This window comes from Leucopleurus acutus, assembly GCF_964270905.1.
Source record: "Leucopleurus acutus genome assembly, chromosome: 12".
Classification (NCBI taxonomy): domain Eukaryota; kingdom Metazoa; phylum Chordata; class Mammalia; order Artiodactyla; family Delphinidae; genus Leucopleurus; species Leucopleurus acutus.
In genome coordinates, this window is record NC_139154.1 from 58,527,758 (window position 1) to 58,599,846 (window position 72,089).

General features: G+C 39.1%; 2 protein-coding genes and 1 pseudogene across 5 annotated transcripts in view; all 3 read right to left on the reverse strand.

The window, feature by feature from the left end:
* Nucleotides 1-4,286: 4,286 nt before the first annotated feature.
* Nucleotides 4,287-35,244, reverse strand: CDKL4 (cyclin dependent kinase like 4; the record flags this gene model as incomplete). Its single annotated transcript, XM_082851279.1, is given in 11 exon segments — nucleotides 4,287-4,388; nucleotides 6,578-6,712; nucleotides 8,975-9,031; nucleotides 10,740-10,822; nucleotides 12,258-12,386; nucleotides 13,829-13,897; nucleotides 15,009-15,099; nucleotides 20,941-20,979; nucleotides 20,983-21,013; nucleotides 31,534-31,655; nucleotides 35,077-35,244. Coding segments are annotated over 11 exon segments (1,026 nt in total).
* Nucleotides 35,245-36,067: 823 nt separating this feature from the next.
* Nucleotides 36,068-36,935, reverse strand: LOC309969788 (rho-related GTP-binding protein RhoQ-like; annotated as a pseudogene). Its single transcript has one exon. The product of its transcript is annotated as a rho-related GTP-binding protein RhoQ-like (transcript).
* A 26,213-nt stretch (nucleotides 36,936-63,148) lies between these two features.
* MAP4K3 (mitogen-activated protein kinase kinase kinase kinase 3) overlaps nucleotides 63,149-72,089 on the reverse strand; it is a 189,765-nt gene continuing 180,824 nt past the window's right edge. For all 3 annotated transcript variants that reach the window (XM_082851871.1, XM_082851870.1, XM_082851872.1), the window contains 5 exons: nucleotides 70,874-70,942; nucleotides 70,703-70,795; nucleotides 67,748-67,818; nucleotides 65,194-65,249; nucleotides 63,149-64,520 (listed from right to left, as the gene is read on the reverse strand). In XM_082851871.1, the coding sequence (XP_082707997.1) occupies nucleotides 64,433-64,520; nucleotides 65,194-65,249; nucleotides 67,748-67,818; nucleotides 70,703-70,795; nucleotides 70,874-70,942 (377 nt within the window). In that variant the 3' untranslated portion in view covers nucleotides 63,149-64,432. The remainder of the gene's footprint in view (nucleotides 64,521-65,193; nucleotides 65,250-67,747; nucleotides 67,819-70,702; nucleotides 70,796-70,873; nucleotides 70,943-72,089) is intronic.

A 72,089-nucleotide genomic window follows, 5' to 3' on the forward strand; every position in this document is an offset into this window, starting at 1 on the left:
ACCCATGTCCCCTGCATCGGTAGGCGGACTCTCAACCACTGCACCAGCAGGGAATCCCCAATTTTTTCAAGATTTTACTGTTTGTAGAATTTTAGGATCATTCCTCTTCTGGTAGTATGTCTCAATTAAAAAAAAGATTTTTTTTCTTTCGGAGAACTCTGTGCTGTTCAGGTTGTTCCAAAACCAGGATTGGAAATCCTGGTGGTGACAAATGACTAAGAAAGTGTCTTTTTGAAAAATTGCAATTCTGTGGCAAGTATGCTAAAGGACCATACAACATCTTCGGAATTGAAAATGTTTTCATCTTATTAAAAATAACATATTAATTTTCTTACGTTTTGTATTTTGGGGAACCTGCAAGAGCACTAAAGAAGAGTGAGAGAGCTACCTGAGAAGAAGGACAATCTCCCTGATCACCTCTTCATTCCCTGTTTGGGAGCTTTGCTGTTACCCTTTACTCAATCATCTCCCTAATCCAAAGCATTCAACAGTTGCCTCTTGAACACCGCTTTTTAATGATTCAGTCTAGTTAAAACAATCTTCAAAAAGTGACCCCTCAAGGGCTTCGTGATTGCAGCAAGTCAGAACAATCACATTCAGGTAACACCGGGACTGAAACAGAGACCAAAGACAGAGTCTGAGCAAACAGGCCTACGGGGCTGACACAAGCTGAATCAAATGTCCTTTCTACGGCGCACTTCCTTCCCCCCCACCCCCGAAAGAAGCAGGAGTACTAAGAATAAGTAAGGTCTGCACTTTTAATTCTCTGTAAAGTGCTCTGTGAAAGAAAGAAAGAAAGGAAAAAAGAAAGAAGGAATGGAGGGAGGGAGGGAGGAAAGGAAGGAAGGAGGAAAGAAAGAAAGAAAGAAAGAAAGAAAGAAAGAAAGAAAGAAAGAAAGAAAGAAAGAAAGAAAGAAAGAAAAGGGAAAAAGAAAGAAGGGAGGAAGGGAGGGAAGGAAGGGAGGGAGGGAGAGAGGGAGGGAGGGAGGGAGGGAGGGAGGGAGGGAGGGAGGAAGGAAGGAAGGAAGGAAGAAAGAAAGAAAGAAAGAAAGAAAGAAAGAAAGAAAGAAAGAAAGAAAAAGAAAAAGCAAGCAAGCAGCTTAGAGATTCCCAGATACACGTGTGTGGGAAGTCTGAGGAAACCAGGGAGCCAAGAGGTCTCACTGAGGTGGAGAAAAGGAGTATTTAGGTGGCGTCACTCACCATGACAGTGTAGCATTTGGACAGCACCAGGAAAGAGCTCTATAAATAAATTAAAAAGCCTGGAAGCTGGCACGGGTGAGACAAGTCCCAGGTAAGCCAGAAACTGTGCAAGACTGTAAAAGGAAACGCATGGTTATAGAATCGCATGAGCCTCTGCACAGAGCCTGGGGCAAGCCTATTTGCTGAGGATAACTTTTACAAAAGTCATTACTTAATTTGGGCACAAGTGCAACTGTCTTCCATGTGGCTGAGAAATGCGAGGGAATTTGTGAAGTACCGAGGTGAGAAATACGCACTTCGAAAGGAGTCTCACTTTGAGACATGTGCCCCTGAGTGATACAGGCAGCTGTAGTGCTCCGGGGCCTGGGCCACCCAGGGAGAGATAAGTATGCAAATGTCAGCAGAAGATTCCTTTTCTTCAAGCTAATATGACTGCACCGGAACTTTTTTCTAAGCATTAGATGCTTTCCCCTCTCCTCTCCTCAGTGATACCTAAACGATGGATTTGTCTAAGGAAAAAAATTGAGAGAAATGCTAGTTTGAATTGATTCTTAAATGTAAGCAAAAATTAAGGGAAGACAGTCACCCTACCAACCCCTGTCCAAAACTCCACTGTTGTTTGAAGCACAGTTATAAAATGGATAATGGAGTCTTGTGCTGTCTTCTTAATACCTGCATATATGTTTGTGTATGTGTGTGTGTATATATATATATTTTATTGGATTGGCCAAAAAGTTCCTTCTGGTTTTTTCGTCAGATGTTATGGAAAAACCCAAACAAACTTTTGGCCAACCCAATATATATATATATATAGTCTACATGTGTATATGCATTTAGGAGAGCTGGAGCAGCACGCGTGGTTTGGCAATAAGAAGGCTTCAATGATAAAAGCACTATGAAAGCTAAAAAGAAACCTTTAATCAATGTTGTCTTTTATCTTTTATTTCTCATTGCCCTTGCACCTTTGGTATCATCTTATTAAAAATGCAAGAAACATACAAATCTGAAGAGGCACATTCTGATAAAAAGATGAAAATAAAGAAGACCCTAGCAGCTTATATTCACACTGAGTACGTTAAATGGCTAAATAAGCCCACTTAAAATATCCTTCCAGTGAGCAAGAAACTATTGTTTAGATGCCATAATTCCTTAATAAAGAGATGCACCCTGGGCTTCCCTGGTGGCGCAGTGGTTGAGAGTTCGCCTGTCGATGCAGGGGACAATGGGTTCGTGCCCCGGTCCAGGAAGATCCCACATGCCGTGGAGCGGCTGGGCCTGTGAGCCGTGGCCGCTGAGCCTGTGCGTCCGGAGCCTGTGCTCCGCAACGGGAGAGGCCACAACAGTGAGAGGCCCGCGTACCGAAAAAAAAAAAAAAGAGAGATGCACCCAAGTAACTGAATGAGACTCTCTGGAAGTTTACAGAGCCATATTTATATGTGCAACAGACTTTTAGAGATGAACGTAAGGTGGAACTGTGTTTTCCTAATAACAATTTATGCTTGGTGCCTTGGTGCCAAACACAAGGAATTTCTGGAATTATGCATAATTCACAAAATCTGACAATGTTCAGGTAAGCATGCCAAACCCAGGAGCAGAAAAAATTTAATGAAATAATCTTAATATTTATTGATAGAGACATCACTATTTTGTGCCTTAAGCCAGACAGTGATGATAGACAGCCTCATGCTATTATTATTTTACATGAGTTCCTTGCTAGCAAACTAAAAGTACTTTCAAACAGTCTGTATCATTTTTAGATGTCCAGGATAAAAGGCATCTTACTATGATGCTTCAAAATTTATAATTATAAACATATATTTACATATATGTATGTATGTATGTGTGTGTCAAGTTTACTTGGGAAAATATCCCAACATAAATTCAGCTCACTTATTTTTTTTATTTTTTGCGGTACGCAGGCCTGTCACTGTTGTGGCCTCTCCCGTTTCAGAGCACAGGCTCCGGACGTGCAGGCTCAGCAGCTATGGCTCACGGGCCCAGCCGCTCCGCGGCATGTGGGATCTTCCCGGACTGGGGCTCGAACCCGCGGCCCCTGCATCGGCAGGCGGACTCTCAACCACTGCGCCACCAGGGAAGCCCTCAGCTTACTTATTGAGGTGTTTTGTTTGTCTGTGTCTTTTTGGATAAGAGACACAAAATAAGTTAATTGAATGATAATCTTCCTGCTCTCGTGTTTACAAACTTGACCTGACCATGATGCCCGAGTGTAGGGCTGCACAAGTTTATAGAGGCTATGGATGCAAATGTTTGGAAGAGAGTGTTGACAATGCAGAAAATACACCCTGGAGGACAGGTTTAGGTACTGAGATGATTTAGTCAGGAGGAGAAAAGGATAAGGAACCGTGATGCACCAAAGGAGAGCAATAGAGTCAGCAGTCAATCACCCTAGGGCATGATGTCACAAGGATGGTGATTCCTTGCAGTTCATCCACTATTTTCTATGTAAATGTATGGCATGTTCTCTAGCTAGCTTTAAAAATAGAATTGTCAATGTCTTATGAGACAGAGAAAGTAGAGTCTGCCCTGGAATTAAGGGATAAACCTAGATGACATTTCAAGGTTCCCTTACTACACCAATAAAAAAACACAAAATAAAACACCAGCATTACTCAACAGACCTGGTTACAATAAGAGTGAATTAAAATGCAGAAACATAATGCTATTCCTTACACAAACAACAGCTAGGCAAGCTATTTGATACTGCTCTAAGACAGTATGTGGTCAGCTGAAGCAAGATGATAAATGTAAATCTTTCTCATAAATCAAAGTATAAGCTCACAAATTCTCGATACACATTGCTTCAAGAGGGGCTGCTCTGATGAAATTGAAAATGTCTCCTCCATATGTGCAGGTTCAGACTTTGTAACATTTAAAGAAAATGTTCTAAAAGATAAAGTTGGCATGTTAAAAGCATGGGCAGAGGAATCAGTAATGATCAGAGCAAAACAATTCTAGAAAGCATCTTAATTTTCATATGGCTCATTTGCATTTGAAACACTGAGAATCCCTATTCCTCTGGTACAAAAATGTGTACCTATTAAATTACTTTCCACTTGAAAGAACTAAATGTTTGGAAGATGATCGAATTTTAACTGGAAGACTTGTTTTCTTCCATCAGGTGTGGGGGAGATGTGGCTTCCTGGTATGAGACGCAACAGTTGATTCTAATAGCAGAACAAGACAAAAATAGGAAAGTAAATTGAAAATAATTCCTATTGGTACAGTTTGATTTAAAGGTGGTAAAACAAAAAGGATACACATGGTGCAAAGATGTCAAAAGACATCAATTTTTAAAATTAAACAGGGTTACTTTTTCAAAAAATTGTGATTCTCTGATACTTGAAAATTTGTTTCTATGATTTATTCTAGGATTCTCAGAGATGTACTATGATTTATTTCAATAAACTCATTTATGAGTGTCTAGTCAGGGTTTAAAAGATAGATGTCCACCAGCTATTAAACAATAATTCTAAGAGTCTACATTCTACCCATCTCAAAATTTTAATTTTGGATATTAATTTTAGGATACTGGCAGAACAGCAAAGATTTAAAACCTCTTTACTATCAACTTTAAACAATATTTAGTCTTCGGGAAATTGCTGGTTATCCACTCAGAGATATAGAAACTAAGATCTAGGTAGAAATTTGAACTTACAAAGTGAAACCACACTATATGAAAAGATCTTTCTGAATTTTTAGTTTATTTTCTGATATGGTAAAATGTCTAGGAAAGAGGTGTATCCTCAGAAAGAAAACCAGAACTTGAAAGACATCCCTGTCTTTCTCTTGGCCTTGCTCTCTATGGACTTCACCTGGAGGAGGGAGGCGGCTAGTCATGGTCTCGTGGTGAGGGCTCTGGTGGGACTAGTACATGGAGATGGACAGGATGCAGATGGCTAAGCACGGAGAACATGACATCGTCTTTGTAAATGACATTCTCTAGGTGCATGCTGCTCTTGGTGTTTCTTTTCCTTCTGTTGTCTTGGGTCTTTGGGAAGGCCTTCTGTAAAGTCCCTGATCTGTATCAGCTGGACCACAAAGTATTAAAGGGTAGCACAGCTGTGAACTGGAGACTTAAAGGGAGAGCAGCGTCCTCACCCACCTGGAGGTGAGCGTGGTGGAAAGTGGATCAGGGACCAAGATGCAGGATGGATCAGGGCCGCCATCCACCCTCTGAGGACAAAGCTGGGGAAGTTGGTGAGATGTTTTTGAGGGGACAGTGCTTTTACACAAAATTCACACTGTATTTCAAATTGCTGCCTCAGACTTTTAAACAAACCCTAATTTTTTGGTTATTTAAGTAAACTCTATTGGGCTTAACTTGCAAACATGTAACTTGAACAGTTAAAGGTAAAATGACCTACGTAATACAAATTTGGATTTTTATTTTGGATAAAGATTTTGGATACATCTTTCTCTCCCAACAAACTTCTATTTTAACTATTGAAAGAGACCACTTTCTTCCTTTATGGTAAAGATGCTAATGAGAAGATAAATGAACAAAAAAGTAGATCAGAGGTGGAGGATTAAGCAAACGCAAAATGTGACAATTGTCAGTTTCTGAAAAATGGAAAATTACCATCTTGGCTTATTAATAAGCAATGTTCACCTACTTATTTATTTGGATAATATTTATTAAGTAACTTTGATGTAACAGATATTGTTTTAGGTGCTGGGGATATAGGTGAGGAGAAAAAAAATCCAACCTCAAAGAAACCTACTTTCATGGAGTTTATGTTTTAACTTCAGAGTTTTGCAAGTAAATGGTAGTTGCCTAATAAGCTACAGAATCAGTGTTCGTCTTTATATTCACTGTATTATTCTATAATATTGGAACATTTTAGGACAGGACTTGGTTCTCAGGTATCTGAGTTTCAGCTCTTTGTATCTGTCCAGAGTTGTCCTTGGCTACCAGAAAAGCCTAGGAAAGGCAGACTAAGGTGCCTGCCACGGGTGAAAAGACAGAAGAGTCAAGTTTCCTTTACTGGGCATCTGGAGGCTACAGAAGGTACCGGGATTCTTCCATAACGCTGGTCAAACTCAGTTCTGCTGTAATTGGGGCTTACTTGTTTGAAACTGTTGTGTTTTGGGTACATGACCTGGCAGGGGGGATATTGAATCAGTGTAAGAAAAGAATTGTGCAATAACTTAAGTGTACTTGGAATAAGATTTTGTGACAATCTGTATATTTTCATAGTTTTATGACATCAATCACCAATATTTATTAGACAAACAAATACAACTAAACCAGTGCAAAGAGAAGATCTTGGTGCCCGCCTAGTCTCACTTTGAAAGGTAGAGAAGGAAAATAAAGAATCATTTTTACAGCACTTTAACTTTTGAATGGAGATACCTGCTGACATCTTCTGTTTCTTCCTTCATTACATGCTTTTCTTTTAATTTGGTCCTCTTGAAAAGAATCAAAGTAGGGGCTCTCCAGGAGTTGGGCACAAGTTAACCTGTCATCTGGATTCATACTCAGACACTCCTATGGAAGACGGGAAGAGCAAAGAAGATATTAAAAGAGGAGCCTGTTTTGTTACTGTGCCCAAAAACTCTGAATAATAACTTGGTAGAGCAAATACGAGTTTAGACAATCTTCAAGTTTGTATATTATCCAGTACTTGGAACTTGTTAATAACTGGAATTGCTCTTCTTTTGCCCTTTCAAAGTCTTTTGACGGTAGATTTGATGAACATTCAATGTCTCAAAGGGGGTAAATGTAGGTCAGGTGCATTTCATCAATGACATTTCTTTATCACTTGTCAAAGCAAATAGTTTGTAGGGCTCCACAAAATGTGGTCCCTAGGCCAGCTACATCAGCATCACCTGGGAACTTGCTAGAAATACAAATTCTTTGGTCCAACCCCAGGCCTATTGAATCAAAAGCACTGGGGGTGGGGCCCAGCAATCTGTGTTTAACAAGCCTTCAGGGTGAATCTAATACCTGTTCAAGTTTGAGAAGGCACCTGAGAATGGATTGGGCTTACAGGGCTTGACCTACCCTCCACCAACCCCCCCGGGGGGTTGCTAAATTGCAGGCGGGTCAGAACAACCTGTCCAGAACAAGGTTGGAGAATTAGACTTCCAGGACAGGGCCTGCAGAGTGCTGGGTTAGGGCAAGTCAGAGCAGTGAGACAGGTAGAAGACAGGTGAGGTCCAGTGGAGCAGTGGTAAGGGCAGTCTGAGAGCTCAGAGGTGTCGGCCTCTGAGTCTCAGGGGGACTCATACTGAAGGAATCCAGCACCCTGGATAGCACCTGGGTAGTGACCAGCGCTAGCACAAAGGCTGGTCTACAAAGTTGACTCTAGGTCATCCAGATGGCTCTACTTTCTAGATCAGAAGAGTTTCAAACCGGGCTGCTTATCATAATCACCTAGGGGGAGGCTTAACGATACAAATTCCAAGGTCCTATTCATAGAGATTCTGCTTCTGTAAATCTGAGGTTATTTATTGGAATGTATATTTTTAAAAAGCTCATTCTGATGAGTAGTCATTCTGATCAGTGGTATGGAAGTCATTGCTATAAATATAACTTAATTGGTTGTTAAAGATAGATACTCATACTAGTATCTCCATCCCTATACCACTAAAGGCTTTCAGCGTCCACACTGAATGGAAGAGGCACACTTTCTAGCATGGCCTCAGTTGGTCAAGCATGAATGGCAAACTGGTCATAGATGAGTTTCTTCTGCTTTTTATTAGAATTGGTCCTTTGTTTGACTATCTCTTTTGGCCCTGGTACAGGGGCTATATTTGGTGTCTGCATGGTTCTGATTTTGCCTGATCTTCTACTGATTTTTTTAGAAAGCAATTTAAAATTTTAGTTGATCCAGTGTATCCAAAATGTTATCAGTTCAACAAGTAATATTTTAAAAACTATTAATGAAATATTTTATATTCTTTTTTAAAGTAATTTTCATAGAAATATAGTACATCTCAATTCTAATCAGCCATATTTCAAGTGCTCAATAGTAACATGTAACTAGTGGCTACCATATTGGACAGCACAGTTCTTTTTATTTTTAAAATTTTTATTTTATTTATTTTTAACATCTTTATTGGAGTATAATTGCTTTACAATGGTGTGTTAGTTTCTGCTTTATAGCAAAGTGAATCAGCTATACATATACATATATCCCCATATCTCTTCCCTCTACAGCACAATTCGTTTTTTTGGTTTTTTTTGTTTTTTTTTGCGGTACACGGGCCTCTCACTGTTGTGGCCTCTCCCGCTGCGGAGCACAGGCTCCGGATGCGCAGGCTCAGCGGCCATGGCTCACAGGCCCAGCCACTCCGCAGCACGTGGGATCCTCCTGGACCGGGGCACGAACCCGTGTCCCCTGCATCGGCAGGCAGACTCTCAACCACTGCGCCACCAGGGAAGCCCTACAGCACAATTCTTGATCTTCAAATTTAAGGAGTACATTTATCCTCATAAATTTCCATAGTCTTGAATATACTGACTTAACAGTCAAATTTCCTAATGAATGCAGAAGTATGGTCTTCATCATGGCAGACCTTAATTATACTCTTTCATCTTCTACTAATTTTAATGGATATGTTAGAAAGATTACTGTTTAAACCACTGATGTTCCTTTAACTGTAATTATTTTACAGTTCCTTAACTGTTTCAATGACTACATTTTTACCTTGGCATTATTTGCCCTACTGTCCACCCCGCCTAGAGTTACCAGCTTCAATCATTATGACTTGCAGTCAATAATGGTTATAATTGATGCTTAGGTACCTTCATGAAATTCAAAGCCACAGGATGCACATCTGAGAACTTTTCTTCAAGACTTTCCTAAAAAACAAAGTAAAGCATTTCAATGTTACCTAACAACAAAGTAATGGATATTTTAAATATATTAGCATTAAGAATACTTTGGAGAAAGACCCCCTAGTAGGTTAGATTTTGAAGATTTTTTAAATTCATATTTTTACATAATTTTACACTACTGTATAGTGTATTGGGAAAAACTGAAGCTATTAACTTCACGGTGTTTTGCAATTAGTGTTTGGTAAATGTTCGTGCTAAATGTCCCCTTCTGAAATCCTACAACAGTACCCTAATATCTACTTATAGGGATGCCTGATCTACTTACAGAAATGCTTTGAGCATTAATGCAAATACACTGAGCTGCATAATTAAGAGCACTACGGAAAGCAACAGAATGATGAACACAATATTCAGAATAGTAAGGGGGGAAGAGAATGGGATTGAGGAAGGGTACATGGGGAGTGAGAAGCTTCCAAGTCAATGGCAATATTCTCCTTCCTTAACTAGGCAGCAGGTACATGTGAATTTGTTGTATTTTAGTCTTTAAATCAAACATGTTATATAAATAATCTTTTGTAATTCAACCTCTAGACTTGTAATTCAACTTTTAACCTCTTATTGTATTTGTTAAAAGCCTTAACAAATATACTAAAAAAGAAATCCAGTACATAAATCAAGGTATTATACGAAATAAATTTAAGATGAACAGGGTGTTTACAGAAGTTGGGACCACCTTAATCTGATGGTTCACAGGTGCCATAAATCATGACCTGGCTTAGCAGACTCTCCCCACCTCCAGCACAGCTGGAGCGTGGCACAGGCTTCCCCTGACCGTCCTTTCATTCTACAGGCAGAATCTAGATCATACAGAGTTTTAAAGATCATAGCCCAAACTTAGGTAACACAGACAGGAAATCAATGACTACAGAGAGTAAGAGGGTCAAGTAGTCATTGGTAGGTTCCCACAAAAAGGCAAAGACCACAGAAAGAGTGTAGAGGTGATCATTGTGGTTTGCAGTTTTGATTTGGATACAACGAGGATCATTTTGTGGAATGACCTTCCATGTGGAAATATATGTTGTGAAAAAATAGTTTCTATTGATTTGAGCTTTGTTTCAGAAGCTGAAGAAAATAGAGAATGCATTTTTTTTTCAAAATAGAGACAACTATGGTAAGTACTGTTTATGAGAAAATAATTATTTCAGGGCAAGGTACCAGAGTGTTTTGATTAAAAGGATCATGGGGGCTTCCCTGGTGGCGCAGTGGTTGAGAGTCCGCCTGCCGATGCAGGGAACACGGGTTCGTGCCCCGGTCCGGGAAGATCCCACATGCCGCGGAGCGGCTGGGCCCGTGAGCCATGGCCGCTGAGCCTGTGTGTCCGGAGCCTGTGCTCCGCAACAGGAGAGGCCACAACAGTGAAAGGCCCACGTACCGCAAAAAAATAAAATAAAATAAAATAAAAAAATAAAAGGATCACGGTATTTATGAAGGAACTAAGCATACTTTCACTTCCAAATTTAAAATTGAATTAATCTTTGAATACATAGGGCAAGTAAACTTTTAAAGCATTCTCCTGGTTCATTTTATGTAGTTTTTACATAGTTTTTTTGACCTGTGTCAGTGTGTCATAAGGAAAACAGGAGCCCAAAGCACAAACATTAAAGAAGAAACAAGTACCCCTTTAAAGAAAGTAGCAACACAAATAACAGAACACCAGAATCGAGCAATTTACCATATCTTCTGGTTCAGGAATACTGATGCCATGGAAAAATGGGTTACTTTTAAAGATAGATTGATGTCTTGGGATTAGTTTTCCTGTTAAATACAAACCACATAACTCATGAAAAATTTACTAAAAGTAACATAATGCTTAAATGGTTAACTTCTGAGGTCCAGATGTGAAAGAAATACTGAGCCTGATCATTCCCTCCACATTTGGGAGGAATGGGTCATTGCAAAAACATACCTTCTCAGGTAAGGTCAATGCTCCCAAGGAACTCTCTTTGCCACACATGGTTTGGTCTGCCATTCAGCCGCCACCAGAGGAGGAAGTAAGCAAGTGGTCTGGAGGGCTTTACACATATGCTCCCATTTAATCTCATAACCATCGCACAATCGTTGCTATTTTTCATTTATACTGTCCCAGTCAGAGAATGAGGCGCAGAGGTTTGATCAGCTGTCTAAAGTCACACGGTCATTAGGTGACAGACCCAGGATTCAGATTCGTCTGTCTAACATCTGCCTAATGTAAATTTCCACAACCTTGCAGGAAATCAATTAAACAGCAGAAGCTTAAGGTGTGGCCTGTAGTGATACTCTACCCCACACTTTTCATGCTGCGGAATTCTCCAGCAGAATGTGTTGGGACCACACAGGGAATTGCATCAGACCAGACAGCAGTAGTTCCCCTGCCCAGCAGCCATGCTGCCAGGAGAGCCTATGGGAAGGGATTAATAAACACCCATCACTTTGTTTGCATCCATGCTGCTGGCGTAAAGCTGCAGCTGATCTTTTGGGTTACGTTCTCTTCCAATCAGGTGGAAGTAGACAAGTGCTGAGGACGCTGCATCGTGATGAAAGCTCATGAAAGAGAGCATTTGAGTCCATTCTTATTCTGCACTTAACTAGTTGTAGGACTTTAGGCCACTCATGGAAGCTCCCAGAGCCTCAGTTTCCTCATTGGTAAAACCAGGCACAATGAAAAATGTTATAATGTCCTTAATGGGCTTTTCTTAAGACTGAAAGAGATGGTGTGTGTGAAAGTAATTTGTAAATTCTTAAGTGTAAAGAAGCGGATTTGAGGAGTGGCAACAGAGGCTGTATAGCCTGCAAAACCTAAAATATTTGCCATTTGGCCCTTTATAGAAAAAGTTTGCTGACCCCCGTGCTAGAGGAAAGGGGAAAATTCCTCCTTCACAGAGGACAGAAAGTGCATCTGAGTAAATATCTTTAGAGTAAGCTCTATGCAGCTGACTCATACCCTTAGCCCTATCTTAGGCTGATAAGGTAAGTAAATGTATAGTTTATTCCACGGCTAATTGACTTGACTTGGAAAGGCATCTGAAAACTCCTCACTGACAGAAGTTATGGCTCTACACATTGAGAAAAGGGTTGGGCTTTGGCTACAACCCAGACCAGCCATCCTGAGTAGCACTTTGGAGAAGAAAGAAAGGTCTTATTGTTCATTACAGTGACATACCACTACTATAACACTTTAGCAACTCTGTAAGCCATAAAATGCAACTTATGCCCAGTGTTCTGATTATCAGATACAGTTGGTCCACATCTGATTTTCCAGGCCACAGTGGCTGGCCTGTCAGGAGCTCTGCAAAAACGCAACCGGTAGCCCATACGTCGACTGAAGAACCATAGTGGGTATCTACCACAAGAAGTTCAGGAGGGGCAGGAATGTACAGTGGAGAAAGGACAGCCTCTTCAATAAGTGGTGCTGGGAAAACTGGACAGGTACATGTAAAAGTATGAGATTAGATCACTCCCTAACACCATACACAAAAATAAGCTCAAAATGGATTAAAGACCTAAATGTAAGGCCAGAAACTATCAAACTCTTAGAGGAAAACATAGGCAGAACACTCTATGACATACATCACAGCAAGACCCTTTTTGACCCACCTCCTAGAGAAATGGAAATAAAAACAAAAATAAACAGATGGGACCTAATGAAACTTCAAAGCTTTTGCACAGCAAAGGAAACCATAAACAAGACCAAAAGACAACCCTCAGAATGGGAGAAAATATTTGCAAATGAAGCAACTGACAAAGGATTAATTTCCAAAATTTACAAGCAGCTCAATGACAAAAAAACAAACAACCCAATCCAAAAATGGGCAGAAGACCTAAATAGACATTTCTCCGAAGAAGATATACAGACTGCCAACAAACACATGAAAGAATGCTCAACATCATTAATCATTAGAGAAATGCAAATCAAAACTACAGTGAGATATCATCTCACACCAGTCAGAATGGCCATCATCAAAAAATCTAGAAACAATAAATGCTGGAGAGGGTGTGGAGAAAAGGCAACACTCTTGCACTGCTGGTGGGAATGTGAATTGGTTCAGCCACTATGGAGAACAGTATGGAGGTTCCTTAAAAAACTACAAATAGAACTACCATATGACCCAGCAATCCCACTACTGGACATATACCCTGAGAAAACCACAATTCAAAAGGAGTCATGTACCAAAATGTTCATTGCCGCTCTATTTACAATAGCCTGGAGATTTAAACAACCTAAGTGCCCATCATCGGATGAATGGATAAAGAAGATGTGGCACATATATACAATGGAATATTACTCAGCCATAAAAAGAAACGAAATTGAGCTATTTGTAATGAGGTGGATAGACCTATAGTCTGTCATACAGAGTGAAGTAAGTCAGAAAGAGAAAGACAAATACCGTATGCTAACACATATATATGGAATTTAAGAAAAAAAATGTCATGAAGAACCTAGAGGTAAGACAGGAATAAAGACACAGACCTACTGGAGAACGGACTTGAGGATATGGGGAGGGGGAAGGGTGAGCTGTGACAAAGCGAGAGAGAGGCATGGACATATATATACTACCAAACGTAAGGCAGATAGCTAGTGGGAAGCAGCCGCATAGCACAGGGAGATCAGCTTGGTGCTTTGTGACCGCCTGGAGGGGTTGGATAGGGAGGGTGAGAGGGAGGGAGATGCAAGAGGGAAGAAATATGGGAACATATGTATATGTATAACTGATTCACTTTGTTATAGAGCAGAAACTAACACACCATTGTAAAGCAATTATACTCCAATAAAGACGTTAAAAAAAAAAAGAAGAAGTTCAGGAGCTCGGTACCATCTTGTAGCAACATAATCAGTGTAGGCATCTCCTGGAACTGCAAATGCATCAGTCAAATCAGGTGGGTCACATTCTCCCAAGAGAGGAGCCACTCCCAAGAGCAGTCAGGCATTCAGATCAGCTTTAGTAATTCTCAGAAACCACGATACTCCTAACAGTTCATGCAGTGAGGCACTAATCGAGTAAACAGTACTCAGATAGTAAATTCACCTTCCCCATACTATGTATAAAATAGATAAGCAATATGCTGTACAGTACAGGGAATCACACCAGTTGTCTTGTAATAACTTATAATGGAGTATAATCTGCAAAAATACTGAATCCCTATACTGTACACCTGAAACTAACATAATATTGTAAATCAACTATATACTTCAATTAAAAAAAATTCAATTTCCAAAGGTACCTTAGCTAGTTAACATCTATATAATCCTAAAAAGAGAGGACCGGGGCGAGGGGGTAGGGAGAATTTCTACAGTGAACTTCAAGTATAAACCAGCCTCCCAATGCATTGTCAAGTCACCTGTGTTTGGGTCCTATCAGGATATTGATTATGTGTATGCCCCCCGTGCAGTGTATCTGTTGTTAATACATGTTTTTTGCCTGCTGCACAGCTCTAGATTCAAGGAGACGTCATTATTTGTCCCCCTTTCCCTTGGTTCCTCCCTCTCTGGGATGACTTCTTTTTTCTCAGCACTGTCTCTGAATCCTCTCTGTCATTTTCTGTTTACTCTCCTAGTCTCATCAGCTCCAAGAAGTTTTTCCCAACCACTCTAGACCACGTTAATATCTCCCTCCAGGGAACCATCTGCCCTTTCGCTTTAGTACTTTATTGCCTGTCATCTTGTATTATTCTTTTGTTTCTTTTACTTCAGATTATAAGTGCATGAAGACCAGAAATGCATCTTGTAGTTCTTTTCCTTTCCTATGGGGCAAAGTACATAAATGTGACATCCAATAAATTGTAGTTGATTGGATGGAGGTGAAGTGTGAACTGATGTACTGACTAAAAGGTTACAGTGAAATTTCCCTTTTTGAATAATAACAATATAACAATCAGCATACATTCAGTATCTAAAGTAAGAATTTTAATTGTATCATTTCATAATCATCTGAATTGGATAAGTTAGTAAAAAACTGCTACTTACTCAGAATTCGTGCAAACCCAAAGTCACAGATCTTGATTATTCCTTGCTTAGTTATTAGAATATTTTCAGGTTTTACATCTCTGTGAATACACTGTAAGAAAATATTTAATTATTTCCCCGAGTCATCAAGACAACGAAGCATAATGAACATTTAACTATTAGTTTATATGATAAACAAAGCCTGTGAGATAAACACAAATATGGTTTTCCTCCATTTTTCTAAAAACTTAAATTGCCATTTTTTTCATTTGTAAATCTTATACCAAAAGAAAAAAAAGTTGCTATATTAGGAAAGAAATTAAAATAATTATTGGATAGGAAAACTGAAAAAAATATTTTTGAGAAGGCAGTATCACATAATTATTTTTTCCACTTTTTACTGAGCCCTATTTAAACAGTAAGAGGTAAAACCCTGAATGAGACAAGGTCCTACTGTATAGCACAGAGAACTATATTTAATATCCTATGATAAACCATAATGGAAAAGGATATAAAAAAAGAATATATATATATGTATAACGGAGTCACTCTGTTGTACAGCAGTAATTAACACAACCTTGTAAATCAAGTATGAGGTAACCCTGAACGAGGTAACACTCAGAGTGCTCCTAATAAGAACGGCTGCCCCCCAAGAATCACAATGCAGGTTGCACAAATATTGCAGATTGGAGAAACTGGAAAAACGTTTGAATGACAGCAAAAACAAAATTCATTAGAGTGACCATCTTATTTATCATCCAGCTCTATTAAGGATGTGTGAAAGGGAGTTCTATTAATTACTACGCGAGGACAACAGCCCACAACTGTCCTGGGCAAGCTGGGATGTAACGGTCACCTATTAACAAGAGATACCAAATATTCGGCCCGAGGGGATGAGTATCCCCAACTAATCTGCAACCATTAACAGCTTTCCTGAAACGTGACCACAGGATGCTGTTGGAGTTGCCCCTGGGAGAGCGGGTCACCAGCGGGAGGCATTCTCCCCTCCGAGTCCTCTATGTGTGGAGAGCTTACAGCTTGCTGCAACACCCCAGGACCCTGAGTGAAGCAGGTGCTCCTTCCTGGATGTGAGAGGGCTTAGCTGGGGGTGTGGGTGAAGGTGGGCTGAGTGAGCCCCACTCACTATTAGTCCAGAAATGGCTATTCCATGCTGTGGATGCCCCAGGAGAAAACAACTCAGGCCCTATTCTTCAGAACTTTAGCTTTCCAGGTTATCCTCCCTCCAAACAAGCACGTAGATAAAAATGATGTTGCTCTTCTTGTACAGCTCAGCCCTCATGCAGAACTCTGAACTTTTCAGAGCACTTCTACATGAATTAGTTCATCCTTGCAACAATCCTGTGATTGCAGGTGGCTACCGACGGTCTCCAGATTAAGTACCACAACAATCAGCTCTTTCTGCCTCACTTCTCTGTTGTGCTGTCAGTCTCTTGAAGTATTCCTGTCAAATTGACAATTTTGAAATAATTTTTTTTCTTCTATAATAGCTATCTAAAAAGAGAAAATGTTGAACCCTAAATTCATTTTGGGTCACAAAAACGGCACTGGTACTAGAAGCTTGTTTGTATTGTCTCAATTACTGTCAACTGTCTCATAATTTGTACAACCAGCAGTTAGAAGAAACTTTTTAAGGCCTCTTAAAAGTCCTAAGGCCCTAGATATTAATTTTTAAAAATACATTGTTATAATATAAGCCAGCATAGTTTTCATCCTACCTTTTAAAGCAACACATTTATGAAAACTGGATTAACACTTTGCATCATATTCACCTATAATAATTAGTGATTTAATAAGAATAGGTTATATCCCTCAGGTGAGTTTGCATCGGATTCTAAAATTTCTGTACTATATGTGTCATTACTAAGTAAATGGACTTACATTGATACCTGTCTATTGGCCTATTTAAATATGCAAATCCATGTGAAATTTACAGCTACTTATTTTCCAACCAAAACATACAAAGGCAATGAAGTATTGATTATGTCCCAAAGAATCTGAAAAAATTTTTAGTGTAATGCAGGTAAGAGAAGCTACAAATAAGAAGCTACAGCGGGTTCGTGCCCTTGTCTGGGAAGATCCCACATGCTGCAGAGCGGCTGGGCCCGTGAGCCATGGCCGCTGAGCCTGCGCGTCCGGAGCCTGTGCTCCGCAACGGGAGAGGCCACAACAGTGAGAGGCCCGCGTACCACAAAAAAAAGGATAGATGGAGTATTATATAATAGAAGAAAGAAAAAGAGAGTAAAAATCACTGGAACAGTAAGAAGCAGAGTGTGGAGAACAGAAGATGCTTAGACATACAGCATTCACTTTCTCCACTGCAAAGCTGCACTCAGTGCAAACTCTGTAATGCCTCTCGCAATCAGCTTATTTTCCACCTAAGAGCAATAACTTGCAAGTCAGTGTAACCAAAACACTTTGATAAACTTGGGTATCATACACAGCTTTTAGCAAACATTGCTTAAACTGGGTTATTGCAGCTGATGCGCAATCTCATTTTTACAATCTCAAAAGCCAGCAAGAAGAGGTATTCATGGTATTTTAAACCTGACCCTTAATTTTAGGAATCATCTCCAGAAGCTTCCCTACTAGAAGCTGCTTCTTTATATAGCCTGAATGGACATCTGAGAAGGTTGTTCTTTGAGCCTTACGGATGGATACTCATAATGAGAGAGGAAAGGAACCTCCTCCCTGACAACTAAGTCATTGATATCAACAAGATGATGATGGATGTTACAGCCAGACATACTCGTATTTTGGAAGTCACTGTAATTTTGTCATTTTGACATGAAGTTCCTTTTTTTTTTTTGGCTGTGCCGTGTGGCTTGCAGGATCTTAGTTCCCTAACCAAGGATCAAACCCGGGCCCACGGCAGTGAAAGCACAGAGTTCTAACCACTGGACCTCCAGGGAATTCCCAGACATGAAGTTGTTTTTCTCTAATCGATACGTCAAATATATAAAAATTCATGAGTTGACAATGATGCTAAATGGTCACTTTAGTTACCTCAATCTAGCCATATTATAGGGTAAAAAAAGAACAAAATGAGTAGGTATTTTCATAAGTCCAGTGCTTCTCAAAATTTAATGTGCACATGAATCACCTGGCGATCTTGTTAAAATGCAGATTCTGAGTCAGAGCTGAACGGGCCTGAGAACCTGCATTTCTAATGAGCTCTCAGGTGATCTCTACAAACCACACTTTGAGTAGCAAGGCCTTAATCCCTTACTACCGTAACCTTCCTTTCTTGCTAGGATCACCACTCTAGAGATGAAAAGGTAGTCATGGTCACCACAGGTTGAAAGCTGGGAATCTTCAGCAACACCACTTGGGTCAGACTGCCTTTTCTATTCTTTGAGAGTATCATGAGGGCTCCTTTAAAATAAGGAGAGTATAAAGGTTTTCGATGTAGTATTGTAACAACTTACATATGATTTAGATTTTTTTTCCTCTGTGTGCATTTTAGACAATAGGTTTGTTAAAAAAAAAAAAAGATACATAAAAGCTTACCACAGCATAAGAAAATGGGATAACCAGAGTTCAGAAGTAATTTCCACGTTGGAGGAAGAAATTTTGTCTGAAAAATTATCCATTTTTAATAAAGGCCATAGATTATAAACTGGAGGTTTTCAATATTTCAAAGTTTAAGGTACAGAACGTGTTGTTCCAAGCAGAGAAAGAAATGGTGGCAGTTGCATTGAGCTACAATAATGTTTGGGTCTACTGGAAATAGTAAGTAGTAATCAGGTAGGTAAGTTGATTGATTGACCCACTCATTCATTCCTTCCTTCATCCAGTTATTCAATAAATGTTTCCTGAGCACCTTTTATATAAAAAGATCCATGCTAGGCTAAAGCGATACAAAGATAAATCAGCCACAGACACTGTATTCAAGCTTATAATCAGTACACAGGAAAATGTCTGATTATATAGGGATAATGTACAACACGGTAAAACGAATTTTTAAAAAATCATTTTAATTACCCATAAAACTCTAGCAACAAACTTAGGTGAACTTGAATACCTCTCAGAGCATGGTGAAAAGCAACAGAGATGTGGATTCAATTCAGCATTATCTTTAGTAATTATTTGAAAGTACAATTTGCATCATGAAAAACAGGTTTATGTATCTTGTGGACAATATCCCTCTATACTCTATCAATAGAAAATAAAAGCTTCTGACTTATCCTAACAAAACAAACAAACAAAACTTCACTGACTTTCTTAAAGCTAAAGGAAGCTTTCCCTAATAATTGAAATTTAGTTCCATGATCCTGTACTCTTTTTCAGCAATCCTAGACTACTATGATAGATATTCTGCTGGCATCAAAATTGACCATATGGTAGTCTGTATCCTTGCCTCAACACTGCCTCCGTGTAGGCACCAACGCAAAAGGTCTAGAGTTATTTTTTAAAAACTATCATTATAGCAAAAGCACCCAAGAGCCTACTTAAAGAAGCTCCCACTGGCCTAAGATTTGAACATCAGAGAGAACAATTATTGCAGAGGAATGAAACACATCAAATACATAAAATCCATTCGTTTATGACGATACCCTACACCTCCCCAAAACCCTTCATTATTCACTCTTGGAGGCTGCTAACACACTGGCTCATCACTCTTGAGTACTGACAAACAAAGGGAATAATCACATATTTATCTTACTGTACTTTACAGTAGCCAGAGTCCATGATGGTAAATTCTTCTCCATAGAATTCCAATTAACAAATGCAGAAGGAATAATAGAATTAGAAAATCACCACCTTTTAACCCTAATGAAATCCTGGAGAGAGGTAATAATTATCTATGAATGCTAAAACGAAATAAAAGATTGACGGGGGGCTTCCCTGGTGGTGCAGTGGTTGAGAGTCCGCCTGCCGATGCAGGGGACACGGGTTCGTGTCCCGGTCCGGGAAGATCCCGCATGCTAGGCCCATGAGCCATGGCCGCTGAGCCTGCGCGTCCGGAGCCTGTGCTCCGCAACGGGAGAGGCCACAACTGTGAGAGGCCTGCGTACTGGGAAAAAAAAAAAAAAAAAAGATTGACAGGGAAAGTGATAATGGAGGGGATCAAATGAACACCTCCTGAACCCACTAATCTATTTTAAGGCAATCAAAAGTGGGAAAGACAACCAGACATAATATATGCCTCATGATGCTGATGCAATAAGTGTACAGCACTATATGTGAAGCATTCCTGTCTAAAAAACTGAACCTGAGTATGATCAAACCTCTGGATATAAACACCAATTTATAGCAAATACAGGTGAAAGAACAAGTTAAGTAACACATAGGAAGCAATCGGCCAAAATGATTTCTATAACACAGGAGTAGTCAAAGTGTGGCTCGAGGACCAGCAGCTTCAGTATCAACTGGGAAACTGTTAGAAATGTCAATTCTCAGGTCCTATCCCAGACCTACTGAATCAGAAACTCTGGGAATGGGCCCAGCAAAATGTGTCTTAACAAGACCTCCTGGTGATTTTGATGCATGCTTAAGTTTGATACCCATGGCTGTAAAAAATTAATGATGGGGAAAAAAAAGGTAGGGGAAGGGGGACTGCTATAGAATAAAAGACTTAAGAGACATTAAAAACAAAACAAAATCAAGTGCCATGGAGGGTTACACCTCTGATATCCTGAAAACTTATTTTAATCCAATTTAAAAATAATTATAGGAATCAGTATTGCGGCAAAAAGAAACATTAAGTTTATACAAACTTTTAATTTATAAGGAAGGAGTAATTCGATTCTTACAGAAATTGGAAAAGGGCCATGAATCATGCATTACTTTTCCTCATATTCTGTAACTTTCTTTTGTTTGGCTCTTTTGGTCCTTATTTTCCCTTTGGCATTAGCTCTTCAAATAGACCCCTGAGCTAAGTAGAAGAGTCATCATGAAGAAATCAGCAAATACGTTAGAAAATGTTACTTACGTTATGTCTATGACAGAAGTTAAGAGCTTGAAGTGTTTGTCATAACACACTTTTGATCATTCCATCAGCAACTCTGGGGGAAAAAACAAAAAAGGAAATGAAAACTCCTATGATAGGGTTTCAGCAGCAGAACTGGGAATAGAAATGCAATGGGCGGGGCTTGTCATGGCCAAAGGATGCAGCGCAAAGGGAGTCTGGGAAATTTTTTTTTTTTTTTTTTTTGCGGTACGCAGGCCTCTCACCGCTGTGGCCTCTCCCGTTGCGGAGCACAGGCTCCGGACGCGCAGGCCCAGCGGCCATGGCCCACGGGCCCAGCCGCCCCGCGTCACGTGGGATCCTCCCGGACCGGGGCACAAACCCGTGTCCCCTGCATCGGCAGGCGGACCCTCAACCACTGTGCCACCAGGGAAGCCCTGGGAAATTTTTTTTTTTTAATGTTTTAACGAAAATTGCTTTACTACTTTTTCTTTTGGTTATATAATTTTTGCTTTGTAATTTGAAATTTTTACATCTGTAAAAATGATCCATGCTTATCATGAGAATTCAAATATAGAAAAGTAAAGAAATAAAAAGTGTTGACTCAAATCTTGCTAGCTCAAAATAATTGCTGTAACTTATAGTGACTGTCCCTTTAGGAATCTCTGTTTCTCTCCCTCTCTCTGCAGTTACCTTTTAATATTTAAATACATTCATATGGTTCAATATTTTTAAAGTTAAAAGAATATCTATGAAGAATTCTCTCATACCTGCCTTGCCAATCATTTCATCCTCTGCAACTTCCCCTGCCTCTTTCAGAAACATCCTATGCATTGAGGTACAGATACTAATATGTATACATATATTTCAGTGGCCAAGGATTTCATTATATGGATGTATCATAATTTACTTAGTTAGTCCCCATTGATGAGCAATTAGGCCTGACACGATTTTCATTTCTAGAAGCAATGCTTCAGTGAATATCTACTCATCCATCTATGGAAGTTGTGCAGTTATCTTTTTAAGGTAAGTTCTAGAAGTGGGATTTCTGGGACCTATGGTAGGCACATGTTACATTTTGATCCTGCAAGTATGAACTTCAGGTAGACCTGAGACTTGGTTTTGCAGGAAAAAAGACATTCTTGAAGGTTGACCTTCAATTCATCCAATTCACATTGGTGGTAAACACTCAAGCATGTGCCAGGGTTGTTTTATAACAGTTTCCTATGCCTGGTAAGCAGGCAGGTACACAGCCAGGGGAGGCTGGGGAGAATAAAGGGCCCTTGAGAATGGGAGGCTGGGAGCTTCTTGCCCCTGAAGATTCCTCACTCTGTGGAAAATATTGGGGAGTGTTTTCCATTGGGGAATTGGGGATCTGGGCAACTTGTATTCTGTCTGGGAGTACTTAGTGTATTTTGTGTAACCATTTCTATAAATTGCAGCAATTACATTCCCTTTAACTTTTCTGTTGATGTCTTTCCATTGCTCACATCACTGTCCCAGGATGATGCCTTCACAGTTACATATGGCCAAACTACCCTCACTAAGCAAGGTTGTACATATTTACACGCCCACCAAGCATCTGTGCACTTGAGTCCCTATCTCCTCATTGTCTTGCCAACATTCCGTTTTGCCAGTGTTATGTTTGCCAAGCTGTGGTTAAAATAAAAAGATATCTCACTTTGGTTTTCATTAATTTCATTAATTACTAATGATTTTAATTTTCACATTATTGAACATTAAACTTCTCTCCTTTTGTGTATTTTCTGTTCATGCCCTTTATTGCTTTTCGATTGGTCTAGTTACTCTTCTTTAAATTGATTTATGAAGACTCAATGTATATCAGAGTCTACATAGATGCTGTAAATATCTTTCTCAGTGTGTTGTTTGCTTTTCAGCCCTCTTCGCAGAGATGAGGTTGTTGTTGGCATATTTTCAAAAATCTGAAAACACAAGATTTTTTTTTTCACTAAATGTTCTACTGTAAGGATTTTTTGATTAAAAAATGTAAAATTACCTAATATTCCAAACACTCCCATCACTCAGTTTTAATATTTTATCATATTTGGATATTTAAATCATGTGTTTAGATCACGTTTTAAAAACTGAACTCATTATCGTGCAGATGGAGCTGGTCTTGCAGAACAGTGGGCTGGCCTGTGTGTGACGCAGGTGTGGCACCAGTGACAAGACATGTTAGGTCTGAGTAAACACCAAGAAATAGCAACCACTGAATGGAGGTATTTTGCTCAGAGCAGTTTCCCCATCTCAGATCACAGTGACGGTGTCAAGCCCTTGGCATCAGTGATCTGGTGGCAGCCTTTTGACTCTAGCTCTTCTCAGTATTGTGAAAGCACCTAATTCTCAGTATTAAGTCCCTTTCCACTTAAAATGTCTAGAGTGGTTTTTATTTCCTATACTGAATTCTGGTATAACTTTATCCTCTCCCTCCTTTACCTAAGAGCCAAGCCTGAGACTACATTATTTATATTTTTTTAATGAGGCAGAAGGAATAGTACAGCCATTTGTGCACAGAGTTCAAACCCCAGCCGTGCTGCTTCCTAGTTTTATAACCTTGGGCAAGTTATTTGTGCTTTCACTTTTCCTGGAATAATACCTCACAAGTTTATTGAGAAGTCTATCCCTTAAGAGCCTGGGTATTAAAACATAGGTTCAGGATATGAGGGTCTGGGGTCAGACGAGGTGAGTAGATGGGGCTGACACCCAGTGCAAAGACACAAAGAGCCTGAAGAGGATGGGGAGAGGCCCTGAGGTGAGAAAGAGCTGGGAGTGTGGCCACCAGTGTGGCTAAAGCATGAGTGAAGTTGCTGAGGCTGGCGGGGGCCAGACCCCAGAGGGCCTTCTCAATCTGGGTCAGGAATTTGCACTTTACTCTAAGTTCAAAGGGAAGTCATTGAAAGGACTCAAGAAGGCAAGTGACATATATAGAGAATGGATTTCTGGGGCAGAGTGGATACAGGGAGGTTAATTCGGAGGCTAATTTAATAATCCAGGTGAGATCTAGTGGTTTAGATGAGGCTGGTAGAGGTGGAGGGAAGGGAGTGGATCTCAGTCTTGGGAGGAGGGCTTCCCTGGTGGCACAGTGGTTAGGAATCCGCCTGCCAATGCAGGGGACACGGGTTTGAGCCCTGGTCCGGGAGGATCCCACATGCTGTGGAGCAACTAAGCCTGTGCGCCACAACTACTGAGCCTGCGCCCTAGAGCCCGCGAGCCACCACTACCGAGCCCACGCGCCTAGAGCCCGCGCTCTGCAACAAGAGAAGCCACCGCAATGAGAAGTCCGCGTGTCGCAACTAGAGAAAGACCGCGCGTAGCAATGAAGACCCATCGCAGCCAAAAAAAAAAAAAAAAAAAAATCCTGAGAGGAACTGGCAAGAGTAACACATGGCCCTGTTCATGTAGAAACAGAACGCTTGTGCTGGTCCACGGACTCTAGGCACCAGGATCCAGTACTGGAACTGGGAAACCAGGTAGGGCCAAGGGTTCAGAGACTGGCAGAACCCTGGTTACTAGTGTTAGTAACACCGAGTTAGGCATGAAGAAATGTCCTAAGAAACTCCCCAGCTATTGTTGCGAAAGAGGGGTATTTAAGGGCACCCCACAGGAAGAGTCATGGCTTCGGTTCAAAACAGAATCCTTCCGTGATCTCAGATTCCAAGAAGGCAGATTCCATTTTAGGCAAAACAACATTTATACAAAATAACAACTACAAACAAATACCGCTGATCTTAGGAAGAGGAGATAGTTATCAAAGAGAATACAGATTCACACAGTGTTCATTCCAGAAAGGTAGAGCGTTGCAACATTATTCAGCCACACTCAGCATTTTTCAAGGCACTCTGGAGTGAAATAAAACCTTCTGTAGAAACCAACTGATACTCTGTGTTTAAATAGTATACTTTGGTGAGTGCACAAACAAATACTGGAATAGTGAAGGCCTGAAAGCAAAAACTAGACATTCTGGTTCAAGCCTGTAGGGGTTAGTAAGGGTGACAGGGTCAGGGAATTCAGACTGGGTCACTCAGAGGCTGCTCTCTTAGCCATTCAGGGGAATCCTGGCGCTGACATCAGAGCTCATTATCTTTGTTTTAGTTTGTTATATAACTTGACATGGAAAACTTGATTTCATTATCAGCACCCAAGATGAATTGAGTCCTTCTCTGTAAACCTTTGTTATCCTAGAATAAAATCCAACCTTTACTGTGGCCTGCCAGCCTCTTAATGATTTCACTTCTATTAACTCTCCCCACCCGCATCTCCTATCACATTCCCACCGACCTCCACTCTGGCCCAGTTAGCCTCTGCTATTCCCTGAACAGACCTCCAAAGCTTTGTTTTTATTGTTCCACCTACGCCCCTCATCAGGCATTCTCTAATCCCTCAGTGTGCTTTATTGTTCTCCAAAGGCTTGTAACTCTGTAAGGGCTTTACCTTGTCCATTATTGTAGCTCCGGGGCCTAGAACAGTAACGGGTACCTAATAGGTCCTCAACTAAGCTTCCTTCGCTGGCACTCTCAGAAACTGTATAAACTAACACCCTGTAATCAATCCCCTTTTGCTTTAACTAGCTAGAGTGAATTCTGTAGTTGAATCCTGACTAGTTCAGAATATGATACCAGAAGTGGGTATGGGAAACAAAGTCAAGGCCTTGGGAATGTAGGCTATCTGACTTAGCTGGGTCTGAAGGCAGGGGGATCTAATTACCATTAGTGGCTGGAACACTGGTAAATGGGCACCCAGTGATGAACCAATTATTTACATAATCACCTGTGGTCATCTGGAATGAAGTGCCTATTCAGGGCAGGGCTTTGCTGGACTGAATGTGATTGAACAATATGGGAACATATGGGAAAGTAATAAAAGAAAAGTGGGCTGGGCCGGCTGTTTCTCACTTCACTGGAAAAATTAAAGAAAAAACAAAAGGACAGCTTTAGGGCTTTGATATTTTGGTTCAAGGCACAGTTAGGAAACCAGAAGTTTCAATGGTTGCCCTTATTTCTTGTATTTTTAAGACTCACTCCATTGACCATTGGAATTACCCTGAGATGACTGAAAAATCGGACGCCGAGAACAGTCCTGCAGGGTGCTAAATGACAACACAGGTTGAATTTATGTGAGGTTAATTAATTTCTCAGTTAATTAACTGAGAGAGATACTTCGAGAATTGAAATGTGGCACTTTGGGAGTATTCATAGAACTAAGAGCATCCCAACTTCCTGCCAAAGGTCTCTTCTCATGTGAAGTAGCCCCCGAGCTTATGTGATGAGGCTGCTTTTGCCTTGTTGAGGACCCCCCTAATGATCTCACTTGAGGCAGCTGTGTTGCATGGGGGTGCTGCCAATTCTCCTCAAGGCTCCTTTCCCTGCTACCCGTCAAGGTCTTCAAACTTGACTAAAGTCAGATCCCAGCATATCCCAAGGGGGCTATTACAAAGTCAAAGAGAGGGAGAGAAGATTTACACAGCAAAAAGAACTATACAATTATGCTAATTTATACTGGAGAATGTATGTGGAAATGGATTTCATAAGTGTAGGACCAGAGAGAAGGAAACAAGATTTCAGACCTGGGTGGATCATAACAGTATGGGCTCACTTATTAGCGAGCCTGGTTTCAGTAAACTCCCTGGAGCAGCTAGGAGTGAGTCTGATTGACTGCTGCACTGGTTTGACTGCTGCACTGGTTGATCGCTGCATTTGGTGATTGCTGCATTGGTTGATTGGAACCTGGACTAAATGGTTGCCTGTGCCAAATGAAGTTGCAATGCCAGAAATTCATTGGTAAAATGAGGAGGAAGAAATCCAAAGTTTTGAGGAGACAGGAGTGTTAGAGAGGATGTGTCACAGGCAACATGCTCCTCTATGTCTCTCCAAAGTATCTAATGGTAGCACTAATCTACATTCGTCCCCAAATCTGCAGTATTGCTTTCAGTTTTCTATTTTGGTAAAGAAACAGCATGCCAGACGCTTCTACTAGGCTCCTCCCACCATAGCAGCCTTCATTCCTTGGATCAGAGCCAAGTGGCTCTTGTTCCATTTGCTAGTGCACCTATTTCCACTATCCAGTTAGGAAATGGGGAAATAACCCCAAAGATGGATTCCTGGACTTTCTAGGACTGCCAGGAGATGGATTCAAGTCAAAATTTCATTTGCCACCTGACTCTCACTAAGCTGCCCATCACCCCCCCCCCCCCCCCACACACACACACAAACTGGTGAACCACAGTGGCTTTCAAAGTCGCCAGTGATTGGCTTTACTGCAGAGCACTGACCAGAAATTCCTGAAAGACTGGGCAGCTCTCTTTTCCCAGTGCACAACTATCCTGGTAAATGGCCACAGACCATCCTGGGGTAGGCTACGAGGAAGAGATAAGTACATACATACGATGTTATTGCAGGGCTATTCCCCAAGGAGAGCTGCTGGCTCCCCTTTATTCATGAGGCCCTGGGTCTGCAAACTGGCTATTATGGTGACTCAAGCCAGGCCTCTAGTTACTAGTTTATGTAGAACAAATAGAACCTTAGTGACCTGCCCATCTCCTTTGTGTGGGAGAACCCATGGTCAGACCAAACCATTCTGATCACCACTCTGGCTCTGTTGCCTATTACAGTAACTCCTGGAAGTGAAGCACTCCTTCTTGGCCTCTGCCATCCAGGGCGCCAATCATCCCCAGGAAATCAGGAAGCCATTTCAAAGGAAGACTCTCCCTGCTTCATATCTGGGACACGATGCTGGTGTTCTTCTAACTAATGCATTTCTTAATGCTCATGATTCACTGCCATCCTCCACCAATCCACACCCATAGTCGTATGGGTAATTATCTATGATCAGTTAATTGAGAAGGAAATTAAGCCTTCTATATGTCAATTACACCTCAGTAAAGCTGAATTTTTTTAAAAAAAGAAATTGAAACATGATTTACAGATGTACATGATGTGCTGTTGCCAGCCAGAAGTGGATGGCTGTAGTTTTATAAACCCATATGGTAGTTTTCACACCCTGACAGTCATTTATAATTGTTCCTTTAAATATCTTCATTAGATTTTAAGCTTCTTGAAGGCAGGATTAGCTCATTTTGTATAGTGCAATGATAGTAAAGGGAAATTCTTCCTGTTGGTAGGGTGGTAATTCCTATCACATTACCAATTAGCTTACTTATTGTACCTATTTGGGTTTTTTTTTGGCCATGCTGTGTGGCTTGTGGGATCTTAGTTTCCCAAGCAGGGACTGAACCCGTGCCCTCGGCAGTGAAAGCGCTGAGTCCTAACCACTGGACCGCCAGGGAATTCCCTCCTATTGTACCTATTTTGGACAGAGAAGGATCTTAGAGAATGGGAATAGATTATTTTAAATTTAATCAGATGATACCAGTTGCAGTTGTTTAAGTACATGTAGTTTCTTAACTGGAGCAAATCCAACACAGTCTCAGTACTCAGTATGCAGCCATTGATCTAACAAATGCTTTTCCCTCTATCCAAGTAGAGGACACGAGAAGCTTTCACTTGGCAGGGGAAGCAGTACACTTTCACCATCTTACTTCAGTGTTAAATTAGTTCTTCTTTATGATACTATTTAGTCCTCAAGTCTCATGACTATCTCACCATCCCACAGGTCTCATCCCACACTTCCACTACCTTGATCATCTCATATCTACACACCAGTTATTTCTTCAAACTGTGAATTTACCCTAATAAACAATGGTCGAATAGGCTTGGTATGTATGCTGTCTGGTTGTTTACCTCTGTTTACTATTCACTGGCTTTATACTCTCTTGGCTGTTATTTAAGTAGATTTTAAGATGAGAGTGAAAGCAGACGAATGTTTTTAATTAATCATTGTTATCTGGAAGTACCCAGCATTTCAGAGAAAGAGTGGCTTATTCTGCATTGTTCACATTTGCATTCCTCTATGTAGATCCAAGTCTCAGGGCTGACCCAAAGCACTTTGGATACACTGGAACTGCTCTATACACTAGTAAAACACACTAAATACACCAAATACACTTTCCACTAGAGTGGAAAGTAGGGTAGTTCAGAGGTCCTTGTGGTTGCTAAATACATACAGAACAAAAGAGTTGCTTGAATATGCCTTGTCCTTTCTCACATCTGGGCATTCCACCAAGATTGTCCACCTGGCCAACTCTTCCCTTTTTCAAAGTCTCAGCCCAAATGGTTCCTTCTCTGCAGAAACTTCCTGATACCCCAGGACCAACAGATGTTGGAGATGCTCCTCTCTTGTATCCTGAGCACCAATGGTAAACCGGTCTACATTGTCATTTGTAATGGCTACTTTGAATATCTGTCTCTTCATTAGATTTTAAGCTTCTTGAGGGCAGGATTGTGCCATTATATCTTTCTATTCTCTGCACCAGCAGAAGTGTTCAGTAAAATATTTCTGAAGTGAGTGAATAACAGAATGCTGCACACTAAAGAAGCTATTAAGATGAACTAGATATGAATTCTGCACTCAAAAAACTTATAGTCTGGGAAGAGAGAGAGTATGCACATAAAAACATATAAGGTAGTAAGTGCCAAGTACCATAACAGGGATGAAAATAAAATTCCATGGGTATTCAAAGGAGGGAAGCAATTCCACCCAGACAGAGGAATCTCAGAGATGGTAAGAATATCTAGGATTTCACATTTTAAAGATTATGAGAGAGATAGGGAAAGTGGAAAAGGTTAGAATATTCTAGGTTAAAGGAAGAGCATGAGCTAAGTCCTATAGGCAGGAAGGCTTAGGGTACAGAGAAGGAAAAGAAAGATGTTCAGTTCAATTAAACTGGTACACGGATTATATGTATTGTAGGTTTTATTTTCAGGGCCTTGAACAATACATGACGTTAATCATACATTTCTAATTTTATGAAAACGTATGTTAATTTATAAATTAATTTATATGATGGCTGAACACATCTGTCCTCTAAAGCCAAAATACAAAATCCTATTTAGCTCATCATAAAGCTGAACTATGAATTAATTCATCATTTTAACTGTTTTAAAAATTAATTTTTATTTAAAAAATAAAATACATGCGTTTTATTCCAGCACCCAGCCTGGAACAACAGTAGGAGTTCACTAAAATTTTTTCTGAATGAATATATATTCTAACTGGGTGTTAATCTTTTTAGAAATATGATTTGCAAAATCTACATATGTAGATATGAAATTATATTAATTCTTCATCTGGCAAATAATTTACCTAATTTGTCACTTCTTTTTTAGTTTTGTTTATGGTACTTTTTGTCAAAGGGAATCTCTAAAATGAATATGATGTATATTTGGCAGTTGGAGTTCCCTTTATTCTTTTTAAAAAATTTCTTGGTTTATGGGACTTCTCTGGTGGTCGAGTGGCTAAGACTCCACGCTCCCAATGCAGGGGGCCTGGGTTCGAACACTGGTCAGGGAACTAGATCCCGCATGCACGCCGCAATGAAGATCCCACATGAGTCCATGAAGACCACGTGTGCCGCAAGTAAGACCCGGCACAGCCAAATAAATAAATAAATATTAAAAAAGATTTTTTTCTTGGTTTAGTCTAAGTTTTTCAAGTTAAGAAAAACCAGTTGGCATTCTGATTCGATTTTTGTGCAATAAATAAATAAATCAGGGAGGCAGAATCTATATAATAATGAACATTTCCATCCAGAAATATATGTTCATTTAAACAAAATCCCTTATGTATCTCAGTTTTGTAACTGTCTTTAGGTAGAGTCTGAACAATTCTTTTTTACCTTTATTCCTAAATTTTGTTGTTGATATTTGAATGGGATCCTTCTCCACTAGATTTTCTAAAGCACTGATTGATACAAAAGCTGTTAATTTTTGTGTGTGGAATTTGGAGTGCTGTGGTCACTATACTGAATTCCATTAGTTTTAGTAACGCTAGGTAATTCTGTTAGATTTTGTTGAATAATAATATCATGCAAATAATGGCAATTTTATCTCATTTTCCAAAATTATATATCCTATTTGTTTTTCTTAGTACATTACATTGGCTTGAGCTCTTATGTCTTGTTTCTCACTTTAGTGACAGTTTCTTCAGTATTTTACCATTGAATATAAAATTAGCTATTTATTTGAAGAATTTTTGTGTGTGTGCATGCATGTGTGTGTGTGTGTGCGTGCGTGTGTGTGTGTGTGTGTGTAAAGAGTATTTTAATCCTAGTTTGCTAAGGTTTTTTGTTTTTTGTTTTAGTAACCAGGAAAGGATGTTGAATTTATCAACTGCCTCTTACAATTTTATCAAACTTATGTACTTTTTCTCCTTTAACCTATTAGTGAATTATATGAATACATTTCCTAATATTGAACTGTGCTTCATTCCTTGAATTCAGATAATCTAACATATAATTTAGCCTTGAAATACACTGTGATTTATATTTGCAGTAGATTTGTCTATTAAATACTATATATTATATTTACTCTAGGTTAATAGTCATTTGCCCTTTGAATACATCCTAAATTGAGACTGGAGAGGGAGAGGCAGCAGATATACCTGGGTAGAAAGGGGCTCACATGTGAAATTTGCCATAGTTAATCCCACACATAATGAAACTGGGAACCGGCCACATAGAATTTCAGTTTCTAGATTACTTACTCGTTTGGGTTTCTTTCCAGCTCATTTAAAAGTGTATGATCACAGTATTCAAAAACTAAACGCATTTTCCTTTTTCTCCTGAACACCTCAGTGAGGTTCACAAGATTTGGGTGTTTTAATTGCTGCAAAGGAATTGAAATACAAAGTTTGGTGATGTGTTTCCTGTAATCGTTTCTCCCAGACAATTCTCCCTTACAATTTTAAGAGCAAAAGGCCTTGCTCATCATTCTCTCTGCATCTCTTGCAGAGAATTTTACTACAGTTACTCACAAGAGAAACTACTCTTAGTATCATAGAATCTTAAAGTTGGAAGAAATTTAAGAATTTACCTAATATACCCCATAATAAAGGATATCTAAGCTGCTTGGATCTCTCTGGAGACAGCAAATAAAGTACAACTTAAAATCTAAGCAATAAAATAAAAAATTCTTTATGCATTTAGTGGAAATTCTAAATACACAAGTCATAAAATGACCTTAATATAGAATGGTAATGGAATTATTGAGTAAAAGACTATAAAAAGCATCAATACCCATCTATACCCAATCATATTGGCATAGATTTAATGTAAATGTCAGCTGGATTTAAACCCAGCCTGGACTTTAGTGTTGGCTCTCAGAAATACTAGATTTCAACCCTCAAATCTCATTAAACTCCATATTCTAGGAGTCTCTACAGTTAGTCTGTGTTTTAAATTTATTTATCTTATTTTCAGCTCTGTTCTTTGAGTCTCTTGTTCTGTCTTATGCTTATGTTTAATCTGTTAAATTCAATTCCCAAACTGAAGCATTTCACAAGGCAGCCTCTGTTTAATGTCGTAAACCAAAGGAAAAACCCTGATTAAGTAAAATAATCTATCACTAAAGTAACTACATAATTTATCATCCAACCAGGGTAACTAATGTAAACCAGGACTGTCCCAGGCAAATCGGCACATGTGGCCACCCTGCCTATAGGTAAGGTGACTGTATAATTTCACATACGAACCAGTATGCTTTTTAAAGAAGACGCTAGCCAGACAAAAAGGGGTGCCAACCAAACTGAACACTGGGAGAAAAGCTATAAACCAGGACATCTGATCACTCCTACTTATAACTCATCTTCCTCTTGTTTTCCCAGTATAGTAGACAAATCTACTTTCCAAATCCTTGGTACCATTTACTCAGAAAGCTATATAAAGAGAGAGAATGCAGTATTTTGTATACAGTAGAAGCTCAATAAATATTTTGCAGGCCCAGTAGACAGTCTTAAGTATGGAGACTCATACAGTATCCTCTCCCTTATCTGTAAGCACAACTTGACCAAAAAAACAGAACAAAAAAAAAATCACCCTGTGATTATATATGCCTGATTATATGGAAAAGGAATCCATTATACATTAACGATATGCCCAGAGCACCAAATCAATTTGTTTTCTACGTGTTCCACTGCCTAAAAGAGCAGAAAGGCAAACAGTGGAGGAAACAGCTAACACAGATAAGCCAGCTGCTTTGTACTGAGGCAAAAACTTTAGAATGGGGGTGAAATAATCTCTTCCAGGAGAGCCAGGGATTCACAGATGCTACAGCTGGATGTGAAGGCAAGGTTTAACCTTGTCAAGTCTCCTGTCTTTGGGCAGATCGGCAATTTATATCTTCTTTGCAAACCAAATTAACTTAGCCCAGAAAAACAATGACTTGTCTAAGGTAAAACAGGTAATAAGGAGGGGAAAATCAAAGCGAATTTAAATAACAGGAGTATGTGAGGAAAGTAAGGTAGATTTATCACGGAAGGGATCTCCTCAGGGCACGCATGGGTGAAACACACCAAAGGCAGGAAAGCTGGACCTTCTGAGAGCCATCACCAGAGACCAAAGTGAGTGGGAATCTGGCTATTTTTTACCTTCAAGTGCACCCTCAAATTGGGCACTTGTAACCCAGGAGGTGCTATCTGAGCATTAACTTTACTGGAAGACTTGGTGGGAGGGGGTGGATAAAAAGCATCTTCTAGTAGAAAACAGCCCATTGCCAGGTTCAGACACACCTTGTAGCTTAGCTCTGTGATGAGCTGGCTGTCTGACCAGTGCTCTCTTCTGGCTACAAGGAACAGGGAACTGTTTTTAAAATCATGATGGATGTGCTCTGGAAAACTCCATGCATATCAAATTATATTTTAAACAAAACACTAAAACCTTTTAGTTGAGGAAAGCTGCTACAAATAATACTTGAAAAGAGCAGATGATGTAATAATTATCTCCCTTTAAAAACTGGATTTCTGGGGTTTTCCTAAAACAGATGATGCACGTCAGAAGTAAAGGTCAGGGGCTTCCCTGGTGGCGCAGTGGTTAAGAATCCGCCTGCCAATGCAGGGGACACGGGTTCGAGCCCTGGTCCGGGAAGACCCCACATGCAGCGGAGCAACTAAGCCCGTGTGCCACAACTACTGAGCCTGTGCTCTAGAGCCCTTGAGCCACAACTACTGAGCCCGTGTGCTACAACTACTGAAGCCCGCGCGGCTAGAGCCTGAGCTCTGCAACAAGAGAAGCCACCGCAATGAGAAGCCCGTGCACCGCAACAAGGATTAGCCCCCGCTCTCCGCAACTAGAGAAAGCTGCGTGCAGCAACGAAGACCCAATGCAGCCAAAAATAAATAATAAATAAAAAAATAAACTCGTAAAAAGAAAAAAAGTAAAGGTCGGCTGCGGCTGTGTGTTCTTGAGGAGATCACAGTTTTGTTGTGCAAGGTGTGGTCCACAGACGAGCAGCATCTCTGCCATCGGGGAGTTTGTCAGAAGCGCAGAATCTCAGGGCGACCCCAGACCTCGACTCAGAATCTGCATTTCAACAAGGTCCCCAGGGGATTCTGATTCACGTTTATGTTTGAGAAGCACTGCCCTCTGCCTCAGTTTCCTTCCCGATAAAATAAGCGTGCTGAATAAGAAGCATCTCTAAGATTTCTTATCGCTCTAAAATTGTACGATTTTTAGGATAGGAAAAAATTCACATTGAGAACTTGTGAATCTTACGTATCAAATTCTATCAGAGTAAAAACAACTTAAAACAAAACCTTTGTGTAAAATGTGTATACGTAGCTGGGGGTGATAGTCAATATGTCTAGGAACCAGTGGCGCGCAGGTGGGGACCAATCCACACGGATGCTTACAGGGGCCCTGGCACGGCCCTATGGGCCCCTCTGTGCCACAGGATGCTCTTTTAGTTGCTGGTTTTTGGGGAGAAGGACTTGGGCAGGCGTCGGGGCTGGGGTTGTGGTGGGGACGGCCAGGGCTGAAGGGGAGGATAAACACTGGGACGAGGGGACTTAGGACAGTGAATATTTACCAATCAGAACAGGACTTCAATTTTAACAGTCTATAGCTGTGCTCATAATATCATTTAAACATCAGAGCGGCCAAAGTCCAAAGTGATGATCAATTTATATATTGCTGATACAAAGAAATTGCAGTCCAATGGGGGAAAAAAATCACTTTAAAATTCTTTGTAATTTTGGCATACCCATTTCACCCAGTACAGTGATATTACAGATGTACAGAGGAAGTTAACCTACCTTCAACATGCGTAGTTCTCTTAGAGCTATTTTCTTAACCACAGGATCATCTTCAGATTCCACAAATTTTTTAATAGCTACCACTTGTCCAGAGGTTTTGTTTCTACATTTGAATACAACCCCATAAGACCCCTCTCCAATCTTAGCTAATTTCTCATACTTTTCCATTTGAGTTGAAGTGACTTAAATCACTGTATTGATTGACTTGCAGTACAGTGTTGCACCTGGAAAATAAAATGACTCAGTTTAACCACGTTCCCAAGGACAGCGCTCTCACAGTTTACTATGTAAAACTAATTTGCCCAGGATGCCAAAGGTTTATTTTTACTTAATTTTAAATACACTTAAAAATATCTGGACATCTATACTCGTGCTTCTCTTCATAATCGAATGACTCTTTTGTCTTTTTTTTTTTAATGGCAAAGTCTGACCCAAAGTTTTAGTTTGTAATTTCAGCACGTATCTCATGCAGTTTGGGGAGCATCAAACTAAATCTACAATCGCCAGAAACCTTGTTACAGTTGAATGCACATTAACTAAGATGTGTACATTTTTAGTGTTCATGATAAATGCAGATATGACCTTGTTACGCTTTTGGCATTCTTTGAGAAAGCACATTAAGCTTTAATATAGAAATATTTTGGTTACACTTGTGCTCAAGTAATAATAAAACATTTGTTCTTTTTGATCTCATACATTCTCTGCTCAGGAATGGCCCATCTCCTGCACGCTTGGAGCAACCTTTGGCTACGTGGCTGGCCTTGTTACTTCACCACTCTGGATATACTGGAATAGAAAGAAACTTACATACAAGAACAATTTATTGGAGCAAAGGGAGAAGATATTTCTTTGTGCAGATTCCATAAAGACTGTGCAGACATGTATATGGTCTAAGCCAGGCAGTTCCACTTAACAGCACTGTTTTTTATGTAGTTACAACATGATGTGATTGTAGCTTTTTAAACTATGAAGCCCCTGAGAGATTGTACCTTCTAGTTGAAATAAAGTATTTATAATAGATTGTGGCTTCAGATGCTGTTTGTTGCTTCTTGGACCTTTAAGAAACATTCTTAATCAACTTTATAGAATTCTGAGGACAGGGCTGGTTTTTTTTTTTCTTTTTTTTCCTTTCAAGTTTTAAACTGCTTCATTATTTATAAGAGGTCTGGGTATAGCTTTAGCATTTCATATGCTTTCTGAGAGAAATGGACAGTTTACTTGGCCACTGAAGATGTTTCTCACGTAATTAAACAACAGTTTATACATCTTGATCCTATTCTTTTTTTTACTGTGTGTTTCTTTGGAGTTAAAATGGCTATGATAGCCTCATCAAAAACAGTCTTCAATCCCTTCCGAGTTAAAGCTGAACATTCCACAGAGCAGCACGCTCCTATCTCTTTTGTTAGTTTCTGTCCTTGTTCCACACATATAGATTTTTCCTTCATATCATTCAGTCTTGCTAAAGTTTTGGGGTCATCTCGGAGATAATCTGAGTTCCTATGAATAAAAAGGGTACATTTGGTGCGTATTCCTTAAGTTCTGGTACCCACTCCTCTTTCACATTTTGACACGAGGCTCGATTTACCAGAGAGAAGCAAGCCTATAAGGAAGACATCAGTCATTGGATAAGATAAAGGCCTCAGCCCATCATAGTCTTCCTGTCCGGCTGTGTCATAGAGTCCCTGGAGGTACTGCTTGCCCCCTACGGTGTCGCCGACTGGGCAGTGGTCGAAGACGGTGGGCACGTACTCCTCCGGGAAGGCGTCCTTGTCAGAGCTCATGAGTAGGCACGTCTTGCCCACCGCCCCGTCGCCGACCACCACGCGCTTGAGCATCAGCGCGCCAGGCCCGTGAGCCATGCTGTGGCCGGCCGGCCTGCCTCCGGGCGTGGTCCCCCCGGAGCCCCCGCCCCGGCCCCGGGCTCAGCCCCAGCCCGCTTGGGGGGTCCGGCGCCGCCGCGGCTCAGCGCAGCAGGGCCGACCCCCCGGCCCCATGCAGCGGTTCCCCCCGCCCGAGGGGAGGGGCGGCGGGCCCGGGGCGCTGCCGCCGCCTCGGTCGCTGCCCGGATTCCCGCCCGGGCCCCGGTCGCCGCGCCCGCCCGCTGCCGACGCCCGCGCCCTCTCCCCGGCCCGGCCTCCCCAGGAGGATCCGCTGGATCATAAGCGACTCTTTTGTCTTTTACTAAAGATTCATAGGGGGAGGGAAAAGCACGACTGTTGCCTCCATTTTTTGAAGCCTTGTGGGGAAAAAAATTTCTGGACATTATTTTGTTAATTTAGTTCAGTCCTACGCAGTCATTCCAGCTACTGCAAAGATTCCACATATGTTTCTTACAATGGGTCTGTGTGTACTTCGGTTGAACTAAAAGAATTTATGGACAGGAAACTTATCCAATCTATTGTTGCCATTATCTTCAAGAAGATGATTAAAGTATGATGCTGTAAAACCCAGCTGAAGGAACACTGCATACTCTGGTGTACGGTGTTTATCTTTTCCCTTCTAACCCATGTCAATACTGCAGAGACTAGGAAGAGTAGCGAACAGGACATGGTACAAAGTGCTCTACTGCCACCTGGTGGACAGAAGAAAGAGGGCTCTTGAACAAAGCAGCCATTAAAAACAAAAACAAAATCTTTATAGAGCATCATTTATTGCCCTTAGCTTTTATATGTATGAAGGAACGGATCCTTAAATTCTTAGATCCTAAAGAAAATACTAATAAAGCACAAAAATGAGGACAGCTTCCTCTAATTCATCATGGATGTTTTCATATATATCCATAGTGATTTCTATGGAAATACTAGGTTTGAGTTCTCTGTCTTGCATTCGTAAGTTTTGTGGTAACTGGTTTACATGCTAAATAACAAATAAGGCCAACATAATTAAATATATCCATCTAGCAATTAAAAATACACAAATTCTAAATAGTGTCAAAAAATCCCACCTCAGAATCTTGTTGATATAATCTAATACTAATAATAATAGGTAGCAATTAAATAGCATTGTTCTACGCAAATTACAAATAATCTGCACAAATATTTCATGAAGTAGGTGTTATTTTTATTCAATTATACAGATGAGAAAACAGGCACAGTGAAGCTAGCATGGAATGAGAACCCAGGCAGTCGGGTTCCAGAGATCACAATTTGAATCAGTACACTATACTGCCTTTCAGTGAATTCAAAGGAATGCACAATTTGAAGACTGTTTTATCCAGGTATTAGGAGTAATGAAATGTCAAGTGAAAGAGCTGACCACTTTAAAAAATTCTCATGTTTCAAATGAGTACACTTTTTTTCTTTTTTACTTCACTATTATTCAGTCTTTTCCACCTACAGATTATCTCAGTGGAGAAAGAAACCATCTACTCTCACTTGCAACCATAAAGACAGACAACTGGGAAAAGAGGTAAAGGTACTTACTGCACTATTATACAAATGCTATTTCTTTGTTGTTGTTGTAGATTCTATTCTCTCTTATAAAAGGAAAAAAACTTAAGCATACACACTCAAGTAACACATGGAAAATCCATCACAGATTATATTCTGAAAACTATTAATTACACTGTAGTTTAAAATAGGTATTATTATCTTAAAGGTATTTAGATATAAGCATGCATACATTTGTCTTTCTGTAGCCTAGTAATAGGTGACTGGGAAGAGGACAGAAGAAACTAGGCATTTGCCTTAGAAAGTTATTGGCATAAACTTTGTAGATTTATGAATTTAACCCACTTGATAGGTACTATGGTTACTGAGGGACATTTTGAATATGCCAAAAACTTAATTATGAAGTTTTAGTCTTCGTGTTATTTTCTTTCCTCAAGTAGGTGATCTGATCTACTGATCTATGATTTTCCTTTTCTTTCAACAGGTTCAATAATGACTGATTGCTCAGGCTAATATTTAGATCTCTGTCACATCAACCATACTCCTGAATACAATAAAATAGAGCACCAGAAAATAGTCCTTTATCTGGTAACATCTCAATATTATATGTTTTCTAAAGCCCTTATATGTTCATGGAAGATGAAACTAAATACACAGGCAGGAGTTACAACAAGGAAGGAATTCCACAAAGGAATTTATGGCTTTAATTCCAGTTTACTAGGACACCACCAGCGTTTATAGAAGCGGTAATTCCTGATCTCTTAAAAGAGGTCCAGACCAAATATCTCACTGTTTGATGAACATCTCTACACGAATGGACAGAACCACCTCAAAATCAGTACACTCTAAACCAAATGCCTTCTTTCTTATCCTCTGCCTTTACCCAAAGTTCACAAACCTGCTCCGCATTACACCTAAATGGCCTGTCAAGATACGTACGGTGAAAACTTTGAGGCAGCCAAGGACAGCGACAGCTGCTTAAATCGAATCTCTCTCCATGTACCTTTCACAAAGCTACAGAAGTCAACCAGAACGATAAAACCACATAAACCCAATGTCTTCAACATTACAAGAAGACAGAGGAATCTACAAACTTAAATAGAAAAGTAAACCCCCAATTCTGGAAGAGATATCTCTTGAGCTGCCATTATAAGTCCTTGCAGAGAGCAAAGACAGGAGTGGGATGGGATCTGGAAAAACTATAAAGAAGAGAGAAGAGGACTTCCCTGGTGGCACAGTGGTTAAGAATCCGCCTGCCAATGCAGGGGACATGGGTTCGAGCCCTGGTCTGGGAAGATCCCACACGCCACAGAGCAACTAAGCCCATGCACCACAGCTACTGAACCTGTGCTCTAGAGCCCGCAAGCCATAACTACTGAGCCCACATGCCACAACTACTGAAGCCCGTGCACCTAGAGCCCGTGCTCCTCAAAAAGAGAAGCCATTGCAATGAGAAGCCCACGCACCATAACAAAGAATAGCCCCTGCTCAGCGCAACTGGAGAGAGCCCGTGCGCAGCAATGAAGACCCAATGCAGCCAAAAATAAAAATAAAATAATTTTTTTTTTAAAAAAAGAGAAGAGAAAAAGAAGGGCCTAAGATAGACTTAGAATCACTCCTCAGAAGAGAAAAATACATTACAAGTGCAAAAGTACTGAGAATGTCCTGGTGGATCTGAGCATTCACTATAGGGACGTGATTTAAAAGTACAGGGTATCCAGGAGGCATCAGTCAGGGTGCACTACTCCTGGGGAAGAGAAGAGTAAGTGGGAAGGGTGAGGCATAAGTCTCTGTTGGAGACTAGAGAAGTGAAGGGAAAAAGAAACAAGAGGATAAATTCGCAATCCTGCAAGACAAAAGAGAATCCCCAAACTGAAGGAAATGCAAATCTTCCTCTCACCACTAAGAAAAAAAAAAGCACTATCCATTAAAGAAAGTGCACTTTGGTACAGTGACAGAGTAGGTTCCCTTGAACTAGGATGGCTGTCAATTACTGCAAGCCAAAACCTGCCCAAGAAATAAAACAGAGGAAAGCAATCTCCATACAAAGCTATTCTTAGAACAGGATAGAAATGAGAATTAAATATCTCAGCTGACAAAAATCATTCCAGGGAGTTCCCTGGAATAGTGATTGGTAAGGGAGTAAAAAAATAGGTTGAGGGATTTCCTTGGCAGTCCAGTGGTTAAGATTGCAGAGCTTTCACTGCTGCGGCCCTGGAGCAATCCCTGGTCAGGGAAGTGAGATCCCGCAAGCTGCACAGCATGGCCAAAAAAAATCATTCCAAAGAAACCTAACCATGAAGCGTAAGAAAACTAACACAATATCTGATTTAAATATCCTCTAACAATCATTTGGAGATAGGAAGAGCCACTTTAAATTGGAAACTCAGGGACTTCCCTGGTGGTCCAGTGGTTAAGATGCCACGCTGCCAATGCACAGGGCGTGGGTTCGATCCCTGGTTGGGGAACTAAGATCCCACATGCTGCGCGGCGTGGCCAAAATATGTAAAATAAAATTAAATTTAATAATAAATTGGGGGCTTCCCTGGTGGCGCAGTGGTTGAGAGTCCGCCTGCCGATGCAGGGGACACGGGTTCGTGCCCCCGTCCGGGAAGATCCCACATGCCGCGGAGCGGCTGGGCCCGTGAACCACGGCCGCTGAGCCTGCGCGTCTGGAGCCTGTGCTCTGCAACGGGAGAGGCCACAATAGTGAGAGGCCCGCGTACTGCAAATAAAAAATAAATAAATAAATAAAATAAATTTGAAACTCAAATAATAAGACCAAATGTTGATGAAAAAATAAAATGATAGTTGATTGAACTCAGGAAAGAAATGCAAGAGAAAGGAAAATAATCTCAGAAATAGAGACTAAATAACAAGATGCCAACAGGAGAATAGAAATAAAAATTTAATATGAGGAATTAAAGAAAGGCAGAATAGCAGTTAAGAGAATAAAAAAGGAAGGGGGAAAAAAGGAAGAGAGTTTACAGACAAAGTGGTTGAAATGGAAGACACGCAAAAAAAAAGACACAACAAAGGTATAACTAGAGCTCCTTAAAAAAGAAAACAAAACAATGGAACAGAACCAATATTTGAAACTATAAACCAAGAAAAATTTCTGGAACTAAGATCTGAATGTACACATTGAAAGGCCTATCAGGTAGTTGGCTAAACTGATCCAGAACAATCAACTCAGAGATATGTTTGAATAAAACTATTAAGATAAAGAAAATATTCTCATAGCCTCCAGACATAAAGACTAAATAACTTCAGTGTAAGAGAATTAGAGTGACATCAAACTTATCAAGAGCAACATACAATGCAAAGTGAAAATGCAGCAGCATTTTGAAGAAATTCAAGGGAATAAAGTGAAAACCAAGGATTTTAACTCAGCCAACCTGTCCTTCAAGTATCAAGGTTATAGATAAAGAGTTTAAAACATGCAAGAATTCCAGAAATATTATATTCATGAGCCCTTCTTAAAAAATCTATGAGGATAACTTTCACCCAATCAAGGGTTGATTGGGAAAACTTCAGCACAAGGATTTATAGTGAACACTTAATGTATTCAATTAAAGACTAAAACAAAGGTAGGTACACAAGTGGAAGAATAATACATAAGGAAAACAACTTATAGATGTTATAAGTTTTCATAATGTAGCAAGTAATGCAACTAAAAATATGTTGAAAGAATGGAGAAAAAGGAAAACAGAATAAGTTCACTGATAACTGAATAAGTGGGAATAAAAAAATACCATTAAAAAAAAAAAGACAAACCAGAGAATAAAAGGTTAAATAAGAAAACAAGGACTAAGAGCATTTAAAAAAAAGTATTAGTCTAGGGAATTCCCTGGGGTCCGGTGGTTAGGACTTAGCGCTTTCACTGCTATGGTCTGGGTTCAATCCCTGGTTGGGGAACTAAGATCCTACAAGCCACACAGCGCAGCCAAAAAAAAAAAAACAACAAAATGTATTAGTCTAAAGGTAACTACTTAAAAATACAAACTTTCCTAAATACTAAAAGAAATTAAAAAAATAAAAATCCAACATAACACATAAAGAAACACAGGAAATTTAACATTCTGTACATAATAATTATAACATAAAACAATACAGCAGAATAGGGACCACAATAAGTTGTATCAATAAATATGAATGCGCTTCAGTCATTTATTAAATGAGAAAGATTTTCAATTTGGCTCACAGAGCAAGGTGTATGTAAGAGACACACCTAAAATAAAGTGATTCAGAAAGGTTAAAAATAAAAAGACAGGCAAAGGTATACAGGACAAATGGAAACAATAAGAAAGGAGTTTGTGATCCTGGTGTCAGACAAAGTAAAATTAAAGCTAAGAAAGTATTAAATACGACAAAAGGGGGCAGTTTTTAATGCTAAGAGCAAAAATTCACAATGTAGATAAAATAGCCCCCAATAACAGCAATTACTGTTATAAAGCAGAAACTGTAGGACATGCAAGGAAATGTATAGAAACAAATTAATAATGAGAGACTTAAACACATCACCCAGTAAAAGACAAGGCAAGTGAACAAAAATATTTAACTATGTAGAAGACCTAAACAATGTAACCAGTAAAGTAAATCTTTAGGAGAAATATACATTGAATTCTACATTCTGATAATCTGGAATATACCTTCTTCTCAAGCACACATGGAATAGTCACAAAAACTGATTATACATTAGGTCACAAAGAAAGCATCAGGAAGTTTCAAAAAGTAGAAATATTATAAATAACATTCTGATCATAAAATATCAAACTAGAAATTGGAACAAAATTTAAAAACATAAATAAAAAAAGATCTTCTACCTAGAAACTAAAAAGCCTTCTATTAAACACCTCTTGAGTAAAGAGGGAAACACAAACTAAACTAATAAAATTTTAAAAAATGATAAAGAAAATATAACATATCAAAATCAATGAGACACATTTAAAGTAGTGGTTCTCAACTAGTGGTTTTGGCCTCCAGGGGAATTTTTCAGCATCTGGAGACATTCTGATTGTTATGAGTACATAGAGGCCAGGAACGCTGCTAAACATTCCTCAAGGCACAGGACAGACCCCCATGATACAGAATTATCTGATCCAAAATGTCAATAATGACATGGCTGAGGTACCCTGACATAAAGCAGTAAGGAGAAGAAAAACCAGAGATCAAAACGAACATATATAATAAAAGACTAAAAATTAACAAATTAAGTTCAAAATTTAAAAATATAGAAAAGGAACTACACAAAATAAACCAAAATAAAGCACAAGGAAACAATAAATTGAAACAGAAATTAATAAAGCAGAGAATACAAAAAACAGTAGATCTAATCAATAAACCCAAATCCTGCTTCCTTGAAAAATTTAAAATAGACAAATCATTAACTAACTTAATGAAGGAAAAAAGGAGAAACAACAATATGCAAATAAGAAATGACAAGAGGGAATAACCATCAAAACAGAAGAACTTTTAAAAAATCGTGAGACTATTTTGCAGGCATCTATGCAAATGAATTTGAAAACTTGGAATAAATGGATAATTTCCTAGAAATATAGAGGTTACCAAAATTTGCCCAATTAGGGATTGAGAATTTAGACTGGTTTCAGTATAGGAAATAAAGTTACTTAAAAAAAAAAAAATCCCACAAAAAAGCACAAGGGGTCAGACTTTGACTATGGTGGGGTAAAGAGACTGGCAAATCTTCTTCCTAAAACACACGTATAAGACAAAGCAAAACTCTCCATAAAACAAAAACAACAATTTTAAGGATCTGGAAATCGAGCAAAAGCAATAGCAAATGGAGAAGTATTTATTTATGATAAGCTGCTAGAACCCCACTTGAGAACAGTGGGAGTCAGTGGCTTCTTGCCTGAGGCTGCTGCCATCCGTCATCTACCCTTCTACCTTGGCTCAGTGAGTGTAGTAGTATTACCAGTGTGGGCTGGCCATGAGCCAGCAGCCTCTCTCCTGAGGGGCTGTGTTTGATATGGCTCAGATGCTGAAAACCTGTGACAACAATGTCAGTGAAATGCTTAAATACTCAGTATGAATCAAATGGGAAAGAAACCAGTTTTTCAAGCCTGAAAATGTGGTTCTAGTTGGGGTGAGGTGTAGAATAGCCAGAAATTTATGGGAAGATCCTAAAAATGAAAGAACCATAGAAGGGCTAGATTAACTTTCCGCACATCTCTGGCTAACTGGGAAACTCTGGGCATACACAGGGAAGACCTGAGAAAGCTTTGAGAAAAGTTAAAGCTGGGCAGGTTTGAGGATGACTGAATTCTGAATGCACTCTCCAACCCACACGCTGATCCATTAGAAGAGATGAAAGACTTATGGCTGGAGGTGTTTGAGTACCACCACTGCCAAAATTATTGGTGACCACTAAGCTATGCAGACAGTGGTGACTTCTAGAAAGCCAGGCTAAAAAAATAAAAAACTGAACAGAAACATTAGCAGCCATACACTTGGGAGGAGATAGATTCTGCAATACAGGCAGTTTGCAAAAACAAAAAGCAACCCATTTAAAAAAATCCTCAGGGGAGAAAAATCAGAATCTAGAATTTCTGTATAATATTTATCCAAAATGTCTAGTTTTCAAAAAAAAATAATTATGAGACATGCTAAGAAAAAGGAAAGTGTGACCAATACTCAGAAAAAGAGTCAATAAAAACGAATTCTGAGGGGATCCAGGTGTTGGATTTTGCTGACAAAGACTTCAAAAGTAGCTATTATAAATATGATCAAATAATTTACACAAATTATGATTTAAATAATTAAAGGAAAATATGACAACAATAACTCAATAAATAGGGGATCTCAACAGAAGAATGAAACGTATAAAAAAGAACCAAATGGAAATTTTAGAGTCAAAAAATACAATGGAAATGAAAAATTCAATAGATGGATTCAACAGCAAATTTGAGATGGCAGTAGACAGAATCAGTAAATCTGAAAATAGATTAACAGAAAATGACCAATATGAAGGAGAGATAAAAGACTGAAGATGAGCAGAGCCTCAGAGATCTGTGGGACAAAACTCGATAGTAATGAGGGACTTCCCTGGTTGCACAATGGTTAAGAATCCGCCTGCCAATGCAGGGGACACGGGTTTGACCCCTGGTCCAGGAAGATCCTACATGCTGTGGAGCAACTAAGCCTGTGCACCACAACTACTGAGCCTGTGCTCTAGAGCCTGTGAGTCACAACTACTGAAGCCCACACACCTAGAGCCCATGCTCCGCAACAAGAGAAGCCACAACAATGAGAAGTCTGCGCACTGCAACGAAGAGTAGCCCCCGCATGCCGCAACTAGAGAAAGCCTGCACGCAGCAATGAACACCCAATGCAGCCAAAAATAAAATAAATAAAATTTAAATAAAAGTCAATAGTAATGAGATTCTCAGAAAGAGAGGAGTGAAAGAAAGCGGCAGAAAAATATATTTGAAGAAATCATGGCCAAAACCTTTTTAAATTTAATGGAAAACACTAATTACAGATTCAAAAACTTAATAAATCCCCAAATAGGATAAACACAAAGAGATCCGTACCTAGATACATCATAGTCAAACTGCTGAAAACCAAAGACAAAGAGAATATCTCAGAAACAGTGAGAGAATCATTTACATACAAGGGAACAGCAATATGCTTACTGACTGACTCTTCATCAGAAAAACAATAGCAAAAAATCAATAAAACAAAAATTTAGTTCTGTAAAAAGATCAACAAAATTAATGGACCTTTATCTAGATGGACTAAGAAAAAAGAAAGAAAAATTACTAAAATCAGAACCACCCTACAGAAGATAAAAAGATTAACAGAGAATATTATGAACAACTTTATGCAACCACAGTACACAACTTGATTGAACAAATGCCTAAAAAGACACAAAATACCAAAGTAACTCAAGGAAAAATAGAAAATCTGATTACACCCATAAAAAATAAAGAAACTGAATTGGTAATTAAAAATCTACCCACAAAGAAAATCCCAGGCTCAGATGGCCTCATAGATAAATTCTACCAAACATTCAAAGAAGAATTAATACCAATCCTTCACAAACTGTTCTAAAAAATAGAAGAGGGACCATTTCCCAACTGCTTCTATAAGGCCAATATTACCCTGACACAAAGTCAGAAAAAGAAATCACAAGAAAACTACAGATCATTATTCTCATAGACACAAGAATCCTCAACAAAATAATTAGTAGAAACATATAACATGGATATATGCCATGACTATGAGGGATTTATCTCAGGAATGTAAGAATGGTTAATATCTGAAAATCAATAATGTAAAACACCATATTAATAGAATAAAAGACAAAGGACATGATCATCTCAGTAGATATGACAAAAATCCAACAACCATTCACAATAAAAATTTCAACAAACTGTAAGAGAAGGGAACTTCCTACAGGGCATCTGTGAAAAACCTACAGTTAACATCATGCTTAATGGTGAAAAACTGAATGCTTTCCCCCTAAGACTGAGGAAAAAGATGTCAGCTTTCACCAATTCTATTTAACATAGTTTTGAAAGTTCTCACCAGTGCAGTAAGTCAAGTAAAAGAAATTAAAAGTATATAGATTGGAAATGGAAAGAAAAACTGCCATTATTTGGAAATGGCATGCTACTGTATATAAAAAATCCTACTGAATCTACCAAAAGCTACTATAACTAATGAACCAATTTGCAATGTACTAGGATATAATATCAGTATACAATAAAAAATTACATTTTTATACTGGCAACAAACAATTTGAAAATAAAATTAAAAAAACAATTCCACTCACAATAACATCAAAAGAATAAAATATTTACAGATAAATTTAACAAGTGAAGTACAAGACCTGTCCACTGAAAATTAAAACCTCGCTGAGAGTAACTGCATTAGATCTAAATAAAAGGAGAGAAATGCCATGGTCATGGATTGGAAAACTCAATAAGGCATCAGTTCTCCATAAATTCATCTATAGAGTAAATTCAATCCCTATATAAAAAAAGGCTTCTTTTTGGATAAAAATCGACAAGATTAATCTAAGATTTATATGAAAATACATGGGACCCAGAAGAGCCAAAACAACTTGGGATAAGAACAAACTTGGAAGACTTACATTACCTGACTTCAAATTTTATTATAGGGACTTCCTTGGTGGTGCAGTGGTTAAGAATCCACCTGCCAATGCAGGGGACATGAGTTCGATCCCTGGTCCGGGAAGATCCCACATGCCGCAGAGAAACTAAGCCCGTGTGCCACAACTACCAAGCCTGCGTGCCACAGCTACTGAAGCCTGCGTGCCTAGAGCACATGCTCCGCAACTAGAGAAGCCACCGAAATGAATTTATTATAAAGTTATGGTAAATCAAGAGTATGGTATTGGCTTAAGGATAGACATATACATCAATGGAACAAAACAGAGTCAAGAAATAAACCCTTTGATCAATGATCAATTGATTTTGACAAAGATGCCAAGGCAGTTCAATGAGGAAAGAATATTTTTTTTCATCAAAAAATGTTAGGACAATTGGGATAATCAAAACAAAACAAAAATAAAAACCAAAAATCTTAGATAGCTACTTCACACAATATACCAAAATTAACTCAAAATGGATCACAGACCAAAATGTAAGAGCTAAAACTATACAACTTCTAGGAAAAAACATGGGAAAAAATCTTTGTAATCTCATTAAGCAACGTTATCTAAGATATGACAACAAAAGCATGATCCATAAAGGAAAAAACTGATAAAGCAGAATTCATCAAAATTAAAATCTTTTGCTTTTCAAACAAACAAAAAAATTCCATTAAGAGAATGAAGACAAGCCACAGATGGAATAAAACATATTAGCAAATCATATATCTGATAAAAGATTTGTATCCAGAATACATAAAGCACTCATACAACTCAGTAGGAAGTCAAACAATCCAATTTAAAAATGGGCAAAAGATCTGAATAAACATTTCAGCAAAGAAGATGCACAAATGTCTAACAAGCACATGAAAGGATATCATTAGCCAAGGAAAATATAAATTAAAACTATAGTAATGGGACTTCCCTGGCGGTCCAGTGGTTAAGACTCTGTGCTTCCACTGCAGGGGGTGCAGTTTCAATCCCTGGTTGGGGAACTAAAATCCCACAGGCCATGTGGCATGGCCAGTAAATAAATAAATAAGTAAAACCACAATAAGAAACCACTACATACCTACTAGAATGGCAAAAATCCACAAAACTGACAATATCAAGTATTGATAAGAATATGTACAAATTGGGACTCTTATATTAATGGTGGGAATGTAAAATGGCCCAGTACCATTGCAAAACAATTTGGCAATGTCTTAAAAGTTAAATGTAGGAGAGGGGGAAGATGGCGGAAGAGTAAGACGCAGAGATCACCTTCCTCCCCACAGATACACCAGAAATAAATCTACACATGGAACTGCTCCTATAGAACACCTACTGAATGCTGGCAGAAGACCTCAGACCTCCCAAAAGGCAAGAAACTCCCCACGTACCTGGGTAGGGCAAAAGAAAAAAGAATAAACAGAGACAAAAGGATAGGGACGGGACCTGCACCAGTGGGAGGGAGCTGTGAAGGAGGAAAGGTTTCCACACACTAGGAAGCCCCTTCACGGGCGGAGACTGTAGGTGGCGGAGGGGGAAGCTTCGCAGCCCCAGAGGAGAGCACAGCAACAGGGGTGCGGAGGGCAAGGCGGAGAGATTCCCTCACAGAGGATCAGGGCCGACCGGCACTCACCAGTCCGAGAGGCTTGTCTGCTCACCCGCCGGGGCGGGCGGGGCTGGGAGCTGAGGCTCGGGCTTCGGTCGGAGCGCAGGGAGAGGACTGGGGTTGGTGGCGTGAACACAGCCTGCAGGGGGTTAGTGCACCACGGCTAGCCAGGAGGGAGTCCGGGGAAAAGTCTGGATCTGCCGAAGAGGCAAGAAAGTTTTTCTTGCCTCTTTGTTTCCTGGTGCTCGAGAAGAGGGGATTAAGAGCGCTGCTTAAAGGAGCTCCAGAGATGGGCGCGAACCGCGGCTAACAGCGCGGACCCCAGAGACGGGCATGAGACGCTAAGGCTGCTGCTGCCGCCACCAAGAAGCCTGTGTGCGAGCAAAGGTCACTATCCACACCTCACTTCCAGGGAGCCTGTGCAGCCCGCCACTGCCAGGGTCCTGGGATCCAGGGACAACTTGCCCAGGAGAACACATGGTGCGCCGCAGGCTGGTGCAACGTCCCGCCGGTCTCTGCCGCTGCAGGCTCGCCCCGCATCCGCACCCCTCCCTCCCCCCAGCCTGAGTGAGCCAGAGCCCCCGAGTCAGTTGCTCCTTTAACCCCGTCCTGTCTGAGCAAAGAACAGATGCCCTCTGGTGACCTACACGCAGAGGCGGGGCCAAATCCAAAGCTGAGCCCTGGGAGCTGTGCGAACAAAGAAGAGAAAGGGAAATCTCTCCCAGCAGCCTCAGAAGCAGTGGATTAAAGCTCAACAATCAACTAGATGTACCCTGCATCTGTGGAATACATGAATAGACAACGAATCATCCCAAATTGAGGAGGTGGACTTTGAGAGCAAGATTTATGATTCTTCCTCCTTTTCCTCTTTTTGTCAGTGTGTATGTGTATGCTTCTGTGTGATTTTGTCTTTATAGCTTTGCTTTCACCATTTGTCCTAGGGTTCTATCTGTCCGTTTTTTTGGTTTGTTTTTTTACTTAAAAGGAGTCAGTGCTGTGCCTCTGAGGTGAGAGAGCCAATTTCAGGACACTGGTCCACAAGTGACCTCCCAGCTCCACATAATATCAAACAGCGAAAATCTCCCAGAGATCTCCATCTCAACACCAGTACCCAGCTTCACTCTAAGACCTGCAAGCTACAGTGCTGGACACCCTATGCCAAACAACTAGCAAGACTGGAACACAACCCCACCCATTAGCACAGAGGCTGCCTAAAATCACAATAAGTCCACAGACACCCCAAAACACACCACCAGACATGGACCTGCCCACCAGAAAGACAAGATCCAGCCTCATCCACCAGAACACAGGCACTAGTCCCCTCCACCAGGAAGCCTACACAACCCACTGAACCAACTTTAGCCACTGGGGACAGACACCAAAAACAATGGGAACTACGAACTTGCAGCCTGCAAAAAGGAGACCCCAAACACAGTAAGATAAGCAAAATGAGAAGACAGAAAAACACACAGCAGATGAAGGAGCAAGATAAAAACCCACCAGACCCAACAAATGAAGAGGAAATAGGCAGTCTACCTGAAAAAGAATTCAGAATAGTGATAGTAAAGATGATCCAAAATTTTGGAAACAGAATAGAGAAAATGCAAGAAGCATTTAACAAGGACCTAGAAGAACTAAAGATGAAACAAGCAAGGATGAACAACACAATAAATGAAATTAAAAATACTCTAGATGGGGTCAATAGCAGAATAACTGAGGCAGAAGAATGGATAAGTGACCTGGAAGATAAAAGAGTGGAAATAACTACTGCAGAGCAGAATAAAGAAAAAAGAATGAAAAGAACTGAGGACAGTCTCAGAGACCTCTGGGACAACATTAAATGCACCAACATTCGAATTATAGGGGTTCCAGAAGAAGAAGAGAAAAAGAAAGGGACTGAGAAAATATTTGAAGAGATTATAGTTGAAAACTTCCCTAATATGGGAAAGGAAATAGTTAATCAAGTCCAGGAAGCACAGAGAGTCCCATACAGGATAAATCCAAGGAGAAACACGCCAAGACACATATTAATCAAACTGTCAAAAATTAAATACAAAGAAAACATATTAAAAGCAGCAAGGGAAAAACAACAAACAACACACAAGGGAATCCCCATAAGGTTAACAGCTGATCTTTCAGCAGAAACTCTGCAAGCCAGAAGGGACTGGCAGGACATATTTAAAGTGATGAAGGAGAGAAACCTGCAACCAAGATTACCCAGCAAGGAGCTCATTCAGATTTGATGGAGAAATTAAAACCTTTACAGACAAGCAAAAGCTGAGAGAGTTGAGCACCACCAAACCAACTTTACAACAAATGCTAAAGGAACTTCTCTAGGCAAGAAACACAAGAGAAGGAAAAGACCTACAATAACAAACCCAAAACAATTAAGAAAATGGGAATAGGAACATACATATCGATAATTACCTTGTATGTAAATGGATTAAATGCTCCAACCAAAAGACACAGACTGGCTGAATGGGTATAAAAACAAGACCCATATATATGCTGTCTACAAGAGACCCACTTCAGACCTAGAGACATATACAGACTGAAAGTAAGGGATGGAAAAAGATATTCCATGCAAATGGAAACCAAAAGAAAGCTGGAGTAGCAATTCTCATATCAGACAAAATAGAGTTTAAAATAAAAACTATTAGAAGAGACAAAGAAGGACACTACATAATGATCAAGGGATCGATCTAAGAAGAAGATATAACAATTGTAAATATTTATGCACCTAACATAGGAGCACCTCAATACATAAGGCAAATAGTAACAGCCATAAAAGGGGAAATCGACAGTAACACATTCATAGTAGGGGACTTTAACACCCCACTTTCACCAATGGACAGATCAGCCAAAATGAAAATAAATAAGGAAACACAAGCTTTAAATGATACATTAAACAAGATGCACCTAATTGATATTTATAGGACATTACATCCAAAAACAACAGAATACACATATTTCTCAAGTGCTCATGGAACATTCTCCAGTATAGATCATATCTTGGGTCACAAATCAAGCGTTGGTAAATTTAAGAAAATTGAAATTGTATCAAGTATCTTTTCCGACCACAATGCTATGAGACTAGATATCAATTACAGGAAAAGATCTGCAAAAAATACAAACACATGGAGGCTAAACAATACACTACTTAATAATGAAGTTATCACTGAAGAAATCAAAGTGGAAATCAAAAAATACCTAGAAACAAATGACAATGGAGACACGACGACCCGAAACCTACGGGATGCAGCAAAAGCAGTTCTAAGAGGGAAGTTTATAGCAATACAATCCTACCTTAAGAATCAGGAAACATCTCGAATAAACAACCTAATCTTGCACCTAAAGCAATTAGAGAAAGAAGAACAAAAAAACCCCAAAGTTAGCAGAAGGAAAGAAATCATAAAGATCAGATCAGAAATAAATGAAAAAAGAAATGAAGGAAACGATAGCAAAGATCAATAAAACTAAAAGCTGGTTCTTTGAGAAGATAAACAAAATTGATAAACCATTAGCCAGACTCATCAAGAAAAAAAGGAAGAAGATTCAAATCAATAGAATTAAAAATGAAAAAGGAGAAGTAACAACTGACACTGCAGAAATACAAAAGATCATGAGAGATTACTACAAGCAACTCTATGCCAATAAAATGGACAACCTGGAAGAAAGGGACAAATTCTTAGAAATGCACAACTTGCCAAGACTGAATCAGGAAGAAATAGAAAATATGAACAGACCAAACACAAGCACTGAAGTTGAAACTGTGATTAAAAATCTTCCAACAAACAAAAGCCCAGGACCAGATGGCTTCACAGGCGAATTCTATCAAATATTTAGAGAAGAGCTAACACCTATCCTTCTCAAACTCTTCCAAAATATAGCAGGAAGAACATTCCCAAACTCATTCTACGAGGCCACCATCACCCTGATACCAAAACCAGACAAGGATGTCACAAAGAAAGAAAACTACAGGCCAATATCACTGATGAACATAGATGCAAAAATCCTCAACAAAATACTAGCAAACAGAATCCAACAGCACATTAAAAGGATCATACAGCATGATCAAGTGGGGTTTATTCCAGGAATGCAAGGATTCTTCAATATACGCAAATCCATCAGCGTGATACACCACATTAACAAATTGAAGGATAAAAACCATATGATCATCTCAATAGATGCAGAGAAAGCTTTTGACAAAATTCAACACCCATTGATGATAAAAACCCTGCAGAAAGTAGGCATAGAGGGAACTTCCCTCAACATAATAAAGGCCATATATGACAAACCCACAGCCAACATCATCCTCAACGGTGAAAAACTGAAAGTATTTCCACTAAGATCAGGAACAAGACAAGGCTGCCCACTCTCACCACTCTTATTCAATATAGTTTTGGAAGTTTTAGCCACAGCAATCAGAGAAGAAAAGGAAGTAAAAGGAATCCAAATCGGAAAAGAAGAAGTAAAGCTGTCACTCTTTGCAGATGACATGATACTATACATAGAGAATCCTAAAGATGCTACAGAAAACTACTAGAGCTAATCAATGAATTTGGTAAAGTAGCAGGATACAAAATTAATGCACAGAAATCTCTGGCATTCCTATACACTAATGATGAAAAATCTGAAAGTGAAATCAAGAAAACACTCCCATTTACCACTGCAACAAAAAGAATAAAATATCTAGGAATAAACCTACCTAAGGAGACAAAAGACCTGTATGCAGAAAATTATAAGACACTGATGAAAGAAATTAAAGATGATATAAATAGATGGAGAGATATACCATGTTCTTGGATTGGAAGAATCAACATTGTGAAAATGACTGTACTATTCAAAGCAATCTACAGATTCAAATCAATCCCTATCAAACTACTAATGGGATTTTTCACAGAACTAGAACAAAAAATTTCACAATTTGTATGGAAACACAAAAGAACCCGAATAGCCAAAGCAATCTTGAGAACAAAAAAAGGAGCTGGAGGAATCAGGCTCCCTGACTTCAGAACATACTACAAAGCTACAGTAATCAAGACAGTACGGTACTAGCACAAAACCAGAAATATAGATCAATGGAACAGCATAGAAAGCCCAGAGATAAACCCACGCACATATGGTCACCTTATCTTTGATAAAGGAGGCAGGAATGTACACTGGAGAAAGGACAGCCTCTTCAATAAGTGGTGTTGGGAAAACTGGACAGGTACATGTAAAAGTATGAGTATTAGATCACTCCCTAACACCATACACAAAAATAAGCTCAAAATGGATTAAAGACCTAAATGTAAGGCCAGAAACTATCAAACTCTTAGAGGAAAACATAGGCAGAACACTCTATGACATAAATCACAGCAAGATCCTGTTTGACCCACCTCCTAGAGAAATGGAAATAAAAACAAAAATAAACAAATGGGACCTAACGAAACTTCAAAGCTTTAGCACAGCAAAGGAAACCATAAACAAGACCAAAAGACAACCCTCAGAATGGGAGAAAATATTTGCAAATGAAGCAACTGACAAAGGATTAATCTCCAAAATTTACAAGCAGCTCGTGCAGCTCAATAACAAAAAAACAAACAACCCAATCCAAAAATGGGCAGAAGACCTAAATAGACATTTCTCCAAAGAAGATATACAGACTGCCAACAAACACATGAAAGAATGCTCAACATCATTAATCATTAGAGAAATGCAAATCAAAGCTACAATGAGATATCATCTCATACCGGTCAGAATGGCCATCATGAAAAAATCTAGAAACAATAAATGCTGGAGAGGGTGTGGAGAAAAGGGAACACTCTTGCACTGCTGGTGGGAATGTGAATTGGTATAGCTACTATGGAGAACAGTACGGAGGTTCCTTAAAAAACTACAAATAGAACTACCATATGACCCAGCAATCCCACTACTGGGCATATACCCTGAGAAAACCAAAATTCAAAAAGAGTCATGTACCAAAATGTTCATTGCAGCTCTATTTCCAATAGCCCAGAGATGGAAACAACCTAAGTGCCCATCATCGGATGAATGGATAAAGAAGATGTGGCACATATATACAATGGAATATTACTCAGCCATAAAAAGAAATGAAATTGCGTTATTTGTAGTGAGGTGGATGGACCTAGAGTCTGTCATACAGAGTGAAGTAAGTCAGAAAGAGAAAGACAAATACCGTATGCTAACACATATATATGGAATCTAAGACAAAAAAAATGTCATGAAGAACCTAGGGGTAAGACGGGAATAAAGACACAGACCTACTAGAGAATGGACTTGAGGATATGGGGAGGAGGAAGGGTAAGCTGTGACAAAGTGGGAGAGTGGCATGGACATATATACACTACCAAACGTAAGGTAGATAGCTAGTGGGAAGCAGCCGCATAGCACAGGGAGATCAGCTCAGTGCTTTGTGACCACCTGGATGGGAGGGATAGGGAGGGTGGGAGGGCGGGAGACGCAAGAGGGAGGAGATATGGGAACATATGTATATGTATAACTGCTTCACTTTGTTATAGAGCAGAAACTAACACACCATTGTAAAGCAATTATACTCCAATAAAGATGTAAAAAAAAATGTTAAATGTAAACAGCAATTCTACTGTTCGGTATCTATCTAGGAAAAATTAAAAAATATGTGTGCACAAAGACATGTTTGTAAATATATATCAATATATATATTTTTTGGCCCGGTGGCTTGCGGGATCTTAGTTCTACCAGGGATTGAACCCGGGCCCCAAAAGTGAAAGTGCTGAGTCCTATACACTGAACTGCTAGGGAATTCCCAAAATATTTATAGTATCATTATTCATAAGAGCCCCAAACTGAAAGCAAACCAATGTCCATCAACTGATGAATGACTATCCATTCAATGAAATACTATTCAGCAATAGAAAGGAACAAAGAAACTAACAAAACATTGTAAATCAATTATACTCCAATAAAAATTAAAAAAATAGAAAGGAACCAAGTACTGATACATGCTATAATGTGATAAACATTAAAATATATATATATATATAATGCTATCTGAGAAAAATCACACACACACACAAAACACACATTATGTGATTCCATTTACATGCAATTTCTAGAAGAGTCAAATGAGCCACTGAGGACAGGATCTCCTCTGTGATATTTCTGCCAAAAATGCAAAACCTGAATATAATTATGAGGAAACAGTAGACAAAGCCAAATCGAGGACCACTCTACAAATAACTGGTCTGTGTTCTTAACAAATGAAAGACAAATGTCAAAGTACTGTTCCAGACTGAACAGTACTGAAGAGATGTGAAAATGAAATGTAATGTGGATCTGGGGTTTGATCCTGGAATGGGGAAAAAAAGAGCTATAAAGAAGCATACTGGGATAACTGGCAAAACCTAAATATTGACTGTGGATCAGGTATCAAATTTCCTGATTTTGGTAATCTTTACTGTGGTTATGTAAGTGTCCTAGTTCTTAGGAAATATACACTGAACTATTTAAGGATAAAGGGACATGATGTCTGCAACTTACCCTCAAACGGTAGAGAAAAATTAATATGCATATATATGTGTATATATATATATATATATATATATATATATAAATATATACCCAGAGAGAGACAGAAAGGGAACGAGCAAAATGTAAACAATTAATGAATGTAAATATATGGGAGTTAATTGTACTATGCTTGCAGTTTTGAAATTATTATATCAAAAGAGAGCTATTTTAAAAACCTATAGTGGGACTAAAGTTTCGAATCACTTGTACGCGGGCCTCTCACTGTTGTGGCCTCTCCCGTTGCGGAGCACAGGCTCCGGACGCACAGGCTCAGCGGCCATGGCTCACAGGCCCAGCCGCTCCGCGGCATGTGGGATCTTCCCGGATCGGGGCACGAACCCGTGTCCCCTGCATTGGCAGGCGGACTCTCAACCACTGCGCCACCAGGGAAGCCCCTCAAATCACTTTTTTTTCAGCATATTTCAATTAAAACAAAAACATCTTTCTCAGTCATCAGTATAATCGTCCTTCCTCAAAAATGGCTATGGCCTCTACTGCCACAGAATAAAGTTCAAACTGTAGTATGATATTTACAGTCCTTTCCACCCTGGTCCCAATGGACCTTTCCCTCAGTGCTTCTCAGATTCTTCCCCAAACACTTTCAAGTCTCTAAGTCTCTACGTATACCAACCGCTGCTTGGAAGGTTTGACCTCGAAATCCTCTTGATCTTTTGCAGTTCAAGTCAAGTGTTTTTTCTGCTTAGCCCTCCCCAATCCCCAAAGGCAAGCTCTTTCTCTCCACACATACTGAGTTAAGTTCCCCGACTCCTTTTTTACACATTATTTATTACACCTGATGTGCCTTGTTTGCCCACTGTCTGGCACATAGTAGGTGCTCAACCTGTCTGTTGTAATCCTACCATAATTTTATTCTCTAACCTTTCCACTAAATATGTCTTTCTTCTTTAAGCAAAGGCAGTAATACATTTTGATTGTTAAAATAGTACCTGGTCAGGAAATCAAGATGAAACAGTGAGATAGCTACTTGCAGGGAATAGATGAAAATGTTAAAAAAAAAAAAAAGAAAATATTTTTCCTAATCATTAGTCACCTTCAGTCTGAACCTATGTACCTCTTGGCTGCAGGGCTTCCTGACTTCAGAAGTTACCAAATATTTGAGTATTAAGTTAACGAAGTTCTGTGTACAAAGGCAAAAGCAGGTATAGACTTGGGCCGATTGGTGAATATAGGAAGAAAGATAAAATAGATAATTGAGTGGATTATTATATTCTTTGAAAATTTTCTATTTAACTTCCTTAGTCTTGAGGATTTGCAAAAGGATGCACATAGAAACCGAGAAAACACTTGAAGGCAGATTATTTTCCACAATTGTATCGCAAAAGCAGGTCATGAGGGCTCTAGCCAGCCTTTAAAGAACACGCTGAGAGAAAAAAAACAAAATTAAGAAACGGAGAGGAAATGGGGTGAAAAAACACATTAATTTCCTAATTAGAGGAAACTTGTGTAAATAGTGGCGTTAGGAATGGGGGGGGGCGGGGTAAGGAGACCTTTTCAAGACCAGGCCAGACCAGTTACAGATTCTACAGGCTACAAGTCAGTCTGCTATGTTGTTATTATTGTTTCCAGCACAACAAAACATGCAATTATATTTAATAAAATTGACCAGGAAAATGGGCTATAAAACCATTCTGCATCTGTTTTATAAACATAATACTGAATCGCAGAACTTCAAAAGTACACACACGTGTTTATAAACTTGTCCTAGTGATAGTACAATAGGATTAACTAAAAGCATCCCCAGAAAGATCAAAGCACATATAATTTACATAATCCAAGAAACTAATTTTGTTTAAAAGCCTCACATTTCATGTGAACACATAACAGATCTGGACGTCTGGCATAAGCCACTTGATTTCCAGGCCTCTAAACTAGTCTTGACTCTACATTTAATGACAGTGCAGCTTCTCGGCCACACAGGGGTCTCCCAAAGCGCAGCCGCTCCGCTCCCCAGGGGCCCGCATCAGGTGGGTCGTGCGGCCAGCGGGAGTCACTGTCACCTCTAGCCCCTCCCCCCCACCCCTGCCTGTCCCTCCAGAGGCCGCCGAACTGCAAGGCTGCCCCGCTCCCCTTCTCTCAGGGAACTTTCCCTTCTCTGGAAGCCTCCATCCAGACTCCACTTCTCTCTCCATCACCCCCGGCGCCGACCCTCCTCACAGCCGGACCCCGCCCGCCGGCCGCCGCACTTACGGCGAGGACAAGGCGACGGCGACACAGTCTCGAGCAGCCCCTTCAGCCCGACTCCAGCGCGGGACGCAGGGCGCAGGAAGCGGCCCCCGGCGCAGCGACTCCCGTGCGCCACCGCCGCGGTGTCTCCCTGGCAACCGGACGCTCAGGCCGCTCGGGGTAGGGCGGCTTCCGGAGCTGGTTTCCCCGGCGCCCGCCGCAGGGGAAGCCCGCGGCCTGGGTTCAGCATCTCGGTGGGTCACTTTTGGGCAAGCCCTTAACGGCAGAGTGTGAACGCAGCAGCAGTTTCTCCTCCGAGAACGCTTTTTTCTTTTTCTTTTTTTTTTTTGTGCGGTACGCGGGCCTCTCACTGTCGTGGCCTCTCCCGTTGCGGAGCACAGGCTCGGGACGCGCAGGCTCAGCGGCCATGGCTCACGGGCCCAGTCGCTCCGCGGCATGTGGGATCTTCCCAGACCGGGGCACAAACCCATGTCCCCTGCATCGGCAGGCGGACTCTCAACCACTGCGCCACCAGGGAAGCCCCCGAGAACCCTTTTAAGCTGCCCTGAAGGAGGCACTCGGGAAACGTTTTAACCACTTTTCCATAACACTGTGATTATACCAAGTCCTGTTCCTATCCAAGTCCTCGGGAGCACTAAAATTAAGCAAATATAAACGTTGAAGTTACAGAAGTTCGTTTTCCTGCCTGGGCAGAGACCTTCGGGTAGCCAGATCCTCTTATTATTAATCTCTACTCTTCGGTTCCGCCTTGGTGTCCAAATAGCTTTCCAGCAGACTTCTGTAGGCTTTTTGGTAACAAGCAGTTTTATGTATTACCTGTGGTCCACTGCTGCCATTTTCATAATTCAGCAAGCATCGTACTAGTTAACGTGGGGCTGATTCAGAGTGAGAGACATGTTTGCCACCCAGTGGGGAATCAAGTCAGGCAAACAAGTAATGTGACGAATGCTATATGGAGGTATAAGTATTAACAATGGAATAGATAATTTTTGCCAGTCTACCCTTCTTGTTTCCAAGAGGAACTTGGAAACACTATCTCTGTTGTTAATGAGCACATACACACTTTGTTTAGCATCAGTAAAATGCTCTCCATCATGCCCAGATTTAGGATGTCGATACTTCCCTTCTTCCCTCAGAGGTAACACTTCTCCCTTTTTGTCATCTATCTTCCATTTTCCATTTCCTTCATTTGCTTAGAAATATGTTCTAATCTCTGCCCATCTTTAGAAACAAAAAACAGAGATAAAAACAAAAACACAAACCTTTACCTCCTTCAAGACCAAACATACTCCCAGGTAAACTTAACATCAACTTATTTCTCTATCGATAATTTTTGCCCTCATCATGCTATTTAGGTAACTTTCTCAGTAAGGATACAAGAGATCACCATAACCTTAGGTACAAACCCAACGGCTGTTTTTTTTTTCTTTCTTTCTTTTTTTGACCGCACCACGCAGCATGTGGGATCCTAGTTCCTCCACCAGGGATCGAACCTGCATCCCCTGCATTGGAAGTACTGAGTCTTAACCACTGGACCGCCAGGGAAGTCCCTCCCCCTTATTTATTTTTTTGCCAACAGCTATTTTCATCTTCATGGTATTTGATCTCTGCAGTTTCCATAACTGTTGACTATTAGAGCTACTCTTCTCATTAGAAAGCTCTTCACAATCAGGCCCATCCCTATTTTCTAGCTTCACGCCTTGTTACTCTGCTCCACACACTCTAAGCTCAGCCGCATTTAACGTCACTATTCCTTGAACAAGCGGCATTTTTGCATATCCCTTAGTCTAGCCTACAGCTCCCTACCCTGATTTTTTTCTGCACTTGATACACTCCTCTTCATCTATCAACAACCTGGCTTATATACAACGTTCTGCACAAAGGCTTTCCTTTTCCCAAACCAGAATTAGGCACAGCCTTCTGCATTGTTCTTTAAATCTATCTTTATTCATCCAAGTGTGCTCCTGGAATACTGGGAATGACGATTTTCCATCTTTTCCGCACTGCCAGTAAAGAGCTTGGATCTACTGTAAATGATCAAGGTATGTTGGTTAAATAATTATCTCATAAGAACAAACTAAAAGAAAGTCTTTGTAATGAGTTTTGACTAGACATATTTCATAAGCTTTAATTGTAAAATTAATTACATGCAAATCCTTTTATTCTTACACAAAACACTTTGAATAAGGAAAATCCTTTTTGATAAAGTGAAAAATTAAGACAGAGAGTTAATTTCTCTTGCTGCAAAGAGACAGTGAAAATCAGAATTTGAAATCCAATTCCTGGAGAAAATAAGTCTAATTTCAGGGGAGAAATGCTAGAGTGTATTTTAGAGGGTGGTGAATATACTGCATATATTCTGTGTGGTACATAGTTTAGCACAGTAGTTAAGAGTATACACTTTGAACTGAGTGCCCAGGTTCAAATCCTAGCTCTACTACTTCCCGGCTATATTCTTGGGCAAGTTTTTTAATCTTTCTGTGCCTTAGTTTCTTCATCTGTAAAATGGTGTTAACAATACCTACCTACCTCATTGGGCTGTTCTGGGACTTCAGTGGGAGAATCTATATATATAGCATGTGGAACAGCACAAACACATGCATTGGGCACTTATTATTATATTTTGTATAGCACACTTTTATCCTTCTTCTAGTAATGGTAAAAAGGGATACCTATCCTTTATTTCCTGGTCTCTACTGAAATTGGGGACATACTAGCAAGATTAATGATGCCAGTAAGGCCCGGAAACAATTGATCTCATTCTTCTCAACACCAATGTCTAAGAAACTAGCTAACAAGACAGACAGCTTTAAACTTCAATGAAGATGAAACAGATCTTTTCCAACATTTCAGTCAGTGGCTCTCTTCCTTTTGAGTGAATAAAGATCCTCAATCAGAAGTTAGTGGCTACATTCTTATCGCATTCTTAAGTGTCATCAAAGATTATTCTAAGGCGAGTGATACTTGGACCACACTCAGAAACACTGATTTAAATTCAATGTTGGGCCAGTGGTTCTCATGAAGAGCTGCACATCAAAATCATTTGTACAACTTCATAGAAACATAGGTTACTGGGCCTCTCTCTCAAAGACTGATTCCAGGGGTCTGTATAGATAACACACAACCAGTTGTATACGTTATCTTCTGGAAATATTTTGAAATGCTTGACAGTTAAACGTGAAAGTTTATTTTTTTTGAGATGTGACCCTTTATATAATTTATAGGACTTGGAAATTAGAAAAAACAGTGGCCCAGAAAAAGGATCAACCACCTTGTCAATAAATGCCCAGGAAAGAATATTGATTTCTTGAAAATCTTTTTCATGAGTCTGTTTTTCAATAAACTGATGATAATGTTATACTGATAAAGATGTGTTTTTAAAACAGTCATTATTCAGTTATTAATGCTAAGATTAGTCAGAATGTATTTGAGCAGAGTGATAAATGTACACAACTGCTATGATTATTAACAACTGTATGATTTAGAAGTCACATTTTTAGATAAGGAAACTGTTCTGGAGTTAATTATCCAAGGTCCTAACAACAGGCAGGAGCATTAACAAGAGTAGAAATGTCACCTCGTGATCCCCAACCCAGTTCTTCCCACATATAATCTTCCCCGCCTTGCCTCCAGAACTGCATTCTCCCTTCCTTTTTCTAACCCAGGAGTCAGCAAACTCTTTCTATAAAGGGTCAGATGGTAAATGTTTTAGGCTCTGTGGGTAATATAGTTTTTTGGGGGAAACTGTATTTTTTGCAAAAGCAGCTATAGACAACATGCAAACGAATTTGTTCCAATAAAATTCATTTATAAAAATAGGCATTACGCAGGATTGGGCTGAGAAGTGCAGTCTGCCGAGCCCCGCTCTAACCAAAAGATTATGAATGTTTCACCAATTTTCCTGATCGGGAAATTGAAGATTCTACAAAAGATGCCCTTTTCACAAATGTGGGAATATTACCCCTTTATGAAATTGAGGAGACAGACCAAATAAAAAATCAGGATCTGAAGGATCAGAATGGTTACCTAAGGATTTTAGAATAATTAAAAAACTTTTTCTACTTAATATGTTTTAGTCTCACTATATACAGATTAAGCCGGATGACAAGCTACTATACAACAGCATGTTAAAAAACATGTTTATTTTACACTATGTACAATCAGGAACATATTTAAAAGGACTGTCAATTAAAATAAATGAAGAACATAAATCACAATTTAGTTTGTTCTTTGTGTATATATTCACATTAAAATATAAAGAACATATAGCAAAAAAGAGCCAAAGTGTGCATTTTTCTAAAACTTGGTATATACATATTCCACTGGAAAAAAGCAATCAAAAATGACTTTAACCAAAACTAAGTTCCTGTGATGTGTAGTAACCATTATATTGTTTATATGAGGTAGTAACTAAATTATTTTGGCCAAGTGTTAATACTCTAAATCAAAAGAAACATGAAAATGATCATAAAATAAGGCCAACAAAAGTAAAAATCCCACTAGAAATTTGAACCACTTCGCTCTATGGAATGTTATAGTTCTTCAAAGTGATGATAAGAAATGTTTAGTGTGGACTCTTTGATAATGCTAACTTATACTTTGTGCATACTGTAATTCAGACAACTGCAGTGCTACGTCACGGTACCGCTATTCTGTGATTCAAAAATTTTTTCGAAGGTATTGTTTTTAAGCACAGACAAGCAATCTTACAGGATTCTGCTGAAATATAAAAAGATCAGTTACTACAACAGGGGGTTAATTGGTTTGTTTCACATAGAAAACAATCCAAATACATTTTAAAAAGATGCTGGGGAGCCAAATGCATATTGACGATGTCACAGCTTACTTTTGTGACTTAATACATCACATATCAATACTTTGTGCAAATATAAACACACCAGTGTACTTGCATTAAAATTAAAAACAAGATTATAAAATGATTACAGCCTCCATTGCAATTTTAAAAGTTACAAGATTTATCTTCATATTACTAAATTACATATAATAAAAATACAATAGTGTTAAATGTACGGTTTCATTGCCAGCATCCCATTTTGTAATATAGCCGCACCCAAGAATATACTAAAGGATTCTTAAAATATCAATCCCAATTGCATTTTCATCAACATTTACATCTGTACAGATAAGACACTTAACTTGTACATCTCATAAAATACATTATCTACATAAATTCTTAGTGTATGTCTTCAGCAATATGAAGTTTCACAGAAAAATACTGCCTATATGTACAAAGATTACATAACAGTGAATTAAGCACTTGTGTGGTTTCAATATGCTAAATATATCCATACCACTTAAAACAAAACATTTCCCCATCTTGTCTCATGCCACAATAAATTACAAGCAACTGAAGCCAGGTAACTGCAGCTTTTGTACAGCTTCGAGCATCCGTTAATGTTGCAGTGGTAGTGTTCTTTCTCTCTAGAGCTAACTGTCGAAGCACAGCATTTCTCAGTAACTGTTTTCATGACCCGCGAGGATGTATAAATTGCTATTTGCCGTGGGGTTATCAGTTGGCCTACTTTCCAAAACCACGACCCTAAAATAACAAACAAACAAAAAACATACAACAAAACAAAGTTATTCTTGAAAACTAGTGTTAGCAGAAAATTCTTCCACTGCTTCTTCATTGTATGCCTCTAATAAATGCTCCTTATCTGATATGTGGGCCGAAACCATTTGCAAATCACTATGATTGAAGAGTCAGTTCCAGCTCTGGGAAGTACACCTTTGTTGCCCACCACCTCCCACCTCTAAGCCAGTGCTGTCCTAAGAGTCAGAGGGGTAAAACCTGTACTAGGAATAAGTTGGGGGAACTTAATTCTTATCATGAATTCTGAAAACAATCTGTAGTTCAAGAATCAGAAAGTAAATCAGAATAGAACTCCAAATCCTATTGGTACTAAAACTGAAAACTTTTCTGTTTGCTAGCATATGGTATCTCCTCTTTCTTGTCCTGTAAATCATACTTTAGATATTACGTTTAATGCAAAAGTAGTACTGACAGATCTATACATTCTTGGTAACTGGAAGATCAGGCACATTCTCAAAGGTTTCATAACTTTCTGACCTGTGAATTCTTATATTATGAAAAATATAATGTTGAATATATTACTGTAGAAATTTCAATTCTCTCAAAAAAGAAACCAGTTTCATGTTGGATTTATAAAACATGTTTAGAACTATGTATTTAATACAACTCCTTTTCATACCTGTCAGATCCAAGCAGTCTGAAAATTCTCGTGCTATCTGAAATTTCTTGTGTTACCTGTTCAATTAAAATATCAATTTAATTTCTGAAATGAAAGGCACAAAATTTTATATGGACATTTAATTTATAACTCTATAGAAGAGAAGCATAAGTCCTAAGGTGGAAATAGATCCCTGTATGACTGTTAACTTGTTAAATCAGCACATAAGTGCATCCATTTGTTAGTCCAGGAAAAATCTGGCTAATTTTGAATTAATCATAAAACATGAGAGTAGTAAACCATTTGCTGGCATACAGACTGCAATGGAAAAAGTTAAAAGCAAAGCACCTAGTCCGTTTTATTTATCAGAAACCTCCTATCAGTCACCTTAATGCTAATAGCAAGACTCTTGCAGTAGTAAGCCACTTAGGTCTGGTCCTTTCACTTAAAAGGCTGCAGTGTGGTATGGTGGGACAAACTCATGATTCCAGTTTAAATCCCAGTTCTCCCACTTACTAGCTGTGACAATTGCACAAGGTATGTAATTTGTTGGAAACGGTTTTACCTTCTGCAAAATGGGATAGACAGTGTTTACTTTGCAGTGGTATCTTGCAGTATTCTTGTAAGTATTAATGGGTATAATGCCTAGCTAAGGAAATGCTCAGTAGATAACAATTCTCTTTCCCATTTCTTTCCAAGTCTCCTGAAATAATATTTTCTAATGGTATATGTCCTTAAAGAAGTCCTCAGTGTGACCATTCCCAGTTGGGGAGTTAAGACTAAGGCTACAGGAGAAAGAGAAACCCATTGTTTATTGCTTACTGAAAGCAAAACATTCCCAATTATAATGGCAGTAGCTTCTCCCCAAAATTTGGTAGGCTGAAAAAACAATTTGATTTTGAAACTGAAATTATTCTGGAAACAGCAGTCAGTGATTCTTGACTCCTTTTGTAACTTAGCACACCTGAAGGATACACCATGCTCACTTCAGTAGTAACGGTTCATCACCATGATCTTCAAAGTATTCAATATTTTGGGATTTGCCTACTTGAAGGACATAGCATTTTTGGAGAGGTTGTATTTAGTAAGGGCTGCTTATGTAGTGTGAAAAAGCCCCTCAGGTGATTGTTTGAGCAAACTATCTTTTTTAAACCATTCTCTTGTATCCTATGATGCCTTTCTTTCTCTGCCTGGTGTTTATTAGCTGTTGACTATTCTTATCTCCAGGCTCCATTCCCTCAGGTGATTAAAAAAAAAAAATCTTCCTGAGAGGTGAGCCCTCTTGCGGGAATTAATCCTAGAAACACACTGGCAGGGGACTTCCCTGGGCGGTCCAGTGGTTAAAGACTTCGCCTTCCAATGCAGGGGGTACAGGTTCGATCCCTGGTTGGGGAGCTAAGATCTCACATGCCTTGTGGCCAAAAAACCGAAACATAAAACGGAAGCAATGTTGTAACAAATTCAATAAAGACTTTAAAAGTGGTCCATATTAAAACAAAAAAAAATCTTAAAAAAGAAACATACTGGCATCCACCTTTCTTGAATACTTACCATAGGCCAGGCATTGTGCCAAGCACATCACATACTTCCTTTTGTTTAATCTTAGCAACCCTATGAAATAAGTACTATGCTGTTATCCTCAATTCACAGATGAAAAAATACAGGCAAAGAGAAGTTAAGTGATATGTCAAGGTCACACAGTTACTGAACAGGAGAGTTGAGACTGAACCCGGGTGTCTCCTCAGGAACCCACGCTCATGATCATTCTGCTATACTGTTGACTGGTTAGAAGAAATGCTGATCTTAACTACCGACAGTTTAAAACACAAATGAGCTATTTTCTTGCTTGAGGCACCTAATGTTTTCCCTTCCTGCCAACGCTCAAGTAAAAGTTACTAATGAGACTGGCTTGGGGTTATTGAAAGAACTTAGGATGATTTTACTTGCCTGTAATATTCTAGGGGGCAAGTACCAAGTCTTGTTCATGCTTATAACCCCAGCACTTTCTGGCATAAATGATGAACTGAATTAAACATGTCATATGACTTGGAGTTCAATTATTCCGGGAGTTAAATTAAGGTAGGAAGGACTAAGGAGATAAGAATACCAGAAATAGGCAAGGTGGCTTCAAGAGAAATGTGGAACCCTTTACTTATCGTCTGCATTGGTCATTATTTCTGAAATACAAAGTAGAAAAGGTGCTTCAAGACAGAGAGAGCCTCCATCAGTACTCTTGTTCCAGGTGACAGCCTGGGAAGGTTGAAAGAAAATCAGAGTTGGCTCACTGTTAGCAGTATTTAGGAAGTTCTTGTTCTGAATATAAGGGTGATTATCTGGAAGCACATAAAATATGCACTGAAACTGTTTGACTGAACGGACAGAGAGAGGTTGCCATAAAGTATGCGCCATTAATTTTATCACTAGATTGAATACAGAAAATATCAATAAAATTAGCAAATCAAGTATTCCTTGCATCAATCAGGAATTTTCCAAAGTTAAAGAATATTGTGTGATGTAGAATTTGATAATGCTTCATGACTATTTAATGGACAGAATTTTTTAAAAGATTACTTACCTCATTAGATCTAAAACTTCTACCTTGCATTCCATGTTTCCAGAAAGCTAGCACACTGTCCTGCAGGCAAACTAGCAGGCAAGAACAGCTCAGTTACTGTTAATAGTACAAGAGTTCAACTGATAAGCATTATTTCATCCCTCTTTCTACCTTGCATAACAATATTTCAATTAATAACTAGTGTTAGTCATTCCATATTTATAATGGCATCTTTACCATACTGCCTAGAACTACACAGTAAAAATACTATACAGACCTTACTCATCTTTTTGATAAGAAAAAGAAAATTCACTGAAAATATTTTTTGCTATAGAAATTTTTGTTTTGATAAAATATTTCAAACATATAGAAAAATATGAGAATAGCCTAAAAGCACATGTATCCACCATTTAACTCTCAAATGCTAACATTTTGCCATATTTGCTTTTTGTTTTAAATAAAAATGAATACAGCCAGCATCCCTATAAACTCCTACTCTAGTTGTATTCTAACCTTTCCTTCCTCCCTGAGATAACCACTGTTATGTACTTGGTATTTGTTGTTCTCATGCATGTTTTTACTATTACAACACAGTAAGTTCACATTATCAGTGTAAACTTTATATTGGATGTTTCCAACTTTCATACATTTAGTATGATGAACCAAATGATGTTTCTAATTTTTTTGTTACAAAAATGCTGCAATAAACATTCTTGTACCTCTTCTTAAATACATGTACAAAATTTTCTCTGGGGTAGACACCTAGAAATAGAATTACTGGGATACAGGCATATGTGCCTTCTAAAAATTCTAGTTTTGCTTTTTGTGTTTACATATTTAACATATATTTTTGTGTGTATTCAGTGAGGAAAAAGTCTGATTTTGTTTCCTGCAGATAACCAATTGTACCAGCATCATTTGTTGAACAGGACCTCACTTCCCCACTGACATATGATGTAAATTTCCAATTACACGTAGGTCTATTTCTGAGCCTCTTCTATTTATCCCTGTGTTGATCCCACACTGTCTTAATCACTATGGATTTATAGTAAGTTTCAATATCAAGTAGAGCAAGTATTCATCAAAATGTATTTTACTGTTCTTGGCCTTTAGCTTTTCCATATGAATTTTAAGATCAGCTTATCAAGTGGCAGAAAATACCTTACTGGGATTTTTATTGCAAATGCACTGAATGTGTGGATTAATTTGTGAAGAACTGACATCTTTCCCATATTCAGTGTTTCTATCCATGGATGCGGTGTAGTTCATTTGTATAAATCTTCTTTTATGCTTTTAAACAATAATTTGGAATTTCCTAGATGATGGTCTTAAATATGTTTGATTACATGTCTTACTGGCATATCAGAAAGCTATCCATCTGTGTTACTCATATCTAGCAACTCTGAATTTTCTTATTGGTTCTAACAGTTTAGAGTTGTATATTCTAGTAGATATTCATACCATCAGCAAAAAAAGGACTTTCTACTTATATCTTTCTAATCCTCATAGTTCCCTTTTCATAGCCCAATGAGACTATGTTGAAATGTGATGATAGCAAACATCCTTATCTCATTCTCCAACTTAATGGGAATTAGTTTAACCATTAAACACAATACTTTTAATAGGCTTTGCTAGATGAAGGACATTTCCTTCTACTCCTAATTTCTAAAAAGTTGTTTTTTTTTAAAAAATCATGAATGACAGATTTTACTGAATGCTTTTTGTGCATCTACTGAAGAGTTACATAACTTTTCGCTTTTAATCTTTAATGTGCTATATTACACAAATAAATTTTCTGGTGTTGAACCATCTTTGCTTTTCTGAGGTAAAGTCTACTATTTGATGATATGGAATTCTATTTGCTAGTATTTTATACAGATTTTCCAAAATCTATTTTCATGAGATTGGGTAATTTTGTTTTCTGTATAATTTAACTGATTTTAGTATCAATAGTGTTAAACACTGATTTATTCTGCATTCCTTCTTTGTCTACAATCTGAAGCAGTCTGTAGAGCACAGGAACGATTCCTTCTTTCAACGGTGGATAAAAATCCCCTATAAAACCACGAGGCCTTATGTGGGGAGAGTCTTGATTAGTAGGCACCTCAAACCACAAGGCTGGCTCTGGTTCCCCATCTCCTGTGGGACACTGCTAGTCTTCTTTACCACTCAGGAGTGCACACTAGTTTGAGTTTCTGTTCTTTGTCTTCTTTATTGAGCTAGCTATGTGTTTTTAAATATGGATTCCATTTTAACATCTTGAGCAGATGTCCCTCAAAACTGACTTCTTATTATCATCAGTGTTTGCTTCTTGGGAGAGAGGCATTCTAACTGGGAGAAAGAATAAAAGTAGGACCAAGAATAAGACAAATGAACTATCTGCCCTTGGCCCTACTGTCCGCCAATGCATATACATGCAAGTATCTTTACTGATAAAGGACACCAGAAAAACTGTGTATGATCATTTCACCTTACTTTTCCTGAATGTAATCATTTTAGAATACTGATTGTGTAAGAAATCCGTTTTCAGAAAAAACTCATCAAGCAAAATGTAAAAACGGCAAGAAGGGAATTCCACATCCGTATGGATCTCTCTGATCAGGAGCTACAACAGCAAAAATACAATAGACTGTACTGAGTACTAAATTTTAAAGTACTTATAGGGGAACTGTGCAGGAGTCTGGAGAAAATGGAAGTTCACAACTAGGTTATGAATAATGATATTTAATTATTTATTTTGAAAATGCCAAATCTGTAGGGAAAATAACATTATTTACAGATTATGTTATGGTTGTTAAACTATTTTAGAGAATGTGTAAAAGCAAAGACTGATATTCACCTCATATTCGTTACATCCTACAATTTAAAAGAATGAGCCCTTAGTAATATATTTTTATAATTTCAAATAATTATTAGACAAATTATTTTAAGCAGTTCATAATGCAATCAAACAAGAAACACAAAACTCTGGCTTACCTATTGATTCAATCTGGAAATCAAAGGTGAGTTCTGATGATAGTTTTCTGCTAGATTTTAATCTTCCTTGCAGATTTACTATTTTTATACAACCTAGAAAGAAAAAAAGTCACTCAGAAACTAAGATTAAAAAAACTCATTAAGATAAGATATTCATAAATAAAAACTTACAGTCCAAGCATACAAGAATGGTATCTCTCTCCAGCTGGGTTACATGAGTAACACTTGTCTGTGGGGTATCTACAACACAAAAAACTCGATAAAACTTACAGAAAACAGTAATATTTAAAGGAGAGACATTAAAAAAAGAAGAATTCTGAACATCACTGAATTTGAAATGGATACATATTTTTAGCTGTACATATGTAGTGGTTAAGCCAGGCGGCTTGGATTCAAAATCTGATGCAAGAGCTAAACTAAGTGAGTGCTTAATGGAGGGTTAGCTATTGTCATTACTATTGGTGATGCCACTATTTTATTCATATGTGAAATTAGGAGTCTAATCTTCTATATTATGGCAATGATTAATTTCTGATTTTAAGCTTAGAAGGCCAGGGGCTGTGCTGTGTACATACTTCTCAATATCTGTTGAATGAATGAATCAGAGAGTCAAACAAATAACTTCAGGTCCAAATGAGTTAAGAAGAAAACTGAAGTATTTTGAGAAGTATGAAGCACCATAAAAATGCATAGAGGCCCTATTTTTATAATAATGATTTAAGAAAGTTTTCACAAACTGAAAATGTTTAAATGACATAGTTTTCCAGGAAGCAAAAAGTAGGATATCCCAAGCTTTGTATGAACATCAAAACTGAAACTGCTAAACTATAGGCCTTTGTTTCTGGAAAGTGGGTCTGATCCAAAGTCTAGCTTGCCTGTTTTCTACTTCCTACAGTATTTAGAATCTTAATAAATCCATGGATGGCTGTATTTCAGACCTTCACACGTATTTTAGACCTGGTACTTCTGTAACTAACCAGGATTGGAAGGACATGGAATAGGCCTCCTGTACATCAGGTCAATGAGATCTTTGTGACTCTTACACACTTGGTGAAAATTAGTCAAGAAGCCAGTCTAGCATTACTAGATAGAAAGCCAGGAAAATGAGATTTACAAATTGCTTATAACAATTAGTTCCCGAACACTGGAATCATTTGGAGATCTGCTGACACCCAGCTGCTGGCCCCAGATATTCTTATTTAATCGAGGGTGTGTGTGACTTGAGGTATCAAGAGTGTTAAAAGCTTCTCAGGTGGATTCTAATGTGCAGCAGAGTTTAGGAAACCACTAGCTTATAATTTCAGCTGATACAAAATCCTAAACATACTTTCTGTCTCTTACTCTGTCTCATCATCTCAAAACCAGAGATGAATTATATTTGTCATGT